The sequence below is a fragment of the Cricetulus griseus genome, chromosome 3, assembly GCF_003668045.3.
Source record: "Cricetulus griseus strain 17A/GY chromosome 3, alternate assembly CriGri-PICRH-1.0, whole genome shotgun sequence".
Classification (NCBI taxonomy): Eukaryota; Metazoa; Chordata; class Mammalia; order Rodentia; family Cricetidae; genus Cricetulus; species Cricetulus griseus.
In genome coordinates this window covers 49,423,912-49,493,918 of record NC_048596.1, presented here as the reverse complement: position 1 = coordinate 49,493,918, position 70,007 = coordinate 49,423,912, and the positions used below count along the sequence as shown (strand labels likewise).

The 70,007-nt window shown below is 47.2% G+C and overlaps 3 protein-coding genes across 5 annotated transcripts in view; all 3 read right to left on the bottom strand.

Moving 5' to 3' along the window:
* Ms4a10 (membrane spanning 4-domains A10) overlaps positions 1 to 12,009 on the bottom strand; it is a 19,887-nt gene extending 7,878 nt beyond the window's left edge. The window contains exons 1-7 of the mRNA XM_027406669.2: positions 11,829 to 12,009; positions 11,352 to 11,471; positions 10,348 to 10,404; positions 8,634 to 8,765; positions 7,598 to 7,708; positions 6,976 to 7,060; positions 5,494 to 5,594 (exon numbers count right to left, since the gene is read on the bottom strand). Of these exons, the coding sequence (XP_027262470.2) occupies positions 5,494 to 5,594; positions 6,976 to 7,060; positions 7,598 to 7,708; positions 8,634 to 8,765; positions 10,348 to 10,404; positions 11,352 to 11,471; positions 11,829 to 11,996 (774 nt within the window). The 5' untranslated portion in view covers positions 11,997 to 12,009. The remainder of the gene's footprint in view (positions 1 to 5,493; positions 5,595 to 6,975; positions 7,061 to 7,597; positions 7,709 to 8,633; positions 8,766 to 10,347; positions 10,405 to 11,351; positions 11,472 to 11,828) is intronic.
* Positions 12,010 to 22,963: 10,954 nt separating this feature from the next.
* On the bottom strand, positions 22,964 to 39,705 carry Ms4a15 (membrane spanning 4-domains A15). 3 transcript variants are annotated; one of them, XM_027406667.2, is made up of 7 exons: positions 39,647 to 39,705; positions 31,502 to 31,676; positions 27,838 to 27,960; positions 26,036 to 26,092; positions 25,319 to 25,411; positions 24,864 to 24,977; positions 22,964 to 24,028 (listed from the first exon to the last, which is right to left on the bottom strand). In XM_027406667.2, exons 1-7 carry the CDS (start codon positions 39,703 to 39,705, stop codon positions 23,912 to 23,914), a joined length of 738 nt encoding a protein of 245 aa, XP_027262468.1. In that variant the 3' UTR covers positions 22,964 to 23,911. The 3 variants fall into 3 exon arrangements, 2 of the variants coding, with proteins under 2 accessions (XP_027262468.1, XP_027262469.1); XM_027406668.2 differs by lacking the exons at positions 27,838 to 27,960; positions 39,647 to 39,705 and having other exon boundaries at positions 31,502 to 31,726; XR_003483572.2 differs by lacking the exons at positions 24,864 to 24,977; positions 25,319 to 25,411; positions 26,036 to 26,092; ... (1 more) ...; positions 31,502 to 31,676; positions 39,647 to 39,705 and adding an exon at positions 24,588 to 24,682 and having other exon boundaries at positions 23,909 to 24,028.
* Positions 39,706 to 45,082: 5,377 nt separating this feature from the next.
* LOC100753692 (membrane-spanning 4-domains subfamily A member 18) lies at positions 45,083 to 59,297 on the bottom strand. The gene is made up of 6 exons (XM_027406820.2): positions 58,839 to 59,297; positions 56,540 to 56,653; positions 51,371 to 51,427; positions 49,518 to 49,628; positions 48,208 to 48,321; positions 45,083 to 45,268 (listed from the first exon to the last, which is right to left on the bottom strand). The coding sequence occupies exons 1-6, from the start codon at positions 59,295 to 59,297 to the stop codon at positions 45,083 to 45,085; spliced, it is 1,041 nt and encodes a 346-aa protein (XP_027262621.1).
* Between the last annotated feature and the right edge of the window lie 10,710 nt (positions 59,298 to 70,007).

Sequence of the window (70,007 nt, the reverse complement as noted above, 5' to 3'; positions counted from 1 at the left end):
TAGAGATTCACTGCGTGCGTGCGTGCGTGCGTGCGTGCGTGCGTGCGTGCGTGTGTGTGTGTGTGTGTGTGTGTGTGTGTGTGTGTGTGTGTGTTGTTACTCTCTCCTTTATCTTTTGAGACATGATCTCTCTTTGAACCCTGAGCTATGCTGGCTGGCTAGTGACTGCAGCACAGCTGGGATTTCCAGGTTTCTGCCTCCCTAGAGACAGAGTTACAGATGAGTGCCTCTGCCTTTGCCTTTTTCATGGGTGCCAGAAGTCTGACTGAGTCATCCCCCCTGGTTCCAATTTAAGAGACTTTCAAGGATGATTTTGACTATGTGGTTTATATCTCAGCTGCCAACTTGGAGTGCATACATCTGTGTAGTGGAGTCTTCTGTATTTGGAGGGTGTAATTGCATCCTGCTCTGTTTGTGCCAAGTCTTTCTGTATACTTCACCAGGAGCCCTATCCCCAGATCCAGTTTACACATCTAGTTCTCACATATCCCTTCTGCTCCATCTCAGGGTGAACTGTGGATTCCCTTTCTATGTTCCCAGGACTTCAGGGCTCCAGTTCTAGCAATTTTACACTTTCTTTCTTTCTTTTTTTCCTTTTTTTTTTTGGTCAGAGTCTCACTATATTGCCTTGGCTGGCCTAAAACTCCCTATGTAGACCTGGCTGGCTTCAAACTCACAAACATCTTGCCTGCCTCTGTCTGGATTAGAGGTGTGTGCCACCACATTCAACCTCCTGTTTACCTTTGCACTCTCCAGAGTTTTTCCCGTGGATCTGCTCACTTCTTTTTTCAGAGGTGGTCATCAGTCAGATGAGGCTCCACACCCTGTTTCTGGCACCATGGATTTCATCATTTGTCCCTGGAGGAATACCATCTTTACCTGCAACCACGGCCCTTTTTTCCCACAACACCCTTGAGAACCAAGAGAGGATGTCAATGCCCTGCTCAGACACTTCCAACATACATGAACCAGGAGTGAGTGACACAGTTCATAAAAGATGCACCCAGGGGCGGGCGGGGCTGTCTAACTTGTGGGCAGATCCAAGGAAGACTGGCTTCTTCCTGGGGCTTGTCTATTGTTTTTAATCCCGGGGAGTGCCCTCATGAGACTCCTGACTTTCTGAACTCCCTGAGACTGTAAGCCTGCTGATTATAAGATGGCAGAATGATCTTGAGTTCAGACTCCAGCCTGTGACTAAGTGGGATTCCTGGTTCTAGCACACTCTTGTGTGTGACTGTATTAGTTACTTTTTTTGTTGTTGTTGTTGCTGTGGTAAAACACAGACCATGACAACTAAGAGAAGACAGACTTTATTTTGGTGTATTGTGCCAGAGAGATTAGAGTCCACCAAGGAAAGGAAGGAAGCGTGGCCACAGGCACAGTGGCAGGAGCAGGAAGCTGAGAGCTCACATCTTTAACCAGAAGCATGAAGCAGAAAGCGAACTAGACTTGGCGGAGACATTGTATTCTCAGAGCCCACCCCCAGTGATGTACTAGCAAGGCTGCACATCCCCATTACCTCTCCAAACAGCACCACCATCTGGGGACCAAGTGTACTTCTCATTTAAACCATTTAACTATGAGGAAATGGCTTAACCTCCCTCTGCCTGAGTTTCCTAAGACTTTCTTTCTTTTTTTCTTTTGTTAAGAATATCTTACAAAAGTTGTCTTACAATGGTGTCTGGCACAGAGAAAAACTTAATAAATGGTCGCTAGTGGCCTGAAGTAAAAAGCTTAGTGTGGGGATGTTGGAAAGCCAACCCCCTCCAGCTTGCAAAGGTAATTCTGTAGATTCTAGTCTAATCACCTGGTCTTGTGCTGCTTTGTTTCCGTGTGACTATGACAGGCTTCTGGTAGGTGGCCTTGGTAAGATTCTTGTGTTGTTTATTCCTAAACATTCCTACCTGGAGGAGGGCGGGGACCGCATATGACTCGGAAGCACACAAGGAGTCCAGGGAGTCAGGGAACTCTTGAGGACCCAACCCCAAGGTCACTGGGGAGAGGAGATGCTTCCTTGGGTCTGGTGCCAAGTTGCACAGGCAGCGCCAAGTGAAAGGTTCAGGCATTTTGCTGGCCTGCCCCTGTTAACCTGGTGGAACAGGCAGTACCCTGGTCAGCCCAGGGTTCCATGGGAACTAGGTCTGCATGCAGGTGCAGAGGACCCCTTTAAAAGACAGACTCAATGACCATTTACGCTCTCTCTACTCTTCTCTGTCTGCTTCTGCTTCTCTTCTCTCTCTCTTTCTATGGCGACCGGCCATGGTGGTCAGCCATTAGCCCTGTTTCTCTTCTCTCTTAATCTCCCTACTCTGCTGGGCCTATAATAAACTGGTTACCGTGTCTAATAGTCTCATGTCTCATCTCTCGCCTCCTTTTCTCTATTTCTAATTTAAGCAAAATAACAACACCCAAGATGCAGCTGTTATGAGCTGTGTCTCCACGCTGGTGGCAAGTTGCTTTTGAGTCACTCCTGCAAGTGACCCCAATAAATTCACTGCTTTACTAGGGCGGGATCCTTTCTTTGCTTTGTCATTGATTCCCCGTTTTCAGTGAAGAGATGTTTGTTCACAGGCTCTCAAGGAAAGTCATGTCACAGTCCAGTTCCCCAGCTACTCGGAAGAGTCGAGTCTGGCTTTTGTTGTGAAGATGTTCTGGGCCTGTGATCAAGTCCATAACTGACCGAGAGAGACTTTCTTAGCTAATCAAGATGGACCTGACTCCATCTGTGGAGAGGCAAACAAAGCAGAAGCAAGGCTCCCCTGTTATGTAGGTCTCCTCCCAGTAGAAACCTTGCATCCTGGAAGGAGGACAGAGGCTTATGAGTCTCAGGAAGTCCCCTGTGGGTGGTGACTCCAGCCTTCCAGACTGCCTCCTTGTGGATGGCCTGCCCTGTGGATGTTCCACCCATCCAGGACTTGTTCTGCAGGCTCTATAATCTCATGTGCCAATTCCTTGCATTAAATCTCAGCATGTATCCTCAGGGTGTGTGACTGTTCAACCCTTGACAGGGACCTGGTACACTCAATTAGTTTGCTTCAGAGTCAATGCCAGGCACCAGGAGAATTTGGAAGGAGAGAGGGATGGGGGAAGTGACTTAGATCTTGCCTGGGAAGGACTGAGTCTCTGTGAGAAGGAACTAGCAAGACTGAGGAGACTGCTCATTGGTTAAAGTACTTGCCACAACACAAAGATGAGGATTGGAGCTTGGATTGTGACTTAGGGTTTCTATTGTTTCAATGAAACACCATGCCCAAAAAGCAAGTTGATGAGGAAAGGGTTTATTTGGCTTATACTTCCACATCATAGTCCATCATTGAAAGAAGCCAGAACAGGAACACAAACATGACAAAAATCTGGAGGCAGGAGCTAATGCAGAGACCATGGAGGGGTGCTGCTTACTGGCTTGCTCCACATGGCTTATGCAGCCTGCTTTCTTATGGAACCCAGGGCCACTCACTCAGGGATGGCATCACCCACAATGGGCTGGGTTCTTTCGCATTAATCATTAATTAAGAAAATGCTCTACAGGGTTGCCTGCAGACCAAACTTATGGAGGCGTTTTCTTTTCTTTTCCTTTCTCTTCTTTTCTTTCTTTCTTTTTTGTTTTGTTTTTCGAGACAAGGTTTCTCTGTATTGTTTTGGAGCCTGTCCTGGCACTCGTTCTGTAGACCAGGCTGGCCTTGAACTCACAGAGATCTGCCTGCCTCTGCCTCCCAAGTGCTGGGATTAAAGGCATGCACCACCAATACCTATCGATGGAGGCATTTTCTTAATTGAGTTTCCCTCCACTCAGGTGACTTTAGCTTGTGTTAAGTTGACATAAAACTAGGCAGCACAGATTCCCCAGAACCTATGTAGACGGTGAGAGGGCATTGTGGCTCACCTGTAATTCCAGGCTTAGATGGCAGAGAGACACAGGATTCCCAGAGCAGGCTGGCCAGTGGGAACAGCCATATTGACAAGCTCTGGGTTGAGAGGACCCACTGCCATGAATAAGGAGGATTAATGAGGATAAACCCCAGGCTCCACATCCGATCTAGGATGGTTTCAAATACCAATAGCTTCCACATGCACACACATGTATGCATACCCCCACATACTCCACACATGCAGACATGCATATGCACACATGCTCACCACATACACTCACAAAAAGAATAAGAATAAGAATAAGAATAAGAAAAGAATAAGAATAAGAAGAATAAGAAGAATAAGAAGAAGAAGAAGAAGAAGAAGAAGAAGAAGAAGAAGGAAGAAGAAGAAGAAGAAGAAGAAGAAGAAGAAGAAGAAGAAGAAGAGAAAAAGAAAAAATGGCAGAGCCTGGACAGCTGGACCTGTAGGCTTCCCTTGACAGACCTCCACTCCACTTCCCTCTGTTTCCATCACACTCACAGAACATCTCAGTTTCTCTTTATAGGAGTTATACATTTATTTATGCAGGTCATGTCTGTCTCAACACTGGAGTCCAGCCACTGGGAGGTGGGGATGGATTTGGCACAGTAAGAATTCAGTGTTTATCTGCGGGACAAAGGAATAACCATTAGGCCTCCATGACCTGTCTCAGGGCTGAAGTATTCTTCATTGCTGGAGGAGGAGGCCCATGTGTGGGTTTCTCTTAATGTTTCTGGGGTGGCAGTGGGGCTAGAATCTCAGACTGGAGGAAACAATAGGTTTGGGAGCTATGGTGGGTGCTGGGCACAAGAGGTGATCTTCTTCTAGCTCTCGGGGTCCCAGGAAGCAGGTGGGACAGGGCCAGGGAGATGATAACATCAGACATGGGGTCCAGCCTCATGTCCATCAAAGCCACCTTCTGGGTAACACTCAGTGAGCCTACATCACCCATCTGGGCCTTGGTTTATCCTGTGGCATGAGGTTAACTAAGATGATTCACAAAGATTCTTTTTACATAGCAGTTTGATGAGATTGGAATCTAGAATTACAAGTTCAAGGGCCATGGGAGCTGTAGCTGAAGTCAAAGTTCATCTCCACGTTTTTTTTTCTGCAAGCTGAGTAAGGTGAATAGATCCATTTTGGTTATTTCCCAGCTAGGAAAACACTCTGACAACTGAGCTACAAACTCTTATCATGCACATGTAATAATATAGTTCTTTAAATGGACCCAAGCCATTACAATTCAATGATGTTTAGAATCAAATAGGGTGGGCGTGGGGGGTACTTGGCAGTTCCTTCAAGTCAATAGCAAGGACCGAGTGCTTTCTGGACCCACATTCCCAGAGGACTCAGTGAAAAAATCTGGGCTGATCTGTGCTAAGCCCTTGCTGTGTGGGAGATAGGCTGCTGGGAGGATGGGCTCCCAAGAGCTAAGAGGGCTGATGTTGCAGGTATTCCTTTGAAAGTACTGGTCTCCCTTCTCGATGAAATGTCCCTTCTGGAGAGCCAGAGCCATGCTGCCACCATCTTGTGTGCCATCAGTGGGGCAGGACTTCAGTTTGGAGCTCTACTAGCACTTACTACTGAGCATTGTTAGAGTACTCTCAAGCTACTGGGGCCTGTGAGAAGTGGAGATTGATGGAAAGTATCTACAAGGCCAGCAGTGGTCCAGAGCTGGTGGCCTAGGAAAGACCCAGAGCAAGCTCTGCCCATATCAGAGGAGGAGGAGGAAGAGGAGGAGGAGGAGGAGGAGGAAGAGGAGGAGGAGGAGGAGGAGGAGGAGGAGGTCCAGGTGAGGAAGGGCAGGGGTTATGGCTCAGGCAGGGTGTGCTTGTGTGTTGGAGAATAGCAAGGTCCCTTAGGAAGGCTGCATCAGAGAGTGGCAGATGAGGTTATGGCAGAGGGGGTCAAGAATCTGGTGATGTTTAGGTTCACCATGTTTGTTATTTGGGGAGCTTACTTTGGTTATTAAAGTGTTTATGGCTAAAAAGAGACCACTTAAAATAATATAAGAAACAAATCAATTTAAAGAAACAGAAAGAACCCAGTGTGGCCCACAACTCAGCCAGCCCAGCCAGAAATTCCCTATGAGCAGTGAAGGCTGGGGAGGAGGAGGGCAGGTCCTTCCCTCGGCTTGCCCGCCAGCATGACTAGGTTTAGAATTCCTAGGTCAGAGTCTCATCTTGAACTCTGCTTCTGACCTCAGGTTTCTAGCTTACAGGAGCCTCCTGGATCACGGCCATCACTTCCCCTCCACTTATAGATGGAGACAATGAGGTCCCAGAAACAGAGACCTTGTATGGTTTTTGATTTGATGTCTTTCTGGATGTCCCCAAATCCCATGATTCGTGACTCTAGAAATAGCCTATGACATCCATCCCAGCTATGGGCAGCCATTGCACACCCACTGTGGGTGGGAGGCTGATTGTTGTGGGATATTTGTACACTCTGTGAAAATGCATAGCTGTGATTGGTGTAATAAAAAGCTGAATGGCCAATAGCTAGGCAGAGGTATAGGTGGGACTTCCGGGAGAGAGAGAAATCTGGGAAGAAGGTGGAGTCACGAGGCAGTTGCAGAGAAAGCAGCATGGGCAGTTTGGAGAGATGAGATTACAAGCCACATGACAGAATGTAAACTAAAATAAATGGGTTAGTTTAAGTTATAAGAGCTAGTGGCACAAGCCTAAGCTAAGGCTGAGCTTTCCTAATTAATAATTAGTTTCTGTGTTACTTGTGAGCTGGTGGCCCAAAGGAAAGTCTAACTACATTGGAGTAGGATGGCTCACCTAAGAGCTACCCTGGAGGCTGGCAAGGAGGGCATCTGGTCCTACCCTGATTCAGCAGAAGAAGCTTTGTCCAGCTGAACCAGACTCTGAGGTATCTGGGACTGGGGTTGGTGGCATAGGGGAAGGGACCACCACCTGTTTCTAGGTGGACTGTTTTAACAATAGCACTGTTTGTCCTTTCCCCAGGGGAAGTGGCTCCTGTCTGTGTTAGGGAGAAGAGACGGTGGTGACTTCTGAAGATCTGGGGAGCCCAGGCTGAGAACCTCTTCACCTCTTAATTTGCTCATTTATGTGTTACCTTGGGTCACAGCTTCATAGGATGGTGGCCCCATTGACAGACCTTCAAGTTCCATAGGTGTGTCAGGAACAAGAGGGGTGTCATCCTGCAAATGAGAAATCATTGTTGCCATTGGCCCAGTACATGTATGATCAGCTATTTATGAAATGTGTCTTGGCAGAGTCACTTTTGAAGTCACAAGGTTCATATGAGGCTTGATGAGGGAACTTCCAGAGGCTTATTGTGCCTGTCTCTCCAACACTGATCAAGCTAGTTGGTGGGTTCTGAGTTCTAGTTCCACCTCCAGTGGACTGTGGGCAAGCAGCTCACACAGCTGGGATTCCCAACATGGGCTGGGCTGGGTCTAGGCTTTAGGAGGTGGTGTGATTTCTCTAAGTCTCAGTTTACTTTCTGTGTAGTGGGAAGAACATACCTGCCTGAAAGGATGATGAGAAGATGAAGTAAAGCTATTTTTACATGTGTCTCTATGGCTCATAACTATATTAACTATATGGAGATTCATGCAGTGTTCCACAGAGGTCCTGCTATCTTGTTTGTGACCCCTGCCTGCTGCCTGTCCATTCTGAGCTCTCTGCTGCCCAACATTCCATGTCTTGAGGGTTTGTCTTCAGGAAGGCCTCACCTCTGCATGCAGGCGTTCTGTCTTACAGGCTGTGATGGCTGTGGGCCCTGGCAGAAAGATCTCCAGGAAGGTGCAGCACAACAGGGTCAGCTCCAGTCTCTGGATATAGACCTGCAGGGAGTGGCAGGAAGACGGGGCAGGGCTTCGTTGGTACTTGCCTGTCATCTGGGTCTGCTGGGCAGATGAACAGCAGAAGCAGCAGGGCTCTGGCTCCCCAGGAGGGTAGGGAGGGACTCTGAGGGATTGGGGCTGTTTCCATCCTGCCTCACGCCTAGTGCCTGGCACATAGGGGTGAGTGGTTTCCCGAAGTGTGGGGACCAGAGAGTTTATCAAGACCCTGGGAGAACTGGAAGCAGCCCTAAGGGTGATCTGGACAATTCTACTCAGATGACGGGGTTGTTTTGGCCCAGAGAGAAAGTGTGTTTTATAGTGGGGTGAGCTGACATTCACTAGGGAAACATGTGTGTGCATTCACTGTGTGTCACCATGGAGCCTGGCCGAGTGGCAGTGCTTCCTCTTGTTGTAGAGGCAGCCATGGTATAGTGAAAGACCACTGGACTCGATGTTGAAAGCTTAAACTTTCACTGTACCCCAGACTTGCTGCATGACTTTTGGCCACTGATTTATCCTTTCTGAACCTCAGTGTTCACTGCCACAAAATGGGGGTAATAAAGTGGTTTGAGCCAGTTCTGCAAAGCTGTTGGGAAAAGGTGTCTTAGCTATAGAATCAGCAGTTCTAGGGTGTGATCCTACAGCCAGCTTGCTGCTCAGCATCTAGCAGGACATTCCCCTTCTCTGGGCCTCAGATTTCCCATGTATAAAAGTAGGGCTGGACATGGTGACTCAAATCACAGTGTGATGTGGACTCAGGAGAAGGTCAGCCATGCTGCTTCCACTGTGCCTCTGGAGGCTTGTGTACAGATGGGCAGTGCCTGGTTCCAGGACAGGCTTTCTGAGACGTGATTGTTTCTGCTCAGCCAAGCTCAAGGCTGTTCCCCCTTGGAATCAGAGGACTCACGAGGGGAGGGGAACTCACTGTGCTGTTGGGGTATGGTCTCCAGATGGGCCATGGGAAAGGACTCTCCAGAAAGAGGTCCTTGGCCATGACAAAGAGGCCGGCCAGTGCACAGAAGAAGCTGATGACATTTGCTGTCACACACAGAATCTTCTGCAAGCAGAGTTGAAATGTTAGAGTTTAGCGATCCAGTTCAAGGCCTGCGTTCCAGGAGCTTGGTCTGTGACACCCTCCCTCGACACCTGGAGACTCTGTCTGTCTTAAGGCTGCTAACTTGCATACCAGGCTTTGGGTTTCTGATTGCTGGGAAGGTCCTGGCACGAACATCCTCTACAGGACACACTGGAAGGACCCAAGAGCTGCTGCCAGGTGCATGGGGTTTATAGTAAAGAAAGATGCATCATGACACACTCCCCAATGATCATCTTACACTAAGCAAGCCAGTCTGAGTCTAACATTCAGAGGACCCTACAGGGAAGGGCAGGGAGAGCCTGTAGGTGTCCTGCCCATTCATAGCTGAGAGTCTTTCCTCCTCTCCATCTATCTATCCTGCTGGGCTCCTGAAATAGGCCCCATCCTGTCATGCAGGTCTCTGCGAGGTGTCTCCTGCGTCTGCTGGGTGGTGCACCACCCCCTGAGAAGCTCAGTATACTCCAGAACAAACCCTTGGGCTGCTGTGAGGAGACAGTGTGGATGACTCTCCCAGATCAGAGTTGATGGGGATAGAAGGGAGCTAAGAGAGGGTGTGGGCTGGAGAAGGTGTGGAGCTGAGGGGCTGTCTAGAAGCAGCCCCAGGACTCAGGGAAGGGGTACAGAGCCAATTGGTCCTCAGCTGCTGGCTTAGGACCACATAATGAGTGAAGTCAAAACTTGATAGATTTGCCCTTGCTACAGCAAATAAGGCCCATCCATAACCATGTAGGCAGCATTAATTAAACACAGTGGGTTCCAAACACAAACCAAGACAGCAAAAAACAATGAAAGACAGGAAAGGAGCGGGTCTTGAGGGGAGGAAGAAAGGGTTTTGTGGGAGGGAGAAGTCATAGGAGAGGATAAAATGGTGGGAGAGATAGGACCAAAGTACATAAAACAGATGCATGAAATTGTAAAAGAATAAGTAAATTAAAAAGAACCTTGATAGATTTGGAAGGAAGCTGTGATGGTTTGTCTTCATCGTTAACTTGAGTAGAGTTGGAATCACTGAGGAGACACACTTTTGGGCGTTTCTCTGAGGGTATTCGGGAGAGTTTTAACTGATGAGGGAGACCCACCCTGAAGGTAGTAGCACCATCCCACGGTGCGGGAGGGTGGCCCAGACTGAATAATAAGTAGTCAGGTGCGTACCAGCATTCTTCTCTCTGTTTTCCGATCCACTCAAGCAGCCTCCCGCTTCCACTGCCAAGTCTAAGTCTTCCTCACCACTGTGGACTCTACCCTCTTAAACCAAAGTCACTTTCTATCAGGTATCTTGTCACACAGAGAGAAAAGCAACTGATAGAGGAGCCTCGGTCTAGTCTGGATGGAGGGATGGGAGCCTGGAGCCATTCCTGACAGGCTGAGCTCTGGCTGGGGCTCCCCTTCTTCCCTGTCAAATCTAGTCAGTTGTCTGCATCTGGAGCTTCTCAGATGCCCTCTTCCGGCTCTTGCTCCCGGCCAGACCTCCGGTCATCCCTGTACACAGATGCCTTTGTTTGCCCCCTAGCTTTGAGGGAAAGATCTCCAGGTGCCAACTCACCAGAGGGGTCTTGGGAAATGTCACTGTTGCCATGGCCAAGATCCCTGAAATGAGAAACTGCAGACCAGGTGTGAGGGTCAAAGGAGAGAGCTGAGGTGCTTCAAAACCCACAAAACCACCTTTACTCCTGAGCAATCAAACCCCTGTTGGCCGGTGGGGCAGAGAACACCACTCTGTGGACAGAGCAAGCCCACAACAGGCTCTGCTCCTCAACATGCTCACGCATGGAGGACACAAACCTCCAGACCTCATGCAAATCCACAGCTGGGGTCACATTAACCCCCCTCCCTCACCTTTCCCTGCACTTGGGGGGTCAGTGCTCTTGGATCTCAGGTCTAGTGTGTTTTGGATCGATCTTTCACATGTGGGTTGAGTCCTTGCTATGTGCCCATCCTGGGGAACACAGGGTGATGGGCACTTCATGTGTAGAAAGCCATGTCTCCATGTTGGGAATGCAAACTGGGGCAGTGGTGATGGAGGACTGAGGGGAAACTGGAGATAGGGGTGAAAACATTTGCCCAAGAGGACAGTATGGAGCTGAGGCTAAGTGTGAAGGCAGTTTTCAGGGCCAGGACAGAGGCCCTGGAGTCCTGGAGGGGCATGGGGCCTCTGGGGAACAGTGTGTGTGTGAGTCTCATATTGTCTGTCATCCTGGCTAATGCACCAAGGACAGAGTTGTGAATCACAGTTGTGTGTTGCTGCAGGGACAGCCTGATAGGGCACTAGGGTTGCTGTGGCTACAAAGGTAGCTTGGGTGCTCAAAAGCCTTGCGAACCTACCCCATACTGGCTCTTCTCCCTGCCCAACATACATGCTTCAATTAAAGGAGGGTCCACAGGGTCCACGAGTGACAGGTGCCCCCAGGAAGGAGCTATGTCTAGTGTGACTGAGGGAACGGAGCAGAGAGAGGGGAGATGGAGACAGGATGGGCTTATGCCTCCAGTGCCAGGGTCTCCCAGGGGCCCCGTGAACCTCTGTATCCACCGATTTGTGCTCCTACTTACAGAGACAGGTCCCCAGATTGGATACCAGCACTTCAACACCACCAAGTGAAGATTCTTAACTGTGGACACGAGGTAACTGCCAAAGGCCAGGTTTGCGAAAGCAATAGCAATGTGAAAAACCTGGGTGGGAAGCCAGAAGTCACTAAAGTGAGGTGGCAGACGGCTGGACCTGCACGGCCATCAGTGCTTGGACTTACTTACTGGTGGTAGCAAGTTCCTTTCCCCACTGCTCTGGTGTCCTGGTCATCAAGGAGGGACCCCCTTCCCCAGGGCCTGCTATAGTGACAGGTAAGGATGTCAAAACCCCAGTTGGGGCATCCATCCTGTCCTGGCTCTGTTGGCCTGGTATCCTGGGCCCTGTTCACATCCCACAAAGCACCAGCCTCCCCTTGTACTTGTTTTGATTTTAGGATGAGTGTAAATGGAAGCTGGGGGCTTCCGCTCAACTTCCTCCCTGGGAGTCACCTTCCTACTCACCCCTAACTTCTGCAGAAGGTCACTTCTCTCCTGGGCCTTCTCAAAGTGCCCATCTGGAGCCAGATGCTGGGCCACTTTCTGCATAGGTTGGGCAGGTGCTAGGCCCTGCCACTGAGAGACTTTCTCATTGCCACTGCTGGAAATCACCTTGGGAGCTTGTGCAGCCATTGACTCTGGCAGGGTACCCTGGCTGTGAACCAAGAAAAAGGCCTTGTCAGAGTTCAGCTTGTGTCTGAGGATTGAATGGGACTCTCACTGTCATCTCTGCCCCTGGAAAGTGGAGGCCTTGTCCAGTAGCTTTTGAACTTGATTTATTTTCAGAAGGCAAAGTAAGGCTTTTATTAGGGCTGGGGAAACACACACACATATAAGCACACACAGAAAAAGGTCCTCCGCAAAGCCCAGTGGGGACTCAGAAAGTGGAAAGCTCATTGACTTTGATTTAAATGGAAGTAAGCTAGAACCTGGGAATGGAGGATAGCTGCTATTCTCAGCCTCTCTGGGGTTGCAGGGAAATGAAGACCAGAGGAACTTCATACCCACTATAAGAGAGTGTTGTATCATATTTTGATCGTATTCTGACAATGAAGTTTGCTTTGAATCAGAGGGAGGAGCTAGCTACTAGCTGACCAAAATTAATCATAGTGGTTTTGGAAGACTGAGGACAGATAGAGAGACAGGAAGTAGTAGGGTGGTGCTTAGAGAGGGTTTCTGCCCTTTTGGATGGAAGAACAAAAGAGATTGGAAGTCACTGGTTGCTTTTCTGCCACTTCTCTGATCATTCAGGTTCTTATCCCGATATCTGACTCCCGAGTTTTTATTGATAAAGAATAATTAGATAAACCCTTCAAGAGAGAGCTCCCACTGGCTATAATGCAGGCTGGCAGGAGCTACGGGCCAATAGGCCTGGCTCATGAGGGCGTTTTGTGAACAGTCCCCATTCTGTGGCTTAGAATGAGACAACTGATGGTGATGGGAACCAAACCATGCCCATGTCTTTTGGGTTTGGAGAAATGGGGGAGAGAAGAGAAGGTGTGGTGGTTTGAATAGGTATGGCCGGCATAGACTCATGTGTGTGAATGCTTGGCCCATTGGGAGGGGCACTATTAGGAGGTGTGGCCTTGTTGGAGGAAGTGTGCCCCTGTGGGGGTGGGCTTTATGCTCCAGCTATGCCCAGTGTGGCTCACAGTCGGCCTCTTTCTGCTGCCTGCAGATCCAGGTGTAGAATTCTCGGCTCCTTCTCCTGCACCATGTCTGCCTGCATGCTGCCATGCCTTCTGCCATGGCGATAAGGACTGAACCTCTGAAACTGTAAGCCAGCTCAATTAAGTGTTTTCCTTTAAAAGAGTTACTGGGGTCATGGTGTCTCTTTACAGCAATAGAAACTCAAACTAAGACAGAAAGAGACTTCTGTCCAAGGAGTACTCTGAGCCAACATGGAGCCAGCGAATCAATATTTAATACTGTCTACAATAGCAACATTCATGTACCCTTTCTTTGTTCCAATCACTGATATAAGCATCTTATATACATCATCTGAACATGTCTGCATCCCAGTTCTATGAGGAAAATGCTTTTCTCACTCCAGTTTTGTATATGAGGCTCAGAGAAGTTAAATCATATGCCTAAGGTTGCACAGACAATAAATGGGATTGGAAGCATAGTAGGCTGACCCAGAGCCCATGGACTTAAAGCCTTCCATAGTGACCATCTGTCTGCTGTGTCCTGAGATGACAAGTGACTGACATTTATGTGAGTTCTGGGAATCTGAACAATGGTCCTCAGCTTGCTGCTTTTGTGATGAGAGCTTTGCTCCCCATTGAGCCATCTAGCTCCTCTGTCAGATTCTTTATCAAGGAAAAAGGGGGTGAAGTCTGATTTGTGAATTCAGAGGATCCTTTTTAATTCATTAAAAATTTCTGTGCTTCCATGGAGATATGGGGATTGCTTTCTTTCCACAGATGGGGAAGGAACCTTGGGAGGTTGGTGAGGACAGGGAGGGTCCAGGTGGTGGTCCTGATGCCAGAACCATTTGTGGGGTTTTATAGGCTGACCTCCTTCAAGCTCCAGGACATCAGCACTATTACATAGAAGAGGAACCCAATGTTCAGAGAGGTCCAGGGCCTTGACCGTAGTCACATGATAGGAAGTGCCTGGGATTAAAGCTACTTGTGACCTGATCCCATCACTCCGTGTTCTTGGCCTGGGCTGCTGGTGGGAGCCCCTGGTCCATATCTCCATTATCCCACAGGGACAGCCCCTGGTTTAGTGGGGAGGCTGAGTGAAGCTGAACCCAGAGAGCTGACCCTGGAGTGTCTACAGTCCATCAATTGTGTAGCTTTCTGCAGACCTTTCTGAGGTAGCTATGACTTCAGATGAAGCTTCTTAGGAGAAGAGGTGGGATGAACTGTGGGGTCTAAGGGGTGGTGACTGTGGGGGTTTGAAAGAAAATGACCCCCATAGGGAGTAGAACTATTAGGAGGTGTGGCTTTGTTGGAGTAGGTGTGGCCTTGTTGGAGGAAGTGTGTCACCGTGAGAGTGGGCTTTGAGGTCTCCTTTGCTCAAGCTATGCTGAGTGTGACACACAATTGCTTCTGCTGGCTGAAGATGAAGATGTAGAACTCTCAGCTCCTTCTCCAGCACCATGTCTGCCAGCATGCTGCCATGTCCCACCATGATGATAATGGACTAAACCTCTGAAACGGTAAGCCAGCCCCAATGAAATGTTTTCCTTTATAAGAGCTGCCATGGTCATGATGTGTCTTCACAGCAAAGGAACCCTAATTATGATAATGGCTCTCTGGGCACTGGGGATGGTGAGGTGTATCCACCTGGGCACTTGCTTGTGGGAGCTGTGGCAGTGGAAATGGTTTAGATACCCAGTAAGGAATTAGGACAGAGTACTCTTTCCCAAAGCATATCCCATGGAACACTGGTCCTAATGGATCTGCCTTAAAGGGGTCCATGGTTAAATAAGTTTAGGAAACCTAGCACATCACCTTCTTACTTTTTCAAGGCTCCGAGGACTCCTGCAGGGATGCGCCCTGTTTTGATACTAAGGACATTTTTCTACATTTAATTTACTGTAGAGGATCTTCTTCCTTAGAGTCTAGGCATGCTCTGCAGTTGATATTCTGTGGGCCTGCTTTGGGTTAAACGACAAACTTCCAAACCTCTGGTTCTAGGTTTTTGGGCATCTGTTCCCTGCTGTTGGTGTTTTCATGGGTGTGTATCATAGTGGAACTGGGGGCTGAGGGTTGGGCTCTGACTTCAAAACTTATTTCCAACTTGAAATTGGAATGGAGAGGCACTAAGAGGAACTTTGTATACTCGTGACGGGGAGGGGCCAGATGCAGATCTTGGACACCAGAGGAGAAGGGTTGTGTGTTATGAAGTCCCTTGCCACTTTCTAAGATGAAGGGGATGATGGAAGCAAGCTGTTGCCCATCGGTGACTCCATCCTACTGTGTCTTTTTACTGTTTTCACTTCCAGGCTCTAGAATTCACTCTCATTCCAGAATCATGTCCTTAAGATAAGGGCCTCGACATTAAGAGGTTGTCATCACTGCTCTACAAAACACAGGCTGCTGACTAAGCCATGTCCTCAAGATAAGGGCCACTCAACTAGGAGATCACCATCACTGTTCTGAAAAAAACAGACTTCTGACTTCCACATGTAGCTCCCAATGTAACCCTCTTGTGAAATTCCCCACTTCCCTAGACCTGAACTTGAGACCTTAGCCTGTCCCCTCTTCTACATGTGTTAGTCACTGTTCTGTTACTGTGAAGAGACACCATGACAAAAGTAACTCCTATAAGTGAAAGCATTAAGCAGGGGCCTGCTTACAGTTTTAGAGGTTAGTTCATTGTTACCATGGCAGGGAGGGAGCACGATGGCACTGGAGAAGTAGCTGAGAGCTTTACATCCTGATCCATGGGGAGAGGTAAGGGGGTCTGGCATGGGTTTTTGAAACCCCAAAGCTCACCCTCAGTGATGAAGCTCCTCCAACAAAGCCACACCTCCTAATCCATCTAAACCTTTTAAATAGTGCCACTCCCTAGTGACTGAACATTTAAATATGTGAGCCTATTGAAGGAAAATTTTCATTCAAACCACTACATTCTACTCTCTGTCCACCATAGGCTTATAGCTATATCATAATACAAAATGCATTTAGTCTAACTTCAAAAGTCCCCACAGTCTTTCACAGTTTCAACACTGTTTGAAAGTCCAAAGTTCAAAGTCTCTTCTGAGACTCATGGCAATCTCTGAACTATAATCCCCTATAGAACCAAGATCAAGGCACAGTTCACATAATTCCAACATACAATGGCACAGAATATACATTGCCATTCCAGAAGGGAGGAAAGGGAGCACAGTGAGGAAATAGTGGACCAAAACAAGACTGAAAACTAGCAGGCAAACTCTAAAGTCCACATCTTCATGTCTGATGCTAAAACACTCTTTAGATCTCCAACTCCTTTCATCTTTGTTGACTGCAACATACTTCTCTCGCTTGTGCTGGTTCCACACCCAGTCTGCAACTTTTCTTGGCAGGTATCCCATGACTCTTGTATCCCCATCTTGAGGTCTCCAAGGCAATCAAGTTACTCATACCTTTACTCAATGGCCTGTCTGGCCATCCATGCAGGGACACCCCTGACACATATTTGGCCACATTAATGGCTTCTCTGAGCCATGGAGGAGGATTCCACAATCCCCTTCCTTTATCCTTGATTCTAAAGCCAGAATCTCATGGCCAGAACTCTCAAGTTCTGCTGTTGATGGGACTGGAACTTGGCCCCCTTGTTCAGTTACGTTTGCATCAGCTTTATATTGTTGTTGGTCTCTTTTACTGCTTAAGCTTTTCTTTAATTCCTTCTCACAAGCTGGAAGCTTAGCTTGGTGGGGTCTTGCCCTTAGTTCACTACTTCCTATATTTTATTCAGTATCAGGATTTTCTTTAAACTTTTTTTTATCTCCTTGAGCACTGGACTTGGCTCTACCATCACTTATCCTAGTGTTCCTTTTCTTCTCACACTGTACATTTTGTATTTCTCTTTGTCCAAGTTACTTTTTTCCATTAAAGACCCATATAAGAGTGATTGCTAATAACCACACGACGTAGCCGACACTGGGCTGTCTTGGAATCATCTCTGCCAACACCTTTAATCCAAAACTCTTCAATTTAGTCTCCTGGCAGATTTTTAGGACAAGGGCAGAAAGCAGCCACATTGTTTGTTAAAATATCTCAAGAAAGCTGTCTAGGCCATTTATTATTATATTCTTCCCTTCTGAAACTTCTTGAATCAGCTCTCATTATCTACATCGCTCTCTGTCTTCCATGCTTCTCTTACTATGGCCCATGGAACCCCACTTAAAGTGTTCAACTATTTTTCTAGTTCAAAGTCTCAAAGTCTGTATTTCTTCAATAGTATGGTTAGGCCTGTCACAGCAATATTCCAGTCCCTGGTACCCACTTTTATCTTAGCCATTGTTCTATTGCTGTGAAGAGGCATCATGACAAAAGTAAAAGCCTCTAATTGGCAGCTTGCCTATAGTTTCAGAGTTTAGTTCATTCTAAACTCTGGTGGGGAGCATGGCACTGGAGAAGTAGCTGAGAGCTTTTACATCCTGATCCTCATGCAGAGAGAGAGGGGAGAGAGAGAGAGAGAGAGAGAGAGAGAGAGAGACAGAGAGACAGAGAGAGAGAGAGAAAGAGAGAGAGAGGGAGGGAGGGAGAGAGAGACACAGAGAAAGACAGAGAGACAGAGAGAGGGAGAGAGAGAGGGAGGGAAGAGAGAGGGGGAGAGAGAGGAAGGGGAGAGAGAGGGAGGGAGAGAGAGACACAGAGAGAGACAGAGAGAGAAAGGGAGAGAGGGAGGGAGAGAGAAAGGGAGAGAGGGAGGGAGAGAGAAAGGGAGACAGAGAGGGAGACAGAGAGGGAGAGAGGGAGAGAGAGAGACACAGAGAGAGGGAGAGAGAGAGGGAGAAAGAGAGAGGGAGAGAGAGAGGGAGAGAGAGACATAGAGAGAGGGAGAGAGAGAGAAAGAGAGAGGGAGAGAGAGGAAGAGAGAGACACAGAGAGAGACAGAGAGAGGGAGAGGGAGGTGGGGGAGAGAGACTGGGTCTGGCATGGGCTTTTGAAACCTCAGAGCCCACCCCAGTGACACACTTCTTCCAACAAGGCCACAACTCCTTTTTGTTTGTTTGTTTTTGTTTTTCAAGACAGGATTTCTCTGTATTGCTTTGGAGGCTGTCCTGGAACTAGCTCTGGAGAACAGGGTGGCCTCAAACTCACAGAGATCTGCCTGCCTCTGCTTCCCTAGTGTTGGGATTAAAGGCGTGCACCACCAACGTCCATCAAGGCCACAACTCCTAATACTTCCAATCCTTTCAAATAGTGCCACTCTTTGGAAACTAAGCATTCAAATATATGAGCCTATCAGGGCCATTCTTATTCAAATCACCACACCAGGCTGCTAGCCTCCCCAATAGTGCCTCTCTTTCCTCCCACCCTCATAGGTTTCTCTAGGAGTCCATCTTTTAAAGCTGTTGTTGGCTACAAGCCTCTAGAATACTTGTGCCCTGTAGCCTAGTCCATCTTGCTTCCAGGACTGGGGCAGAACTGCCTTGGGGATGAAGGTGGACTGGCAGGATGAGGGAAAATTTCTTTACTTATCCCCTTTCCGAGGCTCCTTAGTCAGCTGAGGACCCACAGATACATCTGTCTGGTATCTCAGGGACCACTAGGGTCTTGGATTTTCTGGACCCTGCAAACATCCCCCCTTTCCTTAGGCTCTGGGAAGCAGAGACAGCTGGGAGAACCCTTCAGTCCCTCAGTGGGCCAGAACATGAACTTCCAAGCGGGCATGCCAGGTCCAACCCTGGCTCTACTCCTGTATCTCAGTGTCTAAGTCTGTTTCCATGAGCACACAGGAACGCCAGTGCCTGCCTCAAGGGTGGGCTGTGAGGATTACATGGTGCCAGGTGCAGAGGCTGGAATTTAGCAATAAAAGCCAGGGATACCACCAACTTTCCCTATAGCTGGAATCTCATCTGACCTTTGTCTAGTTCTCTGTTAAGACAGATTCTATTTTAATTACCAGGAGTAGGAAGTTCATCGCCTCCATCTGATCTGTGCTCAGAGCAGGGAGAGGAGTAAGCTAAGGGCTCCTGCTGCTTGGGAAGGTTGTGGAGAGGGGAGAGTACCTGGTCTGTGGAGAAAGTGAACTGGGAGCCCACATAGCCCTTCAGGACTCGTCTGTAGAGCAATGAGCTGGACACCAGGCTACATGTGTTGGACCGGTAAGATTTGTCCATGGGAAGTTGAGAAAACCTTGCTGTGAATGTGACCCTAATTAGATGGCGCAGAAGAAGCCAAGAGAACAGGAGAACAGTGTTTACAGACATGTGTATGCATATATATGTGTATGTAATATGTGTGCATATATGTGCGCGTGTGTCGATGTGTGTATGTCATGTCAGGCAGAGAAAGGAACTGAGAGGTATGGAGTCACATCGTGTGATGGAGAGGCTGCTGTCAGCCGCCCTAAGAAGATGCAGTTTTTAGTAATGTTAGTTCAGAAGGAGCCCAGGAATGCGCAAAGCAACCTTTCTCTGGGCCTGGGGCCTATGTATTTGGTGTAAAGCATGGTTCTGGGAAAGCGGACTTCCACAGGTCCCTTCCTCTGTCTGCTTTTCAAACCTGGCTCTCTGTGTGCTCAAGGTCAATCCTCTCAGCTCTCAGGATCTCCAACGGGCAGCTGGCTGGCGGGGTAGCAGATTCCTCCTTGGAGAGAGTCTGATGGTAATCCTGTTTCCCAGGGCTCCACAGCATGGAATATCTGTTCGCCAGCTACTGCCACTGTTGCTTGATAAACAGCACCCCTGCTCCCTTTTGGGGCCCCCCCCGGGTGGGGGGGCAGTCAAGTTACAGCCACTCACCTCCAACTGGCAGCTATTGACTGAGTAGCCCAAGAGGCTGGTCTCCTGCTGAGGTTGAATCCTATCTGAGGCCCTGACAACCCCCTTGTTTGTTTCTGCTGTGGAGGGGGGTACTCACCCGGCCCAGGAGCCTCAGCTGTGGGCTTCCGCCTTGCCTTACCATCTAGAGCTGCCTCAGCAGAGCCAGAGGAGGAAATCAGAACATCTTTACAGCTTTAGACTTTGGATCTTTTCCTTCGAGGGCCCGCCCCCTTGCTCAAGCTCCCAGCTCAAGAGAGCTGCGTGTGGGGACGAGAACCTTTAAAACCACGTCGCTTCCAAACCTGAGCAGTTGAGAATCCGAGTCCTCTCCCTTCGACAGTGGAGACAGTTAATGTTGCAACGTTGACAGCTCAGACAATTAATGGAGCAGAACTGATGCACGGCATCTGTCATGTTGCTGGAGTCAGCCACTGAGTGATTTGATTACTAAAATTTTCAATTTTTTTTTATTTGTGTGCGTTTGACGTGTGTGTGATTGAAGTATGTGGGGGGCACCCTTGCTGTGGTGTGTGTGTGTGTGTGTGTGTGTGTGTGTGTGTGTGTGTGTGTAGGTCAGAGGACAGCTTTGACTCTGTGAAATTTATTCTCTCTTTTCACTTTTATTTACATGGGTGCCAAGGACTGAACTGATGTTGCCAGGTTGTGCAGTAACTTTAGCTGCTGAGCTATCTTGCTGCCCCTGAGAGAATCTTTCTAATGTTTTGAAAGTCCAAGTATCCACACAGTAGAGAGATTAGCATTATGATCCCTGCCTCCCCCTCCTTGTGTCCCTCCCAAAGCTAGCTAGGGCCATCCTTAGTTCTTGGTTGATCTTGATCTCTGGTGGTAATCAAGACTCAGCTATACCGTCATCTTTGTAAACATGTCTGTGTTTATCTTTAAAAGATATGATTTTAAAAACTATGGTCATGTGACCATAAGTAAAGGATACCCTGAGAATGAAGTCCAGCCACCACCAAGCTTGCAGCCTGTGTGACTCAAAGAGGATTACCCATCAAAGGCACGTCTGGATCTTGACCAGGGATGTGGTGAGACGGTGAATGTGTGTGGCTTCAAGCTGTCCAGGCTGTAGCATGCAGAATTAGACAACACCTGTGCTTTTCCTATTTATCTTTTCTCCAGTTTTTAAAAATGGAGGTAATAACACATACGGAAGGGCACGAAGCATCCCAGTTAGGTTAATTTGTGTGTATGTGTGTGTGGTTTATTTGTGTGTCCATATCTCTCTGTGTATGCACGTTTATGGGTGGGTACGGTGTATGTTTGTGCCTATGTACAAGCATGCACACATGTATATGTTGAAGCCAGAGGTCAATGTTGGATATCTTCTTGTAATTGTTCTGCATCTTACTTTTCTTTGTGTGTGTTCAAGAAAGTTGGGTTTTATTGATGATGACCCAAAGTGGAATTAACCTAGCTATCCATCAACAAGTAAATCAATTAAAGTGATAGAATAAAACACAAATGTTTATAAAAGTGTTAAAAACAATAAAATGAAAACACAAGATGTTACAGATAAATCTTTGACACATTTTATTCAGTAACAGGATTCAGGCACAAAGAAATGCATATGCTATATAACTCCACTTGTGTGAAGTTTAAGATCAGGCAAAACTAGTAATGTTTAAAGAAATAAATAGAAATCCAGCTTTTAAAAAATACTTCCTACCTGCTCTGGGAGGAACTGACTTTATCATAGGAATAAAGCCAATAGTCAGTTTCCATGCCCCACCCCCTTTGATCATTAAGTATAGTCTTAACAATTGTGGAACCGACCTAATGGGAACTAAGAGCCCCCTGGGAAGCCATGAGAGTGCCCCCTCAAGGTCCCATGCTGAAGTACCATCCTTTATGTCAGCTATGAGATACTCAAACTGAGGACAGTGGTGAGGGGTTAGTGAAGCCTTTGGGATGCGATTAGGATTAGAAGGGCATCAGAGGGAGCCCACATAAATGACTCCTAGTGGCTTTATCAGGAAAGGAGATAAAGTGGACCTACACACATGATCTTTTTTGTCTTTTGCCATGTGACGCTTTGTGCCATCTTTAGACTCTGCTGGAAGGCCACTGCCACATGTGACCTTTTGATCTCCAGTCTCCAGAGCTGTAAAGTTAACAAATCTCCCTCTTTTATTTTGAATGTTACACATCCTTGGGTATTTGACAATAGACTGCTGCAGCATCAGCTCCCTGAGGTAGGTGAGCTATGATGCTCCCATAGAAACTATTGAAGAGATACTGACGTGTGCTCTGCCAATGTTGGGCTGAGTTTTCTCTCATATTTTTATCCAAAATCTTTGCTCATTGTCCCGACCCAGAAATGCCCATTCCCAGATGGAATTTGGGGATCTCTTATTCATATCTGTCTCAGCATAAACCTGGTAGAGGTTAGCATAGATGCTGAGTCCTCCATCTAGACATGAGGAAGTTGGAAGGGTATCATGGGAGATTACTCCATGGGATTCTGGGAAAGGAACAAAGCTATATGGATTTAGGTAGGTCAGAAAATGGGCATCCAAACTAGACTGGGGTGGGAGCCTGGGCAAATCTGGTAGAACTTTCATGTGCTTAGTTAGGGTTAGTACAATTGGTCCTTGTGATTAATGTCAGAGTTTGGCAGGCAATGTGTTATGGAGCTTCATCAGAGTTATCCTTTACGCACATACTGGCTGTATTTGAGAAAAGTACTATTGGCTAAGCTCAAGCTTCCTAGGGCTTCCTTTGTTCTTCCATTTGCTCATCTTTCTTTTCAAGCCAGGGTCTCTCACTAACCCTGGATCTCAAAGATTCCGCTGGATCGACTGGTCAAGCAAGCCCCATCCAGGGTTCTTCCTGTCATTGCCTCCCCAGTGCTGGGATTATGGACACATGTCACTGTGCCCCTCTTCTTACATGTGTGCTGAGCATCTAGACTCAGGTTGGGTCCTTACCCACTGAGCCATCTCCCCAGCCTCTACTTTAGTTAATTTTCATACAGGCAATTACCCATGTAATCATCATTGAAGTCAAGGCATGGAAATGTCCCTGGCTGCAAGAAGTGACCTCCTGCCTTCATGGGACACTTACCCAAACCTCTGATTAACCATGGACAGCCCTCAGGAGACCTCAAACTTAAAAAAGAGAAAGCCACTACATTGAGACCAACTCAAAATCTAAGCCACACTGTTTATTTTTCTCCACAGTGTGGATGAAACAAACCATATGCCAGGGCCTATGAACACTGGGCTGAAGGTGTCTTATTCCTGTTGGTACCCACCCCTGTTTCCATGGTTAACTCTCAGGGACACCCTTACTTTTCAGGCAGGGGTGAGGTATGAATACAGGAGGGTCAGTGAGGCTTTCCCTGTGTACCTGTGGATGATGACCTGGGTGCAAGGGTCAGTCAGTCTCCTCTGCAACCTCCTGTCTGGGATGTGGGAAGGGCCAGAGCCAATACCAATGTCCTATTAAAAACCGGGAAAGGAGGTTCTGGAAGGGGGTGAGGGCAATACCTGGCTTAGACCCAAGGACCCCAGAGAGCCCAGGAGTGTTGGATTGGTCTTGTGGTTATGCAGTTTAACGTTTTAGTTTCCAGGTGAGAAAATGAAAACTCAAAGATGTAACAGCAGATGAAAAAGGACAGAGCTGGTTTTGGGGGGCAGGAGCCTGGAGGTCAGTCAGGCCCACTGTCTTGCTGTGTGGTAGGGCCAGAGCCTCTGAAACGCCAGTCTATTCTGGAACATTCCGAGTTCTCTGTGCTTAATGATCTCCTTGAAGGCAAACCCGTGAAACCTCCATGATGCCAAGATTTCCCTCCATGAGCTGAGCGAGGACAGTGCAGAGGAGCCCAGGGGACATCTATGTCAGGTGACAAGGCTGGGGTGGGGTAGTGCTTAGGGACACACACCCTGGACATCAGTCTTATGTCCTTTTTAGAAAGACACTACTGGAGGAAATGGGAAACTGATGGAACACATCACTCGGTGACACAGTGTATGTCACTTGGAGGGCCTGGTTGGGGAAGGACTGCCCCAGAACGAACAAGGTGAAGATGGAGAGATGTGGGTAGAGTGGGAAGCCTGGACTCCAACCTGAAGCAGAGGAGTTGCGTCTTCTACTCCGATGACTCCTTGGGTATATATGCCACATTGTCATAGGCAGGGGGTGGAGAGACTGCTGGGCTGGGGATGTTGAAATCCGTGCCGAAGGCGTTGGGTAGGAAAATCACAGACTGCAAAGAAACAGAAAACCCCAATCCCGGATGGCTCTGCGGTCTTCCGGGAGTGTTGCAACAGTGCCACCTAGTGGGCACTCTGAGAACAGCTCCTTAGTACCGAATGCTCACACACACACAAAGCACCGTTTAATAAACATTTCAGAAAATACTTTCTAGGGTTAGTTATGATCCAGGGCTTGGACACACCGCAGTGAGAAAAGTGGAAAAAGTTAATTTCTCTAGGGCCTAGTGAGCTGATGTTTCCTGTCTGCACAGCAGCTACTGAGTTCGGGGCTCTATAGCTCTTGTCTGAACCACAGCGCTGGTCCCTGGCTGCTTCCACACCTGTAGCCCTTCACTGTGCTCCTTGAATCCGTCTCATCCCCCTGCTCCAACCTTAAATGGCACCAGCTAGCCCCTGGCTGCATTTTTCTGCCCAGGCAAGCCTTTGTGCTATTAGTACCCTCCCTCCCCCCTTCCCACTCTCATTTTGTCCCCCTCTTTTTCCTCCCTTTTCCAGGGAAAAATGAATTTAACTTCCACCGAATCGTACTGTCTTTTCTGATGTGCCCACCTGTTCACAGTCTGTGGACACCTCTGTGCAAGGTGGGCCCCTTACCAGTCCCAACCCTGTCCTCCGGAAGTATCTCAGCTCTGCCGCTAGTGCTGGCGCCCCCTGTGGCCACAGGGTGAATAGTCCCATTTCACAACTTTGGGCCCTAGTGTCTTATTGCAAACTCATAACAACTCAACCCCAAAGGGGAAGTGGGAGGGAGGGTCCTGGAGGCGCAGTCTCTTCCCAGGCTACAGGCATTCCTCAGGGGCTTGAACATGGTGTGAGAGTACTCACCGCGTTAGTCTGAGCACGGGTGGCTTGGCACCCAAAGTGGGTGGCAATGACAGCGATGAAGAACTCCAGGATGGTGAAGATTGTCAACACAGCAAGGTAGCCCCTGCCCACATCCTGGGGACCCAAAGCCACAGTCAAGTCAAGCTGAGAGTTTAAAAGTAAAGGGATCCACTGAACCAAGAATAACTTGCTCAGGCAAGAGGCAGAGGTAAACCTGGATCCCGACTTCCTGACTCCAGCCATCCCCCGCCCCCTCCCTCCATTCTGCCAGGCCTCATCTTCCTTCCCCCCCACACCCTATCTTGGAGTAGAGCCACAGTGTCAGGACACTCATGAGGTCTATTGGAGCAGCAGACTCTGCAAATAGCCTAGGGCCGCGGACAATTCCATCAGTTTCCTGACTGCAGTCCTAATCTTTCTAGGTTTAGTACCCTTAGGGACCTGTGCCAACACACCCAGTTAGTGACACCGAAGTCCATGAGAAGAATGGCTGTCCCAGCGAAGGCTGCCATGGCACTGAGGATGTTGGTCCCCAGACTGCTCCTCACCTGTGGGAGGAACAGGGGCACCAAGAAGAGGCAAAGAGGAGAAAGGACAAGGGGTGCTAGCTCACTATGCTGGCCTCCTGCTCCCTCCCTCCCATGGGCCCAGGGTTGGGGCCATGAGCCCTGCACAGCTGGGCTTCCATTCTCACTCTTTTTTTTTTCTTCTCCATCTCTGGGACCCCAGGGAGAGGTCCTGATGCCTCTTTTTGCTTATTCCATCCCCTTGGGAGCTGTTGTGGAGGAGGCCTGACCCTCTTGGTGGCTTTCCTGGGCCAGGTTTGCAGCAGGTGCCTGTCCTCCCCCTGTCTGTGCCCCCCACTTCCTTTTTCCCTGGCCCAGGCTCACCTACTGAGACAACTTGGTGTCTCTTCTTCCAGGGACCCTTCCTGCATTGACTTCCCCTGGATATCTATGAGCACTTCCAAACTTGGGTGGCATTTTGCAAGTGTTCCATCACTTCCTTCTGTATTTGGATATCTAACTTCTTTACACGGACACTTAGAAAATCCCCAAGAAATGCTTGTTGAATGGGACAAATGCATGGGATGATGGGGGGGTGTCCTGAGTGGCACCCAGGTGAGTGGGCCCCATCCCCAGTCTTGATTCTCTGTCTCCATTCTTACTTACCAGGCAACTGGTGTGGTTTTTCTCAGCTGCTACGGAGAGGGACCCAGAGATGATGAACTGTGTGGGGAAAAGAGGGCCCAATGAGGTTTTGGCTGGTTACTGACCAGGACACATCATGTCTAGATTCCACCAAGAAGACACAGGTGTAGGCAGAGAACCATAAGCTTTCTTGTCTGCATCCTGGCCAGGCATCTTGGGTATATTTCTAAGGGTGTGTTAGTGGTTGTCTAAGAGGCCTTTGTCCTCTGGCATGGTAGCATATACCTTTAATGCCCGCACTTGAGAGGCAGAGCAAGGAAATCTCTGTGAGTTTGACGCCAGCCTTGTCTACATAATGAGTTCTAGGACAGCCAGGGCTACAAATAGAGACTGTCTCAACAAACAAACAAACAGCAACAACAACAAAAAGAGGCCTCTGTCTTGAGACCTCAAGCCATAGTTTGCAAGGTATGCATTTTCATTGACATTACTAAAGCCTCATATAGCATGCACTTTCAAATATTCATTGATCAAATATTTACCAAGTAGTAGCTGGGTGTCAAAAACATAATAGTTCTGGATAAAATGGATCACCCTTGTCAAAAACCAACCTGAGCTTGCACTCCCGGGGCTGGAGAGACATAGACAAGCAGCCCTCCCTGGGTCTCACTGGTCAGGCCTGCCAAGTCCAGGTAAGAGAGCCTGTCTCAAAGAACAAAGCAGGCAGCTCTTGAGGGATTGCAAGCTCAGGTTGGCTTTTGACAAGGATGATGGAGACACAAGTCAAGCCCTCATTCTTTCCGTGCAAGTGCTTTACACTCCGAGCGATCTCCCTAGCCCTGTGAAACTCTAGGGTAAAGACTGAATACCGAGGTTCACATGCCTTGCCCAGGCCTCTGCTGTCCCTGAGAATGACAAGCATGCTCTTTTTTATTTTTCCCTTCCTACCATGTGAATGGGGCACATTGTGTGACAGAATTTGAAGCAGGAGGGAGCTCAGAGAGGGACCACTACCCTTGTTTCTTTCTGAGGCAGTGTCTTCCTTGACTCCTGCTTATCAAGATTTTCCTCCAACTTGGGCCCACTACAGACCATTAGAGCTGGGACTTAAAGTTTCTTCCCAGCCATTTAGCTCTAGCTGGAGTGTTAGCAATGTTGGCCTCTCTGAGCTCCGTTTTTAGGGGCTTCTGAGCCCTTGCTGAGATAGTCTGGTGTACGCAGAAGGGACTCCACCATCCTACAGAGTGGGGCTTCAGTGTAGACCCGGTTAAGCTGACCCTAAAGCCCGTGCTTCCTGAAGGTAGCTGGAGCACCCCCACCACCACCACAGCACTGGCACCTTTGGTAGAACCACAGACAGCAGTGCCATCTTGCAAACTCTTGTTCTTTGGCATCCCGGAACAGACATGGAAGCCCTGATTTGGTTCTCCAGTGGGGTATGTCCAGAGGAATGGGTGCAGGGCAGAGAGACTCCCTCGAGTTCAGCTCAGACAGGGCTGGTACACACAGAGGAAACTGAGGGTTTTCTGCGGGTGGGGTGTGGATGCCGGGTTGGGATGCAGGAAGGGCGGCTGTGATAAGGACTCTGGCCTGCTTGAGCCTCACTGTTTCTGGTGGAACTCTGCCTGTTTGCTGGGAGTGGGTCAGGCTGAGGTTTATGATGGTTAGGGGTGAATAATAACTGTTACGCCCAGGTTAGTCTGGGAGGTGAGTTAGACCCTGACCTAGGATGGGCTAAGGCTAGGGGAATGTTGGGAGTGGGCCAGATAGAGGTGACCTGGGCAGGACCAGCCCCAGCCTAGAATGGCAACTCCCGCACTCACGCAAGCTCCTCCCCAGAAGGGGACGCCACCTTCGATGAAGAGCATTCCCAGGTGGCCTCGCCGAACCATGAGCAGGACACTGCCGAAGCCAAGGTGGATGAGGCCGATCAGGATCTGCACCGTCTGTGGGAGGCATTGAGCGCTCAGGCCTTTGGCCTCCTGCCATAAGCTCCACAGCGCTCCCTACTGGCCTCTCAAGTGAGCGCCGATCCCCGCTGGTTTGGCTTTCCCTTAGGCTGAGGCCAGAGCATTAAATCAAGATAGAACCAGCTCTCCTCAGCCCACCAGGAGTTCCAGGCCAAATAGTAAAGTATGAGTGGGGCTGTAGTTGTCAAGCACAGCTCCGAGCTGCTTGTCTGATTTTCTGAGCCCTGGTTCTTTGACTCTCAGCACTCTGGTAACCAAATGCCTAGCTTGCCTTCTCCCTGTAGTCTTTTCCTAGCCTATCCTTGGGGGTTAGGGGTGGAGTCACGGCTGCTTCCATTGGCTGAAATCTCCACTTGATTTTCTTTCCATCTCCCTCCTTCCCTGCCCCCTCTTGCCTTCCTCACCCACCTCTTTTTCTTCTATTTCTCAGTGCCCCACGGAAACATTCCCAGATATGGGATGGTTTTCCTAAGGGTGGGAACTCTCTGGGAAGTGTGGCCTTGTGGTAAGTTCTGCTGCATTGCTTTCCAAACATTTTTTGGTGACCAGAACTGAGCAGAAAGAGATGTGGAAGATATTTGAGTTCAGCCTATGCCCAGCCCTGGCACTCTTTCCATCGCATCAACTCCCACAGGAGCTCCTGTGGCGGGCAAGGGAGTCGTCTATCCACGACATCTCCGTGAGCAGTGACAGTCACATTCTTGGAGTCATGGGGACTGTATATCACTTTCTAATTTGAGTGTAAAGATTTGGGATATTCATGGACACAAACTTGAGTATTCTGTTGCTTTCTCTCCTCTATTGCCTACCTTCCATCTCTCTAGCTTCGCTGGGTGGAGGTGTGTGTGTGTGTGTGTGTGTGTGTGTGTGTGTGTGTGTCCCACTGCCAACAACACCATTTTTTTCTTCCACTGGAATAAGTCCTGTGAAGCGTCAGCAGCCCATTAGTACAGCACTGTGCTGGCTACTTTCAGAGAGGTCCTCTTTTAACCGTAACACAATGATGTGAACACCATCTTAATTTTGGAACCCAGGAAACTGAACTCATAGACACTCAGTAACCCATGGGTATGTCGAGTTTTTATGTCAGTTTGACACAAACTAGAGTAATGAAGAGACCCTCAATTGAAAAAATATCTCTCTAAAATCAGGCTGCAGGCAGTAGGGCATTTTCTTAATTAGTGATCAGTGAGGGAGGGCCCAGCCCATGGTGGGTGGTGGCATCCCTAACTGGTGGTCTTGGGTTCTATAAGAAAGCAGACAGAGCAACCTTTGATGAGCAATCCAGTAAGCAGCATCCCTCTGCCTCCAGGTTCTTGCCCTGCTTGACTTCCAGTCCTGATTTCTTCCAACAATAGACTACAATGTGGAGGTGTAAGTCAAATAAACCCTTTCTCCCCCAACTTGGTTTTGGTCATGGTGTTTCATCACAGCAATAGAAATCCTGACTAGGACAGGTAGTGTTCTTCCCTTTGGCTCATACTCCCAGTTACTTATTTAGATTTCCTATAGATTTGCTTTGTCTCACCAAATTTTGTGTTTGTGTGTGTGTGTGTGTGTGTGTGTGTGTGTGTGTGTGTGAGAGAGAGAGAGAGAGAGAGAGAGAGAGATTGAGACAGAGACAGAGACAGAGACAGAGACAGAGAGTTCAGTTCCCAGAGCCTTCTCTGTGGTTTCAGGGTTCTAGAAACAATATTTATTTTTTTCAAGGCGGGGTTTCTTTGTGTAGCCTTGGCTATCCTGGAACTCTCTCTGTAGACCAGGCTGGCCTCAGACTCACAGCTATCTGCCTACCTCTGCCTCCAGAGTGCTGGGATTAAAGGAGTGCACTACCACCAGCAGCCAATATCTTATTTTAACTTACTATCCCCAGTCACCTTATGCACCATAACCCTGATTCAGCTTTTAGGATGGAGGTCTACATTCTAGCAGGTTTGAGTTAGAGGTCCTGGCATGATCAAACAGTGGGACTGAAAGTAGAACTCTATGGACAGGCTGTCCTGGGTCACAGGATGTCACCTACCAGCAGTCTGGCCTTGGGCAAATGACTTATATTGACAAGCCTTGGGCTCTCAGTCTTTCCAATAATAAGGGGACTCCCTGGCTCACAAGGCGGTGCTGAGAATTGAGAGTTTGAAGAGATGATGTGATACAGTATAGGTGTCTCTCAGAGCTGTCACTGTCACCATTGCGTACACTGTTTCTGTTGTTCACACAGAGAAATATATATGCATATATAATATATGTATGATTTAGCAGGATCCCATTAATGTCTCTTCCTATGCAGCAAATTGCAGTCTAACTTAGAATGGAAACAAACATAAACCCAACTTAGGGGCATATATTTTAAATAAACAGTAGAGTTTAGCCCAACACAGACAGCTGAGCACAGTAGTTGCAGGCACCCTAAGGATCAGATCACACTCAAATTAGGCAAATGTCCACTGTCATCACTGCTCAAGCAGGAGACCGCCCAGCTGTAGCCAGTCAGGTGATCTTTCCACTTTGTTACTGCTCACACTGCTGGTTGGGACTTGAACCTCTTTTGATTCTGAGGCCTGCCTGGCTTCATGAGTTCTTGACCCAAATAGACGCTGTTATGATTATGTGCAAAGAACAATGATACACAAGAATAAAAACAGCATTGTGAAACTCATTATTTTGTATACTAAGAAAAACCTCAATTGAATTTGAAGCTTTTGTTTTTAGCAATTCACAAGCCTATCTCTCCATCACTTATCACTTAATCTATCATCTATCTTATCTATCAGTCACTACCTACTATATATTATCTAGTCTATTATCTATTTGTCTTACCTATATATTTGTCCTATCTTATTTATCCATCCTACCTATCTCTCACCTGACAATCATAGCTTATCCTCTTAGTTATACTCATCTGTCATCTATCTGTCTTTCAGCATCTATTATCTCTCTAATCTGTCATCTGTATTTTCCATTTATCTGCCACCATCTATGTTTTATTCCCTCTTAGAGAGCACTATTTAAGGCCATTTGAGATAAGAGGAGAGCGCCTCCCTTCGTGGACTGTCATCTGTACAGAAGTTGGCTCTTGCCTACCATTTCATTCTCACCCCTGCAGGTCTTCCTTTGTTCACTAAGTTCCAGCTATGTCAGTATTCTGCATCTCCCTTCAATGTGCCACACCCATTCCCATCTCAGGGCCTTTGCATTTGCTGCTCTTCTATACAGGCAAACTCACCCTTCACCCATCCAGCTCTTGCTGGGCTGACTTTAACACCTAGGATTTAGCTTCAGTGTCATCTCCTCAGAGAGTCTTTCTGTCCTTGCCAGTGTTGCAGTCCCCCATCCATCATTCTTCATCCTCTTTGGAGTTCTGGTCCTTTGTTTACTGGTGAACTCCAAGAACCTTTGTCTGTCTGGTGTATGAATGGATTCTCACATTTATCCCCTGCCTGCGCCCCTCCCTGTAGAGCATGAGGCTCACTACCTGCCCGGCCGTTTTGTCTCAGGTCACATAGGGAGCTTCTCTTACCCCTAAAGCTTTGGGCTCTCCGGTCAAGAACGTCTCTATTGGTCTAAGGTCAGGTGGCTGGGTGGCCCTGGGCGCCTGCGCCCCCAGTGGTGACTCTTCGAACTGCATGATCCCTGGAGGCTGGCACATGGAGGTGGGCAGAATGGCTGGAGGCGGGCGGAGGCCGCTGGCGTTGCTGGGCGGGATGACGACAAACACACCATTGCTGGCAGGAGGTGTGGACATCGTGTTCAGAGAGCCTGGGGGACGAAGGCTCAGGAGATAACAAGGCAGTAATGGTGGTTACACATTTGCTTAAGGCTGTGGGTTGATAAATGGCGCACCTCCCCGCTCTTGCTTACTGAGGCCTGGAGATAGTAGAGCCCAAAATCCCAACTAGATCTGGGAAAAGAGAAGAGACTCCCAGAAGAGAAGTAAGCTCTTGGTGAAAGCGGGGACTTTTTTGACTTGAATCTTAGGCTTTTTTGACTCTTGACTCTGATCTTGATTTTTCCTACATGACATGGAAGGAACTTTTTATTTTTTTCCCCACTGCTGCGCATGGAACCCAGCCTACAGGTGAAGTAAGCTCACTACTGCTGAGCCATATTCCCAGCCCAAGTGGATCCTTTGAGAGGAGCATGTATTTAAACATCCTCCTTTCCCCAGAAAGGGTAAGAAACTGCTCACACACAGCCCTGGGAAGGTGGAGCTTAGCTGAAGTACCGTTTTACTTTATTCACAGAAAGAGAAGGGCCAGACAGGACAGTTCCCTTCCTTCCTTACTCTAGGCCTACATCTGGTGACTGTCTGTGCGTAATCACCCGGGGGCAACCCATCCTGCTCCCCCTGACTATCCTAGGAGTAATGCTATTGTAGCCAAGATAAACAGGGATCGTGGAAACCTTAGGTGTGGCTGTCCTGGGAAAACACTCTAGGGAATGAATGCTAACTTATTAGCTAGAAAACAGTCATCCTCCTTGCTGGCTTTCACCTGTGGTGAAGAACCCAGCAGTCCAAGTCACAGCCTTGTGACAGAAGAAGACAGGATTTGAACCCTGGCCCATGCAGTTACTATGAGACAAGGGGCAAGATGGTCACCTCTTCCTGCCTCAGTTTCCTGACCAAGAATAGGGGTAAGGGCACTAGACCCTGTCTCATTATAAGCCTGGTAAAGGCCATGATTTACACAGTGAATTGTTCTAGCATCTTCACTTGGAATATGTTTTTAAACCTCATATATTTAGTGCACAAATGTGTATTTGCCCACTGTTTTTAGGGCTGTGGTTTTTTGAGTTCATGAGGCATTGCAGCTCGTAGACTGCACAGCTTGTGGGGGATCAGGCTGTGCTATGCTCTAAGTTAATTCATATTGTGTAAAAGAGTGGCTTTGGGCTGTGCCTTTCTTTCCCTGAGTGACTCCATTTGAAAGGCAGCGTTTGGCTGCTCTGGGGGTTCAAACAATAGGCAAGATGACTGTGAGTCTCACTGTGCATGTAGACAACCACCTCCTGCCAGTGCCATCCATGAGGCACAAACAATTTATAGGGTCCAGTACCACCTGGACCCTAAAAAGAAGACACCATCACTGTGGTGGTGGTGCCCCATTGCCCTGGCACCTGACCACCCAATGTGTGTGTCATGGGACCACCAGGCAGAGTGTCTGGCACTTCAGCTCAGCTTGGTCTCCACGGTTTGATACAGCCTCCTGAAACTACTGCCAGTCTGTCTCTTTGACCAAAACAGCCCTATACTGCTCCTCCATGGTCCTGTGTCTCTGTAGTCCTGTGCCTTCAGCTCTCCAGCTAGGGGTCCTTAATATCGTATCCAACTAATGCAGCAACTTTTTGTGTCTCTAATAGCTTGCTGTTTCTGGTAAGGACTCTTTGAACTGTGCTGTGGCCTCTCTGTACTTTTATAGTCATTCTGTAACCTGTAACACACACACACACACACACACACACACACACACACACACACACACACACACAGAGTCAGGTGTATAATGTGTCATCTGAGAGTTAACAGCCAGCTATTAAGGGAAAATCAGGAGTGCTTGGCAAATTGCAGCAAATGAAACTGACTCGGCTTGTAATTTTACTGCTAGTCAATACATTCTGGCACCATGGAAAACACAAATGTGTCTGTGCCTCTGAAATAGCAGGCTCTTGGCATAGCCCATTCTCTGTGGCTCTGTGAGGGAACTCAGTGATGTGCATCTCTATGCTGGGTGATGGGGCTTGCCACAGGAGTGTCTTCTGGGTTGCTTGCTCTATGATGGGCCTGATCCATATTGGTGAATGAAGTGCAAAGGTTCTGTTGGGACTGCCTTTGAGAGGCATAGCTGAGTCCCCACAAGGAGTGAAACAGGGTTCCAGTGGCTGGAGTACCTCCACGGGAATGGCAGAGGAGGCACAGGTAAAATCTGCCAGCAAAAGCATTTCCTATTCACTGGAGGTGATTAATAAACTGTTTCATGGGTTGGGGAGACAGCTCAGTCGGTAAAGTGCTTGCAGCACATGCAGGAGGACCTACCGGAGTCTGAATCCCAGAGACTCCTATAAAAAACTGGGCATGGGGGAACACACTTGTAATCCCAGTGCTGGGGAGATAGAGCCAGTTGGATCCTTGGGATTCTCTGGCCTGCCAGCCCAGCCTACTTGGTGAGCTCCAGACCAACAGAGAGTCTCTCTCAGAAAACAAGGTAGCTGTCTATACCTCCAAGGTAGAGTGACATCCAGAGTGGACCTCTGGCCACCACATACGTGCACGAACTTGCGTACATACATACACACACACATGTGCACACACATGCATGTACACAGATGCATTAATATGTACATATGTGTGCATATAGACATACAGATATGCATGCTTGCACACACGTGCAAAAAAGAACATGTTTAAGGTAAATAGTGTTATTGAACGACAATCCCATACAGAAATCACTTGACATCTTCAAGGATTTCAAGGAATAGTGCTATTACTTCCCACATGGTGGGATTTAGTTGGGGCTCCAGTTTCTGGACCCTCACACTGAAATGATTCTTAGAAGACATGAACACTGCTTGGGACAGCACCACCAAACATTCCCTGCAGACACTCAGCTAGTAAACATTTTGAACTTTTGTAAGGTAGTTTCTGTTCCAAGTAGGAGAAGCCTCTGTGAACCAGAAACAAGCAATGAATGCATAAGTAGGTGGGGCTGTGTTTCAATAAAGCTTTATTAATATGAACAGATAGGCTGGGTCTGATTGGTGGGCTGGAGTTTTCCAATTCCAATCTCAGAACACTGCCTGGACCATAGTAAATGGTCACTGGAATTTACTTGTTGCCTTAAATGTCATTTACATTAATTTCTGTGTTTTGGAATAGGAAGGAAAATGCATCCAGCTACCAAATATTTCTATACAAAGATGGCTGTGGTGGCTGTGACTAGAATTTGGGTCTTGAGTGTCCCTCAAAGGTCCGCATGTTAGACAAAAACTTGGTTCCCCGGATGATATGACTGGCAGGTGACAGAACCTGGTATTACTTAATTTTCTTATTTCTGGGAGCAAATACCGAAAAATAAACAGGTTAAAGCAAGGAGGGTTTATTTTGGCTTAGAGTTCAAGGGAACACTGTCCGTTGTATTGGGGAAGGACTGGTGGCAGGAGCGTGTGGCGTCTGGTTGGGATACACCTGCAGTGAGGAAACCCTGAGTGGGGAGGAAGTAGAGCCGGGCTGTTAATCTCTAGCCCTGGCCCCAGCAAGCCTCTTTCTCCAGAGAGGTTCCCTCTCTTAAAGATTCCACAACTTTGCAAAACAGTGTCACCAGCCTAAGACCAAAAGGAAGGCCAGGCACATTGTGACGTGAGTCACAATGGACACCCAAGAGACAGAGGCTGGTGGAGGATCCTTTGGCCCTGGGGGTCAGGGCATGTCCTTGAAAGGGGTTTTGGGATCTTGACTTCTTCTTGGCTTACTAGCCATATCCTCTGGCTACCATGCTCTACCTCTCCACAGGCTCAAAACACAGGGGCAGCTAAACATGGGCTGATCCAGGAACAAATCTGTTCTCTTTAGATGCCGGTCACCCCAGGCATTGTTATAGCTAGCACAGCTGCTCACTTCATCTCAGAGGTTGGCAGTGAGGATCAAAATGGACCAGAATGTCTTTAGAAACTTGCAAAGGGCTGTGGTGTTCTCGTTTCAAAGTAGTGTTGTTATCAGTTCTGGATCATCACTGACATTTGAAACTTTTTGAACTCTTCACAGGGGCACTAGCTCTACCCTGCCCCAGGTTATGGGATTAATTAACAGCATGTGTTAACTGTTTTTTGAGGACACCTTGTCTTTGGATGGTTCTGATACAGTGCTTCTTACTTTCCCAGTGACCTGATAATTCCCACAGTTTATCATTTTGGTGTGATGACTGAGGCTTGTGGCAGAGAAGGGACATGCTTAAGGCGACTCACCTAGTGAATCTGAGGGTAAGGATTCAAGCCCAAGTCTGTCTGTGTCGCAGCCTGCACCTGTCCCTCCTTGCTGCCTCCAGGGGGCAGGCTCTGTTATTTGTTCAATTGTTCTAGCTATTATATTCTGTGTACCTTGAAGTTTGGGGTGAACATGCGACTTTTTTTTTTTTTAGTTAAAACCACATGAGTTGTCACTCATGTGTAAATTCACAACTTCTAAGCTACGAGTTCAGTGGCCAGTCCAGGGCACTGTGGAGGGCCTTTCCCCATTGTCACAATAACTAGCCATCCTGAAGACAGAGGTTAATTTATCTGATTGGGTTCCCAGGTGAATGACTTCTTCTGGGCTGTGAAACAGGAGGAAGTGACCCTTCTCTGCTGTCCTATGACACTAAGATGGGGATGGAGTTGCAAGCCATGAGGACCCAAGTTCCAGACAGAAAAACATTGGGCAGGGTGTCATCCTTAGACTCCCAGTGCTGGGGAGATGGAGCCATGCAGATCCCTAGCCTCTACATGTATGTGTGCACACTTGTATATGTACTTACACATGTGTGCATACACACACACACACACACACACACACACACACACACACACACACATATATATATATATCCACCTATACATGACAGCCATTATTATTAAAGATACCCTTGGTATTTCAGGTGATCAAATTATAAACCAAAGGGGCCTGAGTGAGCCAGCCACTGCAGCACTTCCCTAAGTAAGGACATTTAAAAATTACTAAGGACAGAGTCAGAACAGGCAGAATTTTAGGCTAAAAGACCATACTAGCTTTCATAGTTGTCGTTTCACCAGGGACAGGTGAAGATCATGTTTGGGGCCCATGATGAGTCACATGTGTACTGGGGACATTTTCTGGGGTCAGAAGAACTCTCAGCTCCCACAGGGTTCAAGCCACCCAGCATGGAGCACTTGCGTCATTAACAACATCTCTCCCCGGTGGGTGGTGAGAAATAAGATCAAACACAGAGCCCCGTGATCCTCAGGAGAAGGAAACACCTACAGAAATAGGCTTTGCACCCTCTGCAGGGTAAGTGGCAAACCCAAGCAGGAATGGGTGACACAGATCCCGAGATTCTCACACTCCCCTCCCCCCAGCTCCTGTGAAGCCAGTGACGAATCCACCTGTGGTATTCCAGGTGACTCCACCTCAGTGCTCCCACTCCCATTTCTTACTCACAATCAGCCAGCATATCCACCACTCACGCACGCATAGGAAGGAAAACCACTGCACCCTGCCTTAAGCGAACAGCTGCCTGGAAACTCAGGGCAACTGTGTCAGTTATGCTGAAAGAGATGCGGTAGTAACAGCCCTTCATGCAAAGCCCTTAACAGTTTATAAGGAGCTCTCCTACAGACCCCAGGGCAGCCCTGGGAAGAAGATATTTTGCAGCCATTTTGCAGAAGCAAGTAGGGCAGGTCAAGGGCCTTGAGGGCTGATGTGTTGGTTGGAGAGCAGACTCTGAAGTGACTGATGTCACCAAGGGTGCCAAGGGACTTGCAAAAGGCAGGTGGCTGAGAAGCTGTTGGCTGGTTTTTATACTCTTTTCCCAGGGTTGCAAGTGGGGTTGAAAGTAGACTTGACACCCACAGGAAGGAGGGCACATGTCTTTGGCTGTCTTTTGCTGTGGGGGAGAGGCTTCCTTGAGGAACTGGCTGGGAGAAAGCCACATGTAGGCTCTTTCCACTGGACCTGCGGATTCCTAGGTTGGGTGAGGGCTCTTTTGCAGAGGGGTACACAGGAGAGAGATCCTTTCAATGGTGTGTGTCTCTGTAGAGACACCCTTTTAGAGAAGTGCCTACCTCAGGGAGGGCGGCAGCAACTCACAAAGCACCTAACAGGTGCAATGGCCCCTGTCCTTTGTCCTCATTTAGCACTGCCCAGCCTTGGAGATGTCACTGTTAGTCTGTTACTGTGTGTGGGAGGATGGCGGAGAGCAAGAAAAGGCATGGTAAAAGGTGACAGCCATCCATCATCCTCCTTACCTGCTTGACTTGGGCTGAGGAGCAGCCCCAGGTTGTGACATGACACAACACAAGACCAGGAGGGCTAATTGCTAAATTGCTGCGGTTTGGCCTGAGAGTGACTGGAAAAGCCACAGGACTGCCAAAGTGTCACCCTGCTATAATCGCCATGAATCTTTAAAAATTAATGTAAACAGTTTTACTTAGAGATAGATACCCATTTGCATCATAGAACACAAACATTTGATTCACACCCTATAAAAAAGAATCAATATCCAAATTCTAAAGAGTTAGCATTCACAGAGCACACTCTACCTTGGGCTTGATTGGAACCACAAAACAAAACAGAGCCACCAACACTCCAGAAGAGAATAAGGACCACCTAGCAATGTCCGGCCTCATGCCTGCTGGGGAGGAGACCTTCACTCCTGGGCTTCAGCTGTTAACAGCCCCAGTGGCAGGGGGACCGTAGTGGTGGGCTGCCCCAGTGTGCTGGCTGGAGCACTCTCCAGCAGCCAGCCCTTGTCTTGAGAGTGACTTTCATCCAGGTCCTGAGCAGTTTTGCTTACTTCCCTGTTGAAGCTACATTTTGAGAGGTGTTGGCAGCTGGAAGGAGTGACTCTAAGGAGTGGGGGTTCTGGAATGAAATGTATGGTAATATATCTGGGGTTTGGCAGCTTTGTCACAGCAGTTAAGACACAGATCCTGTGCTCAGCCTGCTAAGAATGCACATTATGAGGCCAGCCTGGTCTACAGCACGAGTTCCAGGACAGGCTCCAAAGCTAAGGATAAAACCCGTCTTCAAAAACAAAACAAAACAAACAAAACAAAAGATGAAGTAACTGAGTGAATTTGAGGAAATAGCCTGATCTCTCTGGGCCTCTGTTTCCCCACATATCACAGAAGTGGACGTGTAGTAGTGAGGTGAGGTGTTTCAGGCTTCTAAGTTTTCCTGTATATATACATCCTGTGTCTGCAGCCATTTCTCAGGCCAGGCAAAAACTTGCATCTATCCAAGACTGGCCCTGTGGCACCAGGAATCTTGTATCCAATCTCAGCTTTTCCAGGACACCCAGGCCTGTCCCAGGGTCCCAGAAGCGATGCCACCAGATGCAAACATGCCACGGGGGGTGGGGGGAGATGGAGAGCATATTTCTCAGTAATTTTCTCAGGTTGGCCTTCACATACCCCATGGCTTTCTGCTATACCTGTGCGCTCCTCCGCTGAGACTGGGCAGCAGGGATGCTCTGCCTTTCCCTGACTAATGTGTCCCATCTGCAAATGACACAGTATTTGCCCAGAAGAGTTTTTTTGCAGTGACCCTTGCCATGCCCTTCTCCTCCCCTCAGAGAACACCTGTACATGGTTTGGAAATACCTGCCTAGGCTGGACTTCTAATATGAGTTGGCTTCTGGAGTAAGGGAGTCTCTCTCAGGAGGGCGATTATCTCCCTGGGGTCCCTGGCAGGTACCTGAGTAATCTCTGGCCCTGTCTTTGAGGAGAGAAGACAGATATCTCTCCTTTTCCCCCCTTCACTGTGCAGTGGGTCTCTCATTTCCCTGAGTAGCCCTGGGATCTTCCTTCCTTCCCAATCTTAGTGCCAGGTAGGTTTCTGTCAATGATCTCTTTCTCTCTCCATCCCCGGGGGGCCCCTACAGCCCCCACCCACCTCTTCCCTGGGTGGTCTTTTTAGAAGGACAATGGGGGTACTCACCGGCTTGCCACGGCTGCTGTGCGGGCTGCTGGCTCCCCTCTGCTTCTGCGCTCCCACATTCACACATTATCCTGTGAAAACCTTGCTATTCCTGTGGGGCTTGGAAATTACTGCTTGGGAGCTGCACCTCTGGTAGGTTCTCAGTCCTTGCCAGCTCGGAGGTCTCCGCCTGTCTCCCAGAGGTGGGGGCCAGAGGCAGCCGCTTGTGTGGTCACTGGCCTCCAAAGGGCCCAAGAGCATCCCATTGCTTTGCTTCAGTCTCTGGGAGGGAACATCAAGGCCCAGAGAGGAAACTGAGTTGCTTGGCACCCACTACTATGTCAGAGCTGAGATGAGGATCCATAAGGCTTTCACCTTCCCCTTCACCCCACTGAGATGCTCTGAGAAGACTAGGCTGCCTGTGTTCTGTCCTCCCAGGTTTGACCACAGTTAGGCAAGGAGGCTTACAGATTTCCTATGGCAGGCAGAGGGAGGGTCTAAGCATGAACATTCATGTGAACATATGTTAGTATGTGTGTGTGTTTGTATACACGGTGCCCTTCAAGTACTTGGAAAATGAGTCTGTGTGTTTCAGGGTCCAGGATCTCACAGAATATCTTATGAGGCAACTGGGAAAGCCACATGATTGGGTAGGACCTAAAGGCTCAAGACATCCTGGGGACAGGCCTCAGCTAACCCTGGGATAGATCAGCATGGCAGGTTGAATGTAAAACTGGCCTTAGTCCTCAGGCCAATGTGTGTCTACATCTTCAGAGGGTTGGAGTTGTTCTCCCAAGTCCTCAAAACTGGGCTGCCCTGTGACTTCCTTTGCCAACAGGAAGTGGGAGTGATCAGTTCCAACCTGAGACATAGGAGACTGAGAGCTCTGCACCTAGCACTGATGGTGTCTGGCTTCCCTGTTGGAGGCTGATGTACACGGCATGACCCAATTGTCCCTGGTGAGGCCCCATCCATGCAGCCATGGTCAGCAAGGCCATGGAGTTGGCCTTGCACTGAACACAAATGCATGAGATAGTTCTGCCAAGTCCAGGTCAGACCAGACATGCCCAGGCAACAGTAGAATGGGAACAAAATGAATGTTTTGTCTTTTTTTTTTGTGGTATAGAAGAGGATCTGCCTCTGTTATGGGCATGGATTTGAGTCTAGAGGGCACATGATAAGATTCTAGACTTACGTCCCTGAATGAGGAGTTAGGTCAAGGACACATGGGTAGCGATAGACAGGGAGAGTTATTAAGTAAAAGAAAAGTCCTTCTGAGAGTGGAAGTAGGGGACAGCTCAGAGTCTCCGGTGTGTCAGGCACTGCAGCATCAGGGCCATCTATAGGTCATTTGCGTAGAACCTACCTTTCCCACATTTGCCATCGCTACGTGGTGCTACTCTGTTCCTTCCCTGTAGCCTTGGTAGGGAGGTTTCCAGTCTCTGCCAACTGGCTTTTCCTGTTAATCTTGATGCCTCTTCCCCCATGTGTCCAAATCTCTTGAGATAATCTTTGGGGTAGCCTGATTATCTCTTAATATCAGCAGCCCCAGCTTTGTCTGGGGCTTAGGAAACAGACACTCCAGAGCACAGCTTTGTACCTCTCTTGCCTTACACCTTGCTCCTCAGGCGTTCTTCAAGTTCCATTGTCTAAAGACAGATTCTTAGCCAGGCCTTATGGCCACTGTAAATTGTGCCCTCATCTCATCAAGCAGGGGAGATTAATGTCACAGGACACTCACTGAAGGCCAACACCACAGGCTGTCACAAGCCATTGCCTACAACTTTTACTACCCGAGAGAAACTTTATCTGTTTTCCTGCATTGAGGCCACTGTCCAGCCTGCACCCTCCTCCCCTCCTCAGCCCATTGCATCCCTTCCATCAAAGCCTCAGCCACTTATTTCTTGCCCTTCTAGCTCTTCTCCGCAGGAATGTGTGAGATTCTACAGCAGGCTCCTAATAAATTTAAATATCTTTTCATCTGTTAATGTGTTTATTGTCTGCTGTCTTGAAAGATCCTGGAAACTTCAGAGAAGAGAGGTATTTCCCTTTCCCCTAACCAGACCCTGAAATTTCAGAACAGGAATGGCGTCAGGTATGGCACATCCCTGTCACCCTAGTGCTTAGGAGATGGAGGCAGGAAGATTAGGAGTTTAAGGTCATCCTCAGTTACAAGGGAGTTTGAGGCCAGCCTGGGAAACAGGTCTTGACTTAGATCCCTCTTAAACCCCATCCACCTGTACAAAACAAACTATGGGGACAGGATAAGTTGGAGATGTGGGAATGTCCAGGCAGAAAGCCCAGTGCCCAGCCCTACCTACCTTCCCCTCCAGGTCACAAAGCCCATGACCTGGATGATTTGGCCAGTACAGTCAGATCTCCCTCTCTTGCTGAATGGTTCTTGTCTTTGCTTTGTCTTTGGATATGGCTGAATCTGTTAATTCTGCTTGTACACTGGGCTAACGCTTTCCTGGGAAATACTACATAGCAGACTGGCTACTGCAACACAGAGGTGTGCTCATTCTGCTTGTCCTGATCCCTGAGAGGTTCCTTCCTACCTTCCCTGCCCTTATGCTGCTCCTCAGACTGCTGTCCACTGTGTGATCCTAAAGCTAAGTGTTAATGGCTACCTCTGCAGTTTAGCATTTGCCCATTTATCTCCACTGCTGGTTGTACCCTCATGGCTAGCACCGGGGACACACAGTTGGTAAACAGTTGTTGCACATAGGAATGGATGTGGCCACACTTTTCCCTCCCTGCATGCTCTGAACAGGGGCTTTGAGCAGAGAGGTGGGTTGAGGCACAGGTTCTGACTAGAAGTGACATCGAGGAACAGAGGAAGTCTTAAGTGGCATGCTTTGGAAGTGGTTTGTCTTACTGGTGGAATGATAATGGCTTTCCTCCAGAGGATTCCTATGCCATGCACTTTGAGGACCCAGCCCCAAACTGGTTCAACAGGGACAACTCTTCAGCTAGTGTGTGTTAGCTTGTCCTGCCCTGGGGTAGACATGGAGATATTTGGGGATCGGGGTGGATGGCCAGCCGGGCAAGCTATTGTGGTATGGTAGAAGGAACTGGTCTGTGGCCCAGGTGTCAGGGAATCCTATTTTACATCTAAAGAGAAGGGCTCTTGTCTCAGTTAGCATTAAGTCATTGTGAGGTATCCACCAAAGACTGCTCAGATAAGGCTTAAGAGCCACTAGAAAGTCTTTATTAGCTGGCCAGAGACTACACTGTGTGTTCAGGACCCAAGTGCACTCCTGAGCCTTTCTCAGGGTGAGCATTTGAGCACAAAACCCACATCTTATGTTAATACTCCTCAGGTAGAAGGAACAGCTAGCCAGAAGTGGAACTACAGAGGCCAAAAAGCAAGGTAGTACATTTAGGGCCTTTCCCAAAACTATGCACTTTGATGGGTTAGGTCTTCATTCTAGTTTTGACAGATGTTGCTTATGTCCTGGGTTCCAAGGCCCAATGGTACTCCCATCATGGTGGCAGTAGTGCTAAGGTCTGGGGGCCTGTTACAAACTGTCAACTTAAATAGCTTACGATTACCTGGAAAGAAAAGAGTCTCAGCAGAAAAATTGCCTTTGTCAAGTTAGACCATAAACATGTCTGTGAGGGATTGCCTTAGTTGATATAGGAGGGTCCAGTTCACCGTGGACAGTGCCATTTCCTAAGAAGGACACTCCAGTATGCATTAGAAAGGTAGCAAGGCATATATGAGCCAGGGAACAAGCCAGGAAATGGCATTCCTACATGGTTCCTACCTCCAGGTCCCTGCCCTGATTTCCCTCAGTGATGGACCATGATCCAGGATCTGTAAGCTGAAATAAACCCATTCCTCCCCCAACTTGCTTTTGGCCATGGTGTTTGCCATAGCAACAGGCAAAACAGAGCATCTTCTCTCTGAGTCTCACTTTCCTCTTGTGAGTGATGGACTGAGGATGTCTCTATATTGTTGCTGGACATTCAATCTCTGTGAATAGTGAAGTAGAGGCACTGTTCACATGTTGGCTGCCCACTGCCCTTTACTTCCTAGTGCTGTGACTACTGCATTTGAGTGGACTTAACAACCTCATCTTTAAAGGTTATGACAATTGCAGGGCCCTCTGGTGACTGATAATGACCACTGGGAGCTTCAGGCTAGTGGATGCTGCAATATGGAAGTTCTTGAGCCTTTCATTTTTTTTTGCCCTTATTACCCTTCCTTATTGCAGGCAAAAAGGAGATGCTTGAGTGGCTGAAGAGACAGTTAGTAAAGTGCTTGCTTTGCAAACACAAAGACCTGATTTGATTCCCATAGTTGATGTTAAAAAGAAAAAGTCAGGCATGATGGCACATGATGGTTGTCCTAGGCCTGGGGAGGTATGACAGGCAGATCCCTAGGCCTCATTGGCTTGCTAGCCTAGTATACTTGGTGAATTCCAAGCCAGTAAAAAGACTTCATCTCAAGGAAGAGGAGGAAGAGGAGAGTGCCTGAGAAACATCTGAAATCGTCCTCTACATGCATGCACATACATATACAAGCACACTCACACACACCCTTGAGCCAGTATGTACCCCTGTACACATCAAACACATATGCACACACACGTGAAATAAAAAGAAATGCTTGAACATAAGCACTTAATGAGGCAGTGCCAGGAGCCAAGGTCACACTCGCGAAAGAAAGATTCTTTGGTCTCCGTAGATTAGCTGGAAACAGTCTTGTGGATCTGATAGGAGCCATGGTCATGCTGTTAAGTGGCACCAGGAACATGGATCCTGTCACTTGTGCATGTTGCCCATTATAAGGACTCTGGGAAAAGACAGAAGGACAGAAGAGGAGGCTAGAGAGTGTTAAGGGAATACCATGGTCTGAAAGGTCTTGTTACAGAGCCTCTTTGTACAAGTAAAAGAGGGTTTTACATTTGCATCTCTACCATTGCTCAACCCAGACAGCCCTTTTCTTGGGCTTGGGTGGCTTGCCTGTTACAGTTCCAGCAGGCAATATGGTGTCCACTGGCTGTCTCACCCACACACTCAGAAGTGCTGGGGACACATGCCAAGCAGGGTTGGGCAGTTCATACTCTCTGTGCTGCTCCCATGTTCCTCGGGTGGTGGGGAGTTGCCTTTCAGGATTAGAGTTGGAGGAGGGCAATTAAACTAGTAGATAGTTGGGCTGTCTACTAGTTTAGAATTGACTTCTCAACAGTAAGCATATAGCAGAACAAAGAAAATGCAACCTTATATGCAGTTTGTTAAAGTAAAAAGACACCTAGAGTCAAAAGGAAAATATTTATGAATTAAAAAAGCACACTAATAACAAACCAAAGGAAAGCTTAAGAGTGAAGAGGAGGGAAATGGGTGTTAGCCTTGGCCTGGTGGTGATGCCAGGGTGAAGGTCTCAGGTGTTCCATGTGGAAGTAAAGCCACCATTGCAGTGGCACTACTGTGTCATTGAAACGGGCAATCTTACTTCTGGGCAAGATTAGCTCCGTTTATGTATAAGTTTTCAGGTGAAGCATTACTGGGGACGGCGGGCTGAACAGTGGCCTGGACTGGGATGTTGGTGGCACTGGCTGGGCTGGTGGTGTTGACAGGTCCATTGGTCGTGTTGACTGTGTTGCCACTGAACATGGGTGGGATCACAGTCATGCTCTGAAAGACAAAGGTCAGGAAGGCATCAGTGTCCTCTGTAGTGAACTTCAAGAAAAGCAGTAACTTCTTTCCCTTTCTCTTTCCATGCTTGGGGTAGACCCTCTCTCATGGATGCTGGGCTTGGTCACATGACTTTCTTTGGCTAAGGAGACAATAGTAATGGGATATAAAGAGAGACGTGTGAAGTGTTTGCCTACTGGGGCTTGATCTTTCTTGCTGCTCATTGGAACAGAAAGCAGTCAGGGCTGACATGATGAATAGTGAGGTTTTTTTTCCCTGTTCACAGCCAGAGTTTGCCAACTGCCAGACACATATGTGTGTGTCTCTCCAAGACCACACAACCATTGGGTATCTCAGCAACCAACTGTCAGCAGATCAGAACTGTCTGCAAGGCCAGAGGATCATGAGCTAAATGTCTGTTGTGTGAGCTATTACATCTTAGGGCTGTACTTCTGAAGTTATCAATGATAAATGATATTAATAGCAAATTTTAGGACTAACAACAAATGTCAAATTAGGGTTAGACCCACACAGACAGGACTGTGTCTGCACAACTCGGTGCTAAGTTAGACTGTGTATGTGTTCACGTGTGTGTGTGTGTGTGTGTGTGTGTGTGTGTGTGTGTGTGTGTGTGTGCACAAGTACATGGGGACACATGTGACTGTGTATACACATGTGTATGGAGGCCAGAGACTGACACTGTGCCTTCCTCAGCTGCTCTCCACTTTAATTTTTGAGACAGGGTCTCTTACTGAATCACTGGAGCTCAGTGATTGGTTAGATTGGCTGGCCGGTGAGCTCCATCTACCTGCCTTTGCCCCACCTTCCCTGCCCCCTAGTGCTGGGATTATGGACATATGCTACAGAGTCTGCCTTTTGGTATGAGTGCTGGAGGATCTGAATTCAGGTCCTCATGCTTGTACAGCCAGCACTTTACTGACTGAACCATGTCTCCAGCCTTTAGTGAGGCCCCTTGGATACACTGAAAAGCTTCTAAAAATCTTATGGGCTTGGTTCTGGAGAGGCCTGATCCCAAAATAGTTGTTGGTAGATTTTGAGAGAGGTCTGTCTAGAACACAGCTAAAATGAGACTTTTGTCAAGTTGCAAAAGCCATCATCTGGTACATAAAACATCCCCAGAGATTTTGAGGGACTTGTAGTAGCAAAAAGACCACTAAATTTGAATTGATGTTACTCAAAGTGCAAACATGATTAGATAATTGCCCATCTTTCCAAAGATGGAAAAGATGGGCTCCTTCTTATGAGAAAGGAAAAGTGTTGTTGATAGTAGAGCCAAGAGACCCAGAGAACAGTGGGAGACACACACATCCAGGAAGCAGTACAAAATAATGACAGGTTCTTCCTCAAGGCTGAACTGATTCCTAACCAAGCAATATGAGCTTCTTAGGATTAAATTAAAAAATATTTTGTGTGTATGGGTGTTTTGTCTGCTTGTATGAATGTACACTAGGCATGTGCCTGGTGCCCTGCAGAGTGCAGAAGAGGGCACCAGATCCCCTGGAACTGGAGTTACAGACAGTTGTAAACTGCCATGTGGGTGCTGGGAATTGAACCTGGGTCCTCCAGAAGACCAGTGAGTGCTTTTAACCACTGAGCCATGTCTCTAGACTGCTCCACAGTATTTTAGAATTTCATGGAGCCTTGACTGTCCTGGGCCTCTTATAAGGTCTTTCTCTATTGAATGGGAGAGTGTATTTATCTGGTTCTTGTCTCACTAGACCCCATTGTGTAAGTTAATGGAACTTGTTTATTGTTATTGTCATTTCTTTGAGACAGAGTCTCACATAGTCCAGGTTGGCCTCAAACTTGCTAAGTAGCCAAGGATGACACTGAACTTCTGATTCTCCTGCCTCTACCTCCCTAGTTCTGGTATTACAGGCATACACTACTATGCTTGGTTCATGCAATGCTGGAGGTCAAATCCAGGACTTCCTGTATGCCAACCAAACTCTCAGCCTGCATTTTCAGCCCCAAAGTTGTTTTTGGTTTCCAGGTTGCTGTGTCAAGAAAATCCATATTCCAAAACAGGACCCTGGACTTCAAGCATGGTGATAGATTTGGGTGGGATGCTTGGGATTCCTTGGATGGGGATAAACATGGTTTGCTTTTTTTTTTTTTTAAAGAAGCGTTAATAACTTGATTGAAAAAATACCCCCTCCCCCAAGTCCTCCTATTTATGCCTCTTAGGTGACTTTGTAGCTTTTCTCCCCAGAGCCAGAGCTGTTCCTCTGCTCATAGACTTAAAGTTTGGCCACCTGAATGACTTTGGTCATGGGACATCAGTAAGCAGAGTACAAGCAAGGACTAGAGTGCTTGCCTGTGAGGGATTACATGTCTTGCTGTGCTGGAATCCAGCTGCCTTGTGAAGAAACTCAAGCTAGCATACTGGAGGATGAGGTAACTTAGGAGCTGAGATGAGCTGGTACACTAAGAGACCTGAACACCAGCCTTCCTGAAGCCCATTGGGCAGCAGATTAAAGAGGGAGTCCATCTGAGATCAATTGACGAGCAAGTCACGTATCACCGTACAAATGGATGATACTCAGAACCAAGAACTAAGTGAATCAGTGGTTCTCAACCTAATGATGTGACCTTTAATACAGTTCCTTGTGTTGTGGTGACCCCCAACCATAAAATTATTTTGTTGCTACTTCATAACTGTAATTTTGCTACCATTAAGAACTGTAATGTAAATATCTGATATATGACCCCCACAGGGGCCATGACCCACCCACAGGTTGAGAACTGCTTAAGGAAATGCTTAGTGGTTTAAGGTACTTGGTTTGGGGGTGGTTTGTTATGCAGCAAAACTTATCTGATACACCCTTTCAGTCCTCGCTTTTCTCAGACTCTTAGTCGTCTTTTGCTAAACCTCCCCAGAGTAGGCTCTGATTCATGGAATAAAGCCCAATACTCACCTCAAAATGGGTCCAGCAGGTAGCCTGGCACCCAAAATGTGAGACCACACAGGTGATGATGAATTCCAGCAGGGCGAAGGGGAGGAGACCCCCAATGATTGCCTTCAAACAACCCTAGGGGCAGGGAGGAAATGGGGGCATTTCAGGCTTCATGGTTGACTGGATGGCAGTCTGTATTTGCAGCTCTCCTAAAGGAAATGCCATATGCCTCATCTGGAATCCTGGAGAAGCCTCTGTGTGTGGTGTCTTGGCATAGATGCTGCCTTTACATTGTATTTTCAGTACACCTCAACTCCCACCTGTTAGACACTGCATTCCTTTATTGTGACTTTTATGGCTTCAGAAGCCCATGTTACTGTTTATACCAAAAGCCTGAAGCTCAAACAACCCTCTGCAGAGCAGTTTTCCATTGATGGCTAGTAGGGTTGGTGATTCTCTGGCCTGAGGTCATGCTTACTTCCTCTCTCTACTAAAGCTACTTGTCTTAAAGTTTGCTTCTGAAATTACCTCTACCTGTGATGTACCTAACAAGTACCATGGCTGTGAACCCATATGAGGGGCTGGGGTCCTTACTGTGAGTTGGTGATGTACCAGTGAGGCCAGGACCGTCAGCTCTGCTTGGCTTCTGGATGTCTTAGTTCAGTCTCTGGTCTTGCCTGAATCAGAGCTTTGAAAGCAGGACTGAGCTCAGTGTGCTTCCTGCTGTAGCCCTACCCATAGTGTATTGTGGAGGCAGGGTTCTAGGAGTACTTGTCCTCCTCACTCTTCCCCTTCAGCAGAAGATGGGACCCCAGGGTTTGGTCTCTATTGGAATTCTAAATTTCTGTTCTACAGGAGCACAATCTACTTCTTTGTCAGTTCATCCTGTTGCCTAGGGCTGGACTCCAGATGCCAACCAGCTTGCATGGTTTCCCGCCCATGCCCTGTCAAGTTGGACTGGGCTTCTTCTGGGACCTCCTACAGGGAAGCTCTCCTTTTGAGGACTGTGCTCACCACTATAGATGGTTCTCTTGCTCTGTCAGTTTTCCTTGGTCTGCTTGATTAATCCTGAAGGAGGACCAGGTTGCAGCTTGAGACAAGCAACCATATATCCACCCGAGACAATTTGCCTCTTAATCTCAAAGAGTCCTCATTGTGGTGTGAGGAACACTGTGGTTGTCTTAGCAGTTGCAGGGCTTTGGAGGAGATTATGCAATTTATGGATCATATTAGTTTGGAATTCTGTTGCAATTCCTTCCTACTCAATAAACAGCCGTGCAAACTTTCCTGATCCTAAAGAAGCTTTGGGACGAGTCAGTTGTAATGCTCACCGTCAGCGAAGAAAAATTAGAGTTGAAAATAACCAGATCTATAATGATAAGGATGATACCAACAAGGGAGAAGATGGAACTGACGATATTCATGCCGATGCTGGCGTTCACCTGAAGGACATAAAGGAAGGGAATGGTGAGCAAAGGTCAAAGCTCAGCATTTGGGAAGACTCTGGACATAGGACAAAAGAGGAGCAGGGCAGAAAGGAGAGGGTCAGGATGGTTGGGGGCAGAAATCTGTTAGTTTACCCCAGGGCAGTGAGATAATGATTGTTCATGCTGTGTTTCTTCAGGACAGGAACCACCCATTGGTGTAAACAGAAGTTTCTTTCTGTCCCAGTCAACAGCCGTTTACTCCCAAACAAGCACACAAAGACTTATATTAATTATAAACTGTTTGGCCAATGGCTCAGGCTTCTTAGTGACTATCTCTCTCTTAATTATTAACCCATTTCTATTAATCTGTGTATCTCCATGTGCTCTTGGCTTACTGGTGATGCCTGGATCTCTTGCTTCCTTGGCAGCTACATGGTGTCTCATTGACTCTGCCTACATGCTAGTTTTTATACACATCTTTTCCAGGTAGGTAGAAGTATTCCTCACCTAGACTAAAACTGCTCAAATAGTAGCTAAAAAGCTCCCCTAGGAACTGGTCCTCCAATTTGGCTTCTCTCTAGCAATGAGGTCTGAAAATGGCCTGACTTTCTTTACCAAAATCTCTTAATTAATACCTAAAGCTTTAGGCACAGTTTGGAAATGTCATTGGGCCTATAAACCCCATAATTCTGGGCAGGACATTAAATGAATGAACAGGACATTAAAAAAACAACCGAAACCCTAACCAAACCCTCATTATAGTCCATTGAGGGGTATATAGACCTATTTCCTTGGTTTTGTTTTGGGTTTTGGGCTCACTGCACCACATATGGGGAGGGATTCACCCCCTATGAGACTATGTTTGGAAGACTTTCCCAACTGCTTCCCCAGCTCAGAGAACAGCAGTTGGAAGAACTCTCTAATCATTCCTTTCTCAAGTCACTACAGGGCTTCCAGTCATTCATAAAGGCTATTCATTGTACTATCTGAGAGATCCAGCTGACCTCCAAGTCCACCAACACCTTCCCCTTTTCAAGCCCAGTGATACTGTCTGGGTCAAACAGACAGCCAAAGGGGTGCTGGAACCAGCTTAGAAAGACCCTACACACTTATTCTTTTCACTTCTATGGCCATGGAGGTAACTGACATTATACTAGGAATCCACCACACCCAGGTCAAAAAAGCAGAAGCCACTAATGATGATGTCAAATGGACTATCTTCAGAGAATAGACCCTTCAAAATTAGGGTTTCATTGGGCCCTGGTCCTTGCACTCTCTGCCTCTTTGCCTTCTCCTAAGTCTTGTGTATATCAGTACAGGGTCATGGCCCAAACCCCACCACCCTTCGGCCCAGACCTGGGAACCAAGGAGAAAGACAGACATAGGAGAGGTGATAGCTAGAGTGACTACAAATCAGCAACTCATATTCCATCTTGACCATTGCTCACTGATGCTCTCTTTAAGTGTCTGATTGTATTGGAGAAAGATGTGGGGATTTATCTTTTGAGATAGGAATGGAGAGTTTACAGTTCTATGCATGTTCTGAGGCCAGGCTCCCTAGTTGCCAAGAACAGGGAGTTTCCATCGTAAAAACTGAGGTTGTGAAACAGACTGGATTAATAGTGGGGCCCTGCACTTTAAATTTCATGGCCAATTATGTAAAATAAAGGATTAATTTAGTCAAATTAATGGTCCTTAGGGCCAACTATACCTCTTTAAGACTCAAGGGTCATCAAAGAAATGACGTCATGACTTACCATGCAACTGCTGGCAGACTTTTCAGCCGAAATTGAGAGGGACCCAGAGATGATAAACTACATAGACATAAAAAAGAATGTCTCTTTAAATTCCAAACGTCTTGTTTCCCATGCATGTACATCTGTGAGCTTCTTGACATTATCACTGTCCCAAACTTTAGGTACTCAGTATTGTGGCACTCAATTTGGGAAGGTCATGTAAGATGCCCTAAGTCATTCATTATCATCATTGTCTCACTAGGTCTCCTCAAGTGCATGGTGGGCCACACCATTGTCCAAACTAATTTACTGCTGACATTGTCCTGTCTTTGAATATGATTTTATTCTGGAAGTTAGGGGCAGTGTTGCATAGTAGTCATTGTCCTGAGGTTGGGAAAGAGGACAATGAGGCTCCTGTTTCATATCTTCTACTAATTCATCTTGTTGTGCTCCTAGACCAGCCTAAGAGACCTAACAAGGCCCCTGTTTTCACACAGTTGATCAGTTCTGTGAATTACTGTTGAAGCTCTTTCCCTCTCATCTGTAAAAATGACTTTTGCAGTAACAACAGTTGCTACTCACATTATTTTGTACTATTGAGGATAGAGCCCAGGGCCTTGGATGTGCTCGGCAAATAACTTTACCACTGGCCACATCCCAGTCCTACATTGTCTTCTTTAGGGATCACTGAGATGAAACACTTCTAAATGCCAAAGTGTACTACTACCCTTGTACAGAAGGGACAACTGAATTCAATGGTCTGAAATCTTAAAAAAAAAAAAGGGTCCCTGTAGATCATTGAGTTTGGGGAACTGAATCCTAACACTTAGCTGAAATCCAAGAACTCAGGAGGGGCCACAAAACCAGTGTGATAGGACAAGAGAATGAAGTAAAACTGTTATATGCTCTAACAGTGTCTTTGCTAGTAGATGACATGAGACGCTACACAGAAATTCCAGCAGATCTGAAAGTCACTAGAATTAATAAGAAAGTACAGTTAGCCAGGCATTGGTGGTGCATGTCTTTAATCCCAGCACTCGGGAGGCAGAGGCAGGCGGATCTCTGTGAGTTCAACGCCAGCCTGGTCTACGGAGTGAGTGCCAGGATAGGCTCCAAAGCTACACAGAGAAACCCTGTCTCAAAAAACAAAAAACAAAACAACAACAAAAAAGAACATCAAAACAAGCAAGCAAAAAACAAAAAAGACAAAAAATGCTTAAAGGAAACACAAAGGCTCCCACCAAAAAAAGAAAAAAAAGAGAGAGAGAGAGAGAAAGTATAGTTATTTCACCAGATAGAAGATCAAGGTGCAGATGTCAATTGTTCAGCTGGGGTGGTGGTGCCAAGGCAGGCCAATCTCTGTTAGTTCATGGCCAGCCTGGTTTATAGTGAATTGCATGTTAGCCAGGGCCTGCTAACTAGTGAGACCCTGTCTTAAAAAAAAAAAGTCAACTGCATAGTCATAAACCACCAACAAACAGTTTGAGGATGTGCTTCAAAAACATATTCATACAAGCAAGGAAAAATGATTAGGGAATAATCCAAAACAACATACAAATTAAAAAATATCACATTGATTCATGTGTGTATATGTGTGGGTGTCAATAGCTCAGGAAGCTCAGAAAAACACAAGGTCTGAAAAGCTTAGCAGTTAACAATTGCAGGGGTGGGGTTGAAGGGGAGGGTGGGGGTAGGGGTGGGGGAAGAAACAGACTAGATAGGCCGTGGGCCTAAGGGGAAATCTACTACTATTATTCTGTTAAAGGAAAACAGCAATAAAAGGACTCTGAATGACATACTGCTAAACCCATAGATCAGAGCCTCAATTAGTCCTCCTCAGAGAAGTCTTTTCCTGCAGTAGATAGAAGTTAACATAGAGATCCAAACTGGACAGTGTGCAGAGAGTGAGAGACTCTCTGGAGCACTCAGTCATAAGTGGGGATCATCAAAGTCCTCCTCCTTTCAAGGCTCAGGGATCTTTGTGGAAGAGGAGGCAGAAGAATTTTAAGAGCTGGAGGGGGTGGGTGGCTCCAAGGAAACAGTGTCCTCCAGGTACAACAGGACTGGTAAACAGAAGAACTTGCAGAAACTGGGCAGCACTCAGGACCAACACAGGTTCAAGGCAGTGGGGATCGAAGCACTGAGGAGGGGGAGTGGACAGGGGTCTCACCCCTAACAAAAAAACTATTTGCAATTGATACCTGCTGGCAAAGGGACAATTGGTTTTCTACAGTGGAGTCTCACTGGGTATATCAACCACACAGGAGTCCCTATGCCCAGGAGTCAAACAAACAAACTTTTTTTTTTTTTTTTTTTTTTTTGGTGGGAGCCTTTGTGTTTCCTTTTAGTATATTTTGTCTTTTTTGTTTGTTTGCTTGCTTGTTTTGATTTCATTTTTTTTCTTTTTGGTTTGAGACAGGGTTTCTCTGTGTAGCTTTGGAGCCTATCCTGGCACTCACTCTAGAGACCAGGCTGGCCTCGAACTCACAGAGATCCACCTGCCTCTGCCTCCCAAGTGCTGGGACTAAAGGCGTGCGCCACCAACGCCCAGCTTGATGTTCATTTTTTAATGATTTTTTTTTTTTTGAGAGAGAGAGAGAAGGGGGAAAAGAGTGAGTGAATGTGAAGGGACCAGCTCCCCATTTCGGCAGCCATAACAGCTGAACACGTGCTTGTCTGACCTTGCCTTGGTCACTAAGAGGTCAGATGCCTGCCTTGTGGCAAGGAACCAATCAGAAGTTATTGGTGCTATGCTTTACGGCTCTGGGTGTGCTTTTCGGACAAGTGCACAGCAATGACACACAGAGAATAGCAACTACCCTGGAGAGCCTATGGGCCATAACAACCAGTTGACCAATCAACACAGGGGAAGCCCTCCAAGCCTGGAGGCACACCAATCCTGAGCCTGTGCTACCCCTAGACACTCCCCTTACACTGCCCTATAAGATCTCTATGCAGACCCTTCGAGGGGTCTTTTCTAGCCATCCACCATGGCGGATGGGTGAAAGACCTGAGCTAACATGGGGTTAGCTCGTTAAAAACTTTAATAAAGCCTCATGCAGTTTGCATCAAGCTTTCAAATCCACCTGGTGATTGGGGTGACCGTGGTCCTGGGCCGAGATCCTGGAGGCCTGAGCTTCTGGGGGTCTTACAAATGTAGAGAGCATTATGGAGTTGAGAGTTGAGTGGGTAGGGAGGGGGGATGAAGGACCAAAAATTCAAATTAATAAAAGTTTAAGAACTTAGGGAACCTCTAACGATAAAGGAAAATTTAACTCCTTAAATCAGGAGTGCCACAACTGGAGCCTGATCCCCTGCTCTCAGAGAAGGAGAGGTAACTGTCCACCACTCCTGTTAACATTCCTTTGCTAATTGCTGGTCATAAAGATTCCCCAGCCTGGGGGGTAACTGACAGACTCTGTGACTCTGTAACCCTGAAGGCCCATGCCCTGTCTTATCTCAGTCAAATGTATCTCCCTTGAAATGTGTAGTTACTGAGTAAGTAACCATGAAAACTCTGTAATTTGTGGCCCTCAATTGAAGGACTCCAGCCTAAGATGTTTTCTTTGCAGCTACCTAAGAATCTGAACTTATGACCTTAAGGTTGAGGAATTCCACCCTGACAAATGGAACGAGCCAATCAGAACTGTTACCCTTGCCCACCCTAGACCCCATCTGTTTGCAGTTTTTGCCTTTAAGAAGCCCCTAGACTCAAGCTTGAGCTCGGAGTCCAGCTCCTCTGCTCCTGAGTGAGTAACGAGTTGGGTCCCAGCGCCAGTTACTAATGAAGCCTCTTGTTGTTTGCATCAAGTCCTCGCCTCTGCCTGGTGACTGGGGTTGCCTCATTCCCAAGTGTTCGCCCTGGGATCCCACCCCTGGGGGGGGTCTTTCAGGGAGGGTCTTGGAGAAGTTGGGGGAAGGGAAAACCATGATAAAAACATATTGTGTGGGAAAAAAATTTTAAAGCCACTTGCTGGGGGAGAAAAATCTCTTTAGTGGAGTACCTACAAGTTTTGCAAGTAGGTCAGGGGATGTGGTTTTTGGGAGTCATCAATCATGTAGGCATGGGCTTTTCAGTGACGCAGCTGCCTGTATATGTCAGAAAAATATTCCAAGATCCCAATTAGCCTGCCCCTTGATAAGCTCAGAATATTAACCCATCTCAGCAGGCAAGACCCCAGTCTTCATCCGGTTTCTGCCGTGTGAAAGCCCCTAGACCGGCAGCTCACTGGGCTTTTCCTGTTGTTGAAAGTACCTCTTACTTTTCCTGGCCTTGAAGGCTTCACTTTAAAAAAGTCTTTCTCTAATAAAACTCCACTTAAATTCATCCTTCATTGCCTGTGAACTTCAGCCAAGTTTGCTAGGTAAGAAGTCACTGACCTAGGGGGAATTTGGCATGGCCCTGAGTGACCTGTACCCTAACTCCCAAGTAAGCCCCTCAGGAGACAGTCTCTGTCTTTCTGAACCTTTCTCCTATTCCCCTGGCTTTCATACACACAGTGCAGCACTTGCAAATGTCTGCCACCTGCTGGTGAGGTCTCCACACTCAGGGGAAGGCCCTGATCATGGCTGTTTATCTGCAATAGCCAGTTTCCTATCACCAAATGGTTGCATGACTTGCTTAATTGACTCTTGAAAATTTTGCAGTTGTTCTTAGGAGTGTGAGTCAAATGCTGTGTACAGCATGGAACTCTGTGGACTCTGACTTACATATATTACCGCATTAAGACAATGTATACCAGGGATTAAGGTTACTCTAAGCTGGAGGAAGAGAAAGGCTAAAGCTTGGTGTTAGCCAGAAGAAGAGCTTGCCTTGCTAACCTGTCAGGTTAGCAGGACAGACTGGAGCTGAGATAATGATGGGTCAGTGATGACTAGGACCACATCTTGACCATAACTACTTAGTTATGTGTAGTCCTTATCGTATACTTAAACACCAAAGGTGGGTTTGGAGGAGGTGTCACTGACCCTAAAAACTGATGTTTGCAGCCAAAACCTCCTTATAGGCAGGAGGTGGTGTTGCCAGGATGTAGGTGGGCTCTTCAGACCTCAGCAGAGCCCACAGACTTTGAAGCTATAAGGGTTACATGACTGGGAGTAGGGTTCAAGAGTCTTTTTACACCCCCCCGCCCCCCGTGTCCCCCCTTCCTCTCTGACCTTAGAAAGAAGGCCACATGGCCTTGTACTCACAGACAATCCTCCCCAGACCAGGTGCCCTGATATCCCCACCAGAGGAAGGTTCCAGTATAGTTGAGGGTTGACTGCAGAGACGATATAAAACATGCCAATGAGGATCTGGATGCCCTGTGGGGAGAGCAGAGAACAAACTGGTGAGAGAGTGTGTCAGGGCCTATAAAGAGGGGTCCATTTTGTCTTGCCTCAAGATCAGAGAGTTCAAAACTGTCCTTATAAGTTTATAGCTTGGCTACTGCAGGATGTTTCAGCCTTGGTAGCGATGTCTTTATCTGAATAACAACAGACTTGGGCTCAGGTGTGTTTATCTGACCCTGAAGGCCAGATGGCAGGTGTGCCTACCAAATGCCTGGAGGATTAAGGGAAGTAAGTTTGTTTGCCCCTTATACATGGTAATAGAAGTCTTCTGCCATTGTCCCCACTTTTGGTTGGATACTTAAGAATGTTGAAGAATTGTCCTCCTGAGATCTATCCTGTCTCTCCATCTTTTCCTTAACTCTTTTAGCTAGCCTTTCTTAGTCCACACCCTCCTTCTCAGGGACGAACCCTGGGCAAGTCAGCTAGCTCCGACTATAGCCTCGCAAAGACAGCTTCCCACAAGAGTGGAGCTGGGCTGAGGGCTGCTGGGCTGTCCTTTACCACCGTGGCTATGCTCCAGAGCCACCTGAGGTATCACTGGTATTGGGGTTCACTTAGACCAACATCTAGACTAGACTGCTCCTGTTGAAGTCTGTTCTAGGTGTGTTTTAAGGTTCCACAGGTGGTACCAGTGGTACCTTGGGTAACAGAAAGGTTTAGAGCAGTTTGTTTTTTGAACTTGGATTTCCAAATGCCTTCACATAGTTGGCTACCAATTATACACATCTCACTGGTATTAATAACAGGATAAAAAACAATACAGAATTACAGTGCTAATGTAACATTACCACATCACCTTCACACATACAATTAAAAATCTCCCTTGGTCCTTGGGATAGGCATTTGAATTCCTGATACAGTTTTGCAGACTTTAGCCCAAGAGGTGGCTCTGTTAAATTGGGGCTACAAACAGTGCTTTCTGTTCTTGGCCCAATCTAATCTATTTCTGCAGATAGACTAGGAGGGAGGGGTTGGGGTATGTATTAGTCCAAATGGGATACCAAATGCTGGGTAATTTGAAAAAAAAAAGTCTATTTAGCTCACAGTTTGGGACTGTCAGTTTAAGCTGTATAAGGCTGGCTCTGGTGAGGACACTCCTGATTGTGTCACTGCATGGTAAATAGTATCATGATGAGAGTACAGGCAAGAGGGGGAGATTATACAGTGAGACAGAATGCCAGAGGGGTTGGGGCCAGTCTTGCTCCCATGAGAGCTAGCAAGATTCTACAAGGACTAGCCCAGTGACATACACTTCCCACTAGGCCCTACCTCTCAGAGGCTCTCTGGCACCCCTCAACATCACCATACTGGAGACAAAGCTTCTGACATATATGAAGCCTTGCCAGGCATAGCCTAGCCGTATCCCTGTTAGAGTAGGGTTTTGATGAGTCTGTCTCTTTCTTGAACCTGACCTTGTCTTCTCACCTCTAGGAGGGTTGTGACCTCTCAAATGAAGCTAGGTCACCTGCACTCTTTGAGCAGCAAAGCTGTGCATATATCTTCGTGGATATTGCCAAGTTACAATAGCTATAACGAAATACCCACTCCCCCACCCCTGGTCTTTGAGGACCATGTGTTGGTCATCTCTGAATCGGTCTCCTCATAGAGTGTCCTCCATGCTGGGTGAGCGAGTGCATTGAGATGGTGAATTTGCTATAAGCCAGTCATCCCGTGAGCCAGTCATTTTGCTAGGAGTTGGCTGGCATCTAGTGGAGCATAGGACTGGTCTCAAAAAATAGAACAAAGTTGAGCTTTTCAAAGTGTCAAGTGATACTAGAGGATGCAGGAAAGAGGCAGGAAAACCCTTGGTGGAAGAGGAAGTCAGCAACCTCAGAGCTCGTGGGATCTAGAGGAGCTTACTAGATCTTATGATAGAGAGGCAGCTGCTAGGGTCTAAGAAGCCTTCGCCACTCGCCCCCGTCAAAGGTCTTTCTAGTGAAACTGCCATTGACCCTCACCCTGATAACTAGGAAAGGATAGCTGGTCCATTTTATAGCCTTCCTAAGAGCCTATAGAATGAACTGGGAGCAGAGGAATACAGGGTGGGACTGCCATTTGTGGGCTTGTCCCAGACCTAGCCTTTAGAAGCTGCTACCCTCCTTTGCCCAGAGGCACCAGAAATGGGCTTACAAAGTTGGAGAGATGACATTGTACTCACCCCCAATGTTCTGACCTCTTCATTTATGAATTTCTTGGGATCAAATTCAGGAAAGGATATAAAGGACATATTCCACTGGGGATTGCTTGAGGTCTGTGTTGGCCCCGGGACAGTGTTCAGGGGATTCTGAGGGTCTCCAGGTAGGACCTGGACACTTGTTATTTCTGGTGAGTACTGGATCACTCCTGGTGGAGGCTGCACACCAGCCATTCTCACTGGATACTGTAGCACAGTGGGTTGGACCTGCAGGCCTGTCATTCTAGCTGGATTCTGGATCACAATGTGTGGGCCCTGTAAGTTCGTATTCCCTGTATTGTACTGGTGCACAGTTGCTGATGCCTGGTAAGTGGCCATTTCCAAAGGCTTCTCTTGGCTTCCAGAGGCCACAGTATGTGTAGGCTGGATGACATGGCCATTACCTGGGACAGTAACAGCAGAAACAGTCTCCTGTTTGATCATGATGTAGAACTGCTACAAAACACACAAGACACAATTTTCACTGATAAATCAACAATCCATCTAACCCCTCCTTAAGTCTGTCATTGTCTTCACAAAAATGCAAGCCCCAAAATGCACAAGGTAAGTGTCTCCGTTCCCTGGAAGTCCATGTTCTGGGAATACAATATTCAAATGATTTGAGCCTACTTGAAAATCTAGTTCTCTAACAAATTTTTAATTTAATTATTTATGTGTATGGGTTTTGCCTTCATGTATGTCTGCAAGCCATGAGTGTGCCTGGAGCCTAAAGAGGCTAGAAGAGTGCCCTGGGCCAGCGGGGCACCACGTGAGCTCACATCCCAATGTGCCACAGCACCAGAGTACCTGGAATGATGGGTCAAAGAGACATGAAAAACAGACAGCAAGATAGGCTTTCTGATCAAGCTGCAAAATTTTATTTTTCTCAGAGACCTTATATAACAGGTGAAGCAGGAAAGACTTGGTGGGGCAGGAAGAGGTTATTGCCTGGTACATGAGTCCTTGGGGGTATACAGGATAAAGGAGGGGCGGGCAAGTGGAGAGGTGTAAATAGAGCAGGTTGTTAGTAAGGTGAAGAGGTTGCAGGAGGAAGGGTGGTAGAATAACCTGACCTTCTTTGTTAACAGCTATTTTCCAAGAGCTTCTTTCCTAACACTTTTGTGAGCCCATTTATAAAACAACTATTTGTTTAAGCCTGTTTGCCAACCTCTATTTGTGCAAGCCTGGCTTCTCTTATCAGGAAGCTGAAGGCAGCCATTCTTTTAACACAATGGGTTATTCCTAAAATGCTGGCATCCTTTTACAAGAGATTCTCCGAAGCAGCCCAATTCTCTTCACAGGTCTAAGGTTACCTGTGCCATGGCTCCTGGCAGAAGAGGGTGTCAGATCTTCTGGAACAGGGATTATAGATGGTTGTGAGCTGCCATGTGGGTGCTGAGAACTGAACCATGTGGACACTTTGTTGGCTTGTGTTCAACTATATTTCAACTGCTATTATAGGGTACTGGGGAGTCGGAAACCCTTACATGGTTTCCATCTTCCAGTGTTTGGGGCTGCTGGAAGAGAACAAGCTGATTGTGGTTCTGAGTTGACCTCTGATGAGGTAGAGCTGGAGGATGTCTTAATTTTCCTGTGCTGATGAGGAAGGATGTGTGGCAGGAGGCAGGCAGCCTCCTTAGCACAGTAAAGACGTGGTAGAAATATTTCCCATTTAGATGAGGAAAAAACTCACCTGTCAACATTCACTTACATCTAATCTTATAGCAGATTAATTGTACACTCCTTGCTGGCAGGATGTCAAATGCTACGGCAAAAATAATATGAACTATATTCTAGAAATATGCAAATGGAAGCTTTCTGGCCTCTTTAAATGGCAAATACAAAGTAAATCCATTCTAGTGCTTCATGGTATGGTACCAGCCAGCAGGTACCAGAGGGAGGAAAATACCCAAAAAGCTGACATCAACTTGACTCTAGTGCTGGCTGATGGACTGGCACTATTCACTACTAACCATCCTGATGATGAACCCACAGGCAAGGCAGCAACAGAGTCCAGAGGTCAGACAGCTCTGGACAGATTCTCAGTTTGTTTTTATGACCTGCAGGTGTAAGAGCATTAGCTCTGTTTCTTGTCTGTGAAAGGTGGATAGAGATAACACTTTCCTTGGTGATTTCACTTCCAGCACAGGAAAGCACTCTTAGCTTGCCCATTGCTGAAGGGTAGAAGCCATCCCTAACAGAAAGGCTACCCTCTGTCTGAGATCTGCCACCCATAGACTGTAAGCTATTTTATTTCCAATACTAAATGAAATGGATCTTTAAAGTGTGGTCTCTAGGTCAGCAGTGTGAGTATCACTTGGTAAAATCTCAGTTCACTTCCAGACACTTTCAGTTTGTCTTCTACTGTGCCGCCTAGATGACTCTGATGCTGGCAAAGTTTGAGGCCCCCAGTAGCACAGAAAGACTCCCTGGTTAATAGAGTTCTTACCAAACACGCATGAAATCCTGGGTTCTACCCTCAGTACCAAAGAATCTGGGTGTGATAGCATATGCTTAGGGTCCCAACACTTGAGAGGGGAAAATAGGAGATTCAGAAATTCAAGGTCATCCTCTGCCACATAGTGATACTAGGCCAATCTGGGATACATGAGGCCCTGTCTTAAAGACAATGACAGCATCAACAAAACGCCTGTCAAGTAGGGTCTGTATAGGCCCATGATACTAGCTTCTCTGGAGTCAGAGGCAGAGTAATTTCAAGACAATTTGGGTTATTTAATGAAACTCTGTCTCAAAATTAAAATTACATAAGAGCAAAAAGGTTTGAAAATGAAACAGAGCACTGATCAGTGCGTAGGAGGCCCTGGATTCAGTTCTCAGCACCCAATAAGAAATGGACAAGAGAAACACCTGTCATTGGTCTGAGACCTGACAGCTAAGGATGTCCTCATGATGTCTCCCTCATCTCCATATCCCATATCTCTCCACTAAGTCCCACGGGGACAAAAGCTCTGGGGGGGGTGACTAATTGCATAGCTCACAGAAATGAATTTGGGACCCAGGATTATTTCCATAAAGCTATATTTTAACTTCTGTGCCTGTCGGGTGACACAAACCATGAATGTTCAGCTTTGGGAACACACTGTGTCAAGCACCATGCTCCACTTCTCCTTAAACTTTTAGCATTCCTTGCCTTTTCCCAGGAACCCCAGGTTTTCCAGGGAGGTGGCAGATAGCAACAACTATAGAAACCATAGATGCTTATGTCTCACAGTCCTAGAGATGAAGCAGTTCCTCCAGCCACGTACTAATACTATGGATATTTTGCAGATGACCTGAGTGTTAGAGAAGTTAGCTAGCCTGAACATAGTCATGCAGAAAATGCTGAAGCTGAGGTTTGTTTTTGAGACAGGGTCTCATGAAGCTCAGGCCATCCTTGAACTTGGTACGTAGCTAAGGATCCTCCTGCCTCCATCTCCCAAGTGTTGGGTTTATAGTCATGCACTACCATGACCAGTTCATATGGAGCTGAGAGTGTGTGTATCCTAGGCAGACATTCCGCTAATGGAGCTGCAGCCCTAGCCTGAAACTGAGGTATAAATGGATGGAACATCTGCCTGTCTCTCTTTCAAAATAAATGCTGTGCTGAATCTACTCTCTGTTCCATGCCATAGGAAGACTAGGTTAGCTCTATCCATCCCCCCTCCACCACTTTTTTTTTCCAGAGAAGGTTCCTAGTTGTTTAGTGTGTGAAGAGCAGTATTATTATAGGCATGGCAATTGACACAGATAGATAGCTAAGCCCTGGGCTGTGCTCCAGAGGACCTGATAGGAAAATGTGTGAACAAAAGAGATTGTTCTTGGATGAGTCCTAAAAAAAACCAACCACGATGCATTTAACAGATGGACTTAGGCAGAGGTCAGCCAGAAAGTGTCTCCCCCCATGTCCAGCCTTCTTTCCTGGGATTGCTTTGCTCAGGCAGAGGGAAACAGCTTCAGGAACCTGTTCTGACTCTTCAGCAGCCTGCCAGGTGACTGAGCAGCAATAATCTCCAAGGTTGGGTTGTTGTGAGCTCCCACCATGCTCCTGTGCACTGTCTACAGAAGACCCCTGACTACTGGATCTTTCCAGGGCTTGTCTAGGTCTTGGGTTCCTTTTGATAGTGTCTAAGTTCTGTCAAGACCCTGTGACAAAGTGCCCAGAAATCTTACCTTGAGTCCAGGCAAGTCTGTCTCCCTTGGGCTCTGGCAGTTTCTGCAGCTGCTTTGGAAATTTAAAAACACAGGGAAGAAATTTTAGGTTTCTCTTTCGGGCTCCAAAGTCCTCCTTGCAGTTTCACCGAGAGCCAATGAATATAACGTCAGGCTCCCACCTGGAGTTTATCTGCCCCTCAGAGTATTTATGGCCTTGTCCAACATAAGATTCTGTGGGAGCATTCCTTCCAAAGTCTGTCTTTGAGAAAGTGTCACATGCAGAATGTCAGAGTGATTGCACTTGGAGATAGGGACCTTATAAAAAGGATTTAAGTTCCAATGAAGTGATCAGAATGGGATCTGAACCAGCATGAATGGTGTCCTTATAAAAAGCAGATCTATATCATGCCAGTAGTCATGAGTCCAAGGCATGTGTGTGTGTGTGTGTGTGTGTGTGTGTGTGTGTTGTGTGTGTGTGTGTGTGTGTGTGTGTGTGTGTGTGTGTGTGTGTGTGTGTGTGTTTGTGTGTGTGTGTGTGTGTGTGTGTGTGTGTGTGTGTGTGTGTGTGTGTGTAGTAGTAGTAGTAGTAGTAGTCACTGGACCAGAACTGATATGAATGTTTTAATAAGGAATATACACTGTGGATAGAAACATGGAGGGGAAGGGAGGGAGGGAGAGGAGAGAAAGAGAAAGTGGGGAGGGAGATGGGGAAGGAGACAGGGAGAAGGAGAGAGAACAAATTGCACCCCTAATGGGGAATGGCCCCTTTTTATGACAGTCTGGAGGAGTTATCTGGCCTTGCCTTAGGTTGTTTGTGTGGCATTACATTGGGAGAGGTTGTAGGTTGGCAGCTCACTGTCTTATTGAGTAGTAATTTTACATCACACCAATCATTTTCCCAAGACCAGCTGTATGGGTGAGGTACCAGGGCTCTTGAGGAGTCAGGTTGAAGTTATTTGTTGAAGACATCCCAAGCCAGGGTAGGCTCCAGGCTCTGGTGTCTGATTGTTGGGGTAAGGGATTTTGATTTTGATTTTTGACCTTTTAGTTTTTTTTTTTTTACCTTTTTTATTCCATTTATAGAGTTTTTCCCCCTAGACAATATATTTTGATCTTTTTTTGTCTTACAATCCCTCCCCAATCCTCCCCACCTCCCTATCCTTCGAACTTTATATTCTTTTTCTTTCTCTCTTAAAAGAAAACAAATACATTCATAAAAAGGAAAAACACATATATACAAGCAAAAGACCAATAAGATAATAAATGTCCCAATAAAGCAAAAAGTACAAAAATACAACTGAGTTTGTTTTGTGTTGGCCAACTACTCCTGGGCATGGGGCCTACCCTGAAATGTGGTTAACATAGTCAGTGAGATGTCACTGGAGAGAACTGATTTTTCCTTTGCCAGTCAGTATCAATTGTGGATAGATTGTTGGTTGGGGCTGGGAGCCTTTGTCCACATACTCTCTCAGTGCTAAGACCCCCATCTGGATTAAATCTATTGTCAGGTACAAAAGAAATGGGCCAAATGGCCAACTGTGGAATTATTAGCTCATGAAAGCTCCTGCTGCCCTCCAAGTTCTCTCTGTATGGAAAGTCCCCTTACAGAGTCCTGGCTCCTCTCATCTCTTCTCATGCTGCCCAGGGGCTTCCCTTCCTTCTCCCTTCCCTTCCCTGGCTTCTGATTCCTATAAAGACCCGCCATTTCAGCCATGGTTCTCTCTCTCTCTTGTCCTCCCCCTCTTTTTCTCCTCTCCAGCTGCCCCTCCCCACCCCATGGCTGGTTCAGTCTGCTGGCCATGTTTACTCTATTCCTCTCTCTCCCTGCTCTGGACTGGCTGTTCTTTTCCTTATATCTACAATAAAACCTTCTGCCTCAACCATACTTTGGAGCAATCATGTTCTTATTTCATTCACCTGTGTAGACCTTGATGATTTTTATTTTTGGCTTTTATTTCTGGGCAGTTTAGACACAGAGGACTCAGAGTGAGTACTCTGCATAGGAAGGTAAAGGCAGGGAGTGGATAGTGCATCTATCAGCCAAGAAACACCAGGTAATGCCACAAACAAGAGAAAGGAGAGAGGCACACACCAGGTTCTTGTTCCTGCTTTCAGAGAACCTCAAATACACAAACACCTTCTTCTCATACTGCAGTGGGACAGCAAACTTATGTAAGCCAAGGTTTCTGGAGATTTATGGTTGAATGATTAGGACTTCCATGATGGTGGTGGAGAGTTGAACTATTGCAGACCTGGAGCCAAATTCTTGTGTGACAATTCATTGCCTGCCTCCTCATCTGCCTTACCCTTCTTGTGACTCTCAGGAAAGTCCTTTTGGCCTATACACTAACTATACATTAATGAACCATTAGCTTTCCCTAAGTTCAAAGTTAAGAATGTCATCCGATAGCATCGCAGACTTAGGCAGGAATTTCCTCACTTTGCTGTTACCAACACACCTGGCATTTCTATTGGCATATCTTTAAAGTATCTTGTCTTACGGCTTTCTTTTTTTTTTTTTTGATGCAAACAGCACAAGGCTTTATTGTAGTTGTTTAACGAGCTAACCCCATGTTAGCTTGGGCCTTTCATCCATCCACCATGGCAGATGGCTAGGAAAGACGGCGCAAAGCCACGACATTGAGATCTTATAGGGCAGCGTAAGGGGAGTGTCTAGGGGTACACACAGGCTCAGGATTGGTGTGCCTCCAGGCTGGCCCTGTGTTGATTGGTCAACTGGTTGTTATGGCCCATAGGCCCTCCCAGGGCGATTGCTATGCTCTGTGAGTCATTTCTGTACACTTGCCCGTAAAGCACACCCAGAGCCGTAAAGCATAGCACTACCAGCTAACTTCTGATTTGTTCCTTGCCATGAGGCAGGCATCTGACCTCCTAGTGACCAAGGCAAAGTCAGGCAAACACATTTTAGACTGTTATGGCTGCCGAAATGGGGAGCTGGTCCCTTCATTCCCCCATTTTCTTTTTTGGAGATTCCAATCATGGAATTGCTGTCTTTCCAGCATCCCCATCAGGGATTGAGAGGTATTGGCATTCCCAATGTAAGGGAGTTCCTTCTGATTTAGCATTTCAACCAGGGAAAATGGGTGACATATTCATTCCCATGCTACTTCCTGCTGACTTTGGGACACAGTTAGGGACCCAAGAAGGCTGAAATGCTAGTCAAAAGCAAAAAGAGAATTTAGGCAATGGGGATCTCCATCAGGAGCTTCTGGTTGGCAGACAGTTGCAGAGATAAGGGGTGTCCGAATTAGCTGGACTGGTTTGCCGGGCAGTGGTGGTGCACACCTTTAGTCCCAGCACTTGGGAGGCAGAGGCAGGCAGATCTCTGTAAGTTCGAGACCAGCCTGGTCTACAAGACTTATGGCTTTCTTTTACTCTGTCATTCTAAAAGCTTCATGGAACTGTTGCCATGTTGGAGCATGCTATTCAGAGTAACTGGAATCTATATTACTGTGTCACAGTTGCTCACATTCAGCTCCAGAATAAACTCTTATTTCCTTTGAGATGAGAGCTGGGTTTTGCATGGGGCTTTATTCACAAGCTATTCAGTTTGTGGTATGTTGTTGCATTAGCCCTAGGAAACAAGAATTCCCTGTCTGGGTTTCCCCAAAGTGTTATTCATCAAATTAGTCCATGTGGCTGTGTGTGGGACCTGGGGGTTGGCAGTGATTTACTCTGCATTGAGAACTACTGATGCCTCCAATCTCTTGCCTGTTCTTGCTGTAGAATTGGGGCAGGCCTTTTCTTCTTAGCACCCTGTCATTCCAAGAGTTTCTCCCCCCACTCCCTTTTCTTCTGATCCCAGGGACCCTGGCATGCTGCAGACCTTTCCCCAGAATCTCTTTGTTCTTCCACATTATTGGGGAGAACAATTAGCTCTTTCTTTCACCTGCCTCACCCTGATCAGTCCCTGGAGTGGGAGGAGGATTCTTTTGTAATGCTTTAAAAATTCAAAGTTGTTACCCATGGGATCTGCTTCATTTTTTTTCCCCTGCTTCCTTCTTAAAGCAAACTCTGCTTCATCCGTGTTTATTGTAGTACTCTCCACAATACTGTTATCAGATCAGCCTAGATTTTTGTTCCAGTTTCACTTTTGTCGTCTGACAGCTGGGGAACCAGCATAGAACTGAACCAGGCCCCCTGAAGGTGGGTGTCAGTTGAGGGGCCAGGGCAGTCTGTGGGGCCTCTGGCAGTGGTACAAGTATTTATCCCTAGTTCAAGAATGGACTTTGGGAGCCCATTGCCCATGGAGGGATAGTCTCTCAGCCTAGAAACATGGGGGAGGGCCTAGGACCTGCCCCAATGATGTGACAGACTTTGATGATCCCCCATAGGAGGTCTCACCTTCCCTGGGGAGTGGATGGGGGGATGGTGGGAGGCATGGGAGGGCAAGAGGGAGCGGGAACTGGGATTGATTTGTAAAATAAGATTGTTTTTAATTTAAATTAAAAAAAAACTCTGACCAAAATCAACTCAGAGAAGGAAAGTGTTTATTTGGTTTCCACTCCCAGGTCATAATCCACCACTGAGGGACATCAGAGCAGGAGCTCAACACAGAACTTGAAGGCAGGCATGCTTGCTATTCCTCAAAGCACTAACTCTGGTAAAGGAGCTCACTCTCAGCCAAGGGGGAACAGCAGAATGCACAGAGGCATGCTGCCTGATGTCTGTAAGCAGCCTTAGGCTCAGCTAGATTTCTTACACAGCCCAGGGCCATCTGCCCAGGGAATGGTGCTGCCCATGGTGGGCTGGGCACTCATGTCAGTTAATAATCAAGACCGTCTCTCCACAGATATTGTGGTGGTTTCAATAAGAATGGCCCCCATAGGCTCATATATTTGAATGCTTGGTTATTAGGGAGTGGTACTATTTGACAGGGATTAAGAAGTGTGGCTTTTTTGGAGGAGGTGTGTCACTGGGGGTGGGCTTTGGGTTTCAAATGCCCAAGCCAGGCCCAGGGTCTCTCTCTTCCTGTTGCCTGTGGATCCATATGTACAACTCTCTGCTCCTTCTCCAGCACCACGTCTGTCAGTTTGCCACCATTTTTCCTGCCATGCTGATAATGGGCTAAACCTCTGAAACTATAAGTGAGACCCACTAAATGCTTTCAGTTATAAGAGCTGCCATGATCATGGTGTCTATGCACAGCGATAGGATCCTGACTAAGACAGATATATCCACAGGTCAGTATGGCAATTTCTTGATTGAGTCTCTTCTCTCAGATGACTTTAGGCTGGGTCAGGTTGACAATTATGCTAACTGGGATAGTTCTCATCAGCAGATGAATGAGTAAAGAAAATATGGTATAGATATAATTCAGCCACAGGAAGAAAGAAATTATGTCATCTGCAGGAAAATGGATGGAACTGGAGATTGTCGAGCTAAGTGGAATAAGCCAAACCCGGAAAGCTAAATGTCACATTTTCTCTTATACTTGGAATCTATATTAAATATAGTCTTACATATTCAAATCTTATTTATCTATATTCATATATATGACACAAAAGTAGGCTGTGGACTATTTGGGAAGAGAAGGCAATTAGCGGGAGGTAGGACAGGAAAGGGTGATGGGGTGAAATGGTCAGAGTTCATGATGTACTTGGATAAAAATGTCATTATAAAACCCGTGACTTTGTACAATGAGTATGTGCCAGCAATGCTGTTGTATGGAGGGAGGTCTGTGGGCAAGTAGGGAGGAATGTCCTCGGCAGAAGGAAATGGGAGTGGAAGGGCTTCCTTGAGGTGGGAGCAAGATGCAAATCAGGTTCAGCAGAGGAACACAGGAGAAGCCCAGGGAGGTCTGACTCTGCAGGAGCCTGCACCCCCAACCCCCATTGGAAGGACTTTGGCTTTGATGGCGATGAATTAGAAAGCTCTTTAGAAAGTCACTGAACTGAAGAGTGACATAATTAGATGTATATCAATAATTTTTTACATGTTTAAAAGATTTATTTATTTTGTGTGCATAAATGTTTTGCTTGCAGATATGTGTGTCCACCACATGTATGCCTGGTGTCTGCAGAGGTCAGAAGAGGGCATAGGATCCTTTGGAACTGGAGTTACACATGGTGAGCCATCGTATGTGTTGCAATTTAAAAAGTGGCTTAATGTGGGAAATTATCAACACGGAATCAGGTAAAAATATAAGGGTATTTATTAGGGAAAAGCCTTACTTACAGAGCGACCTAGCTAGCTGGCAGGGCAGGTGTTAGTACAGCAAGCTGAAGATGAAACGGAAGAAGGGGGCCCATGTGAGCGCACCTCACTCTTAAACCTTCCCTATGTCACCCTGACCACGCCCTCGAAGGGTGGTCAGGCATACCTGTAGCCAGCCCCTAGCAAGCTGGTTAAGTTGTCCCCTACAGTGGCTCTAGAGGAGAAAGATGCTCACATGGAGGGGTTTTTTATTAGGGGAAAGGGAATGGGAAAAGGAAGGAAGAGAGGGGGAGACTTGCCTTTGGGGATAGGAGCAACAGAAGAGACAAGAGAGGTGTGGTGGTGGGGGGGCAGAGAGGCAGGAAGAAAAGGAAGGAGGGAGGCAGGGGGGAGGTGGGCAGGGCCCTTTAAATGGGAATGTAGTTAATGTGCACAGGCAATGGTTGCAGCTGAGGGCATATCCTGTCAGAACCCCAAGGGTCAGCCAGTACAGATGCCTGAGTACTAACAATGTGGATTCTGGAACTGAACTCAGGTCCTCTGCAAGAATAAGTGCTCTAAACCATTGAACCATCTCTCCAGCCCCTTATGTTGATGGATTTATCTAAGATAAATCATCCTAGGGGAAGCAAAGAATAAATGTGGCTTCTAGGTTTATGAAGGGAAGGGCAAAAAATCTGAGAGACTATTTGAAGCTATTGAAACGACCTGAGTTGGGAGAGTAGGTAGACTAGGCATGGGGAGAAGATGTGGGGTGATTGTCCTGAAAATGTTTTGCATGTATAGCGGGCAAAATTTCTTAACAGGCTAGTGAGAGAAAGAAGA

Coding starts and splice junctions, on each gene's coding strand:
- LOC100753692 (XM_027406820.2), bottom strand. CDS start 59,297: ATGATCAAACAGGAGACTGTTTCTGCTGTTACTGTCCCAGGTAATGGC. Junction 56,654..58,838: donor AAGAGGTCAGAACATTGGGG/GTGAGTACAATG, acceptor CTCTCCCCACAG/GGCATCCAGATCCTCATTGG. Junction 48,322..49,517: donor CTAATTTTTCTTCGCTGACG/GTGAGCATTACA, acceptor CCCTGCCCCTAG/GGTTGTTTGAAGGCAATCAT.
- Ms4a15 (XM_027406667.2), bottom strand. CDS start 39,705: ATGTGGGAGCGCAGAAGCAGAGGGGAGCCAGCAGCCCGCACAGCAGCC. Junction 31,677..39,646: donor ACAGCAGCCGTGGCAAGCCG/GTGAGTACCCCC, acceptor CATCCCGCCCAG/CAACGCCAGCGGCCTCCGCC. Junction 25,412..26,035: donor AAAACCACACCAGTTGCCTG/GTAAGTAAGAAT, acceptor TTCCTCCCACAG/GTGAGGAGCAGTCTGGGGAC.